Source organism: Bos javanicus, chromosome 7, assembly GCF_032452875.1.
Source record: "Bos javanicus breed banteng chromosome 7, ARS-OSU_banteng_1.0, whole genome shotgun sequence".
Lineage (NCBI taxonomy): Eukaryota > Metazoa > Chordata > Mammalia > Artiodactyla > Bovidae > Bos > Bos javanicus.
In genome coordinates, this window is record NC_083874.1 from 27,577,190 (window position 1) to 27,649,278 (window position 72,089).

The following is a 72,089-nucleotide window of genomic DNA, read 5'->3' on the forward strand; positions in this document are numbered from 1 at the left end:
GCTATGGACTCTATAATGTTCTGCTATTGTTTAAACACTCAATAATCTTTAAAAAATAAGGAAAGGAAGAAAAAGTCTTTAAAGTTTATTTATATATTTATTATTTTCTGGTGCTTTTTATTCCTTCTTGTTGAGATGATTTCTCATATGATATTATTTCCCTTCCACATGACACATTTTCATAGTATCTCTGAGTCTGTGGGTGAATTATCTTAGCTTTCTGTTATCTGAGAAAGAGGTTTTGCTTTCATTTTGTTAAAGAAGTTTTCACTGGATATTGAATTCTTGTTGACAGTTTTATTTTTCTTTCATCATTGAAAAGATGTGATTCTATTGTTCACAGGTTTCCATTGTTGCTGACAGTATCTGTTATCATTCTTACTATATCTCTGGAATATAATATATCTCTTTTCCAAGGCTTTTATGTTTTTGTTTTCCTTCAGTCTAAGCAGTTTGACTTTAAAGAGCTTAGTTATGGATTTCTTTCAGTTCAGTTCAGTTGCTCAGTCGTTTCCGACTTTTTGCGACCCCATGAATTGCAGCACGCCAGGCCTCCCTGTCCATCACCAACTCCAGGAGTTCACTCAAACTCATGTCCATCGAGTTGGTGATGCCATCCAGACATCTCATCCTCTGTTGCCCCTTCTCCTCCTGCCCCCAATCCCTCCCAGTATCAAGGTCTTTTCCAATAGTCAACTCTTTGCATGAGGTGGCCAAAGTATTGGAGTTTCAGCTTCAGCATCAGTCCTTCCAATGAACACTCAGGACTGATCTCCTTTGGGATGGACTAGTTGGATCTCTTTGCAGTCCAAGGGACTCTCAAGAGATTTATGTTTATATTTTTTGATTTTGCTGCTGCTGCTAAGTCGCTTCAGTCGTGTCCGACTCTGTGCGACCCCATAGACGACAGCCCACAAGGCTCCCCCATCCCTGGGATTCTCCAGGCAAGAACACTGGAGTGAGTTGCCATTTCCTTCTTCAATGCAGGAAAGTGAAAAGTGAAAGTGAAGTCGCTGAGTCTTGTCCGACTGTTAGTGACCCCACGGACTGCAGCCCCCCAGGCTCCTCCTTCCATGGGAGTTTTCCAGGCAAGAGTGCTGGAGTGGGGTCCGTTGCCTTCTCCTTTGATTTTGCTGAGCTCCTACCTCCAAATATGTGAACTACTGTTTTGATTATAAATGGAAAAATCATGGCCAATGTTTCTTCACATGTTTTTTTCTGTTTCGTTCTCCTTTTACTATTTCAAAGACTTTAGTTACACATACGGTAGATCACTTAATACCATCCCCAAGTCATTGGTGCCAGTTTATTTCTTTTCAACCCTTTTTTCTTCTCTCTGATTCAATTTGAATAACTTCTAGTATCCTATCTTTAGGTTCATTGATTTTTTTCCCATTTGTAGCCAATCTACTGTTAATCACATCTAACAAATTTATTTCAAAAGCTGTATTTTTCACTTCAAGGATTTCCATTTTGTTTTCTTTTCCTTACATTTTAAATAGATGTCCAAATTTTTTTTAATCTTTTTACTTATTGTATCTAAGTATTTTCAAGCTGCCTTTAGTATATGTATCATAATTTTTTAATATTCTTGACTATTAATTTCAAATTATGGTTTATCTTTAGATATTTTTGTATTAGATATTTCTTCTTTTTAGTATTGGCAAATTTTTCTTTTTCTTTCAGTTCAATTCAGTGGCTCAGTCATGTCCAACTCATTGGGACTCCATGGACTGCAGCATGCCAGGCTTCCCTGTCCATCACCAACTCCTGGAGTTTACTCAAACTCATGTCCATTGAGTTGGTGATGCCATCCAACTCAATCTCATCCTCTGTTGTCCCCTTCTCCTCCTGCCTTCAATCTTTCCTAGCATCAGGGTCTTTTCAAATGAGTCAGCTCTTCACATCAGGTGGCCAAAGTATTGGAGTTTCAGCTTCAGCATCAGTCCTTCCAATGAATATTCAAGAGTGATTTTTTTTTTAAGATGGACTGATTGGATCTCCTTGCAGTCCAAGGGACTCTCAAGAGTCTTCTCCAAGCATCAGTTCTTCAGTTCTCAGCTTTCTTTATAGTCCAACTCTCACATCCATACACGACTACTAGAAAAACCATAGCTTTGACTAGAAGGACCTTTGTTGGCAAAGTAATGTCTCTGCTTTTTAATATGCTGCCTAGGTTGGTCATAGCTTTTCTTCCAAGGAGCAAGCATCTTTTAATGTCATGGTTGCAGTCACCATCTGCAGTGATTTTGGAACCTAAGAAAATAAAGTCTGTCACTGTTTCCACTGTTTCCCCATCTATTTGCCATGAAGTGATGGGACCAGATGCCATGATCTTAGTTTTCTGAATGTTGAGTTTTAAGCCAATATTTTCACTGTCCTCTTACTTTCGTCAAGAGGTTCTTTAGTTCTTCACTTTCTGCCATAAGTGTGGTGTCATCTGCATATCTGAGGTTATATACGTATCTGAATATCTTGTTTTTTTTGCATGTAAAGTAATAGTTGATTAATAGACATTGTAGATAATGCATTGTGTAATACAGTCTGTGTAGAACTTTGCATTTTATATTGGTCTGAAGTTAAATTACTTGGAGATCATATGATCAAAGAAAGGTTTGGTTTTAGGCTTTGTCATATGCATTTATTTTAATTTTTCCCTTGGCACAAGGATATATCTCTTGGTTCTAGGGTGTGATCTTTACTCCTAAGTTGTGGTCTTAATATTATTTCTATGTATAACTCAAAGTATTTATCAAGTCTCTATCACTCTTGTTGATTGGGTTCCTAATTCTGTGTCCCAAGTGACAAGCAGCTTCTGAAATCATTAATCAGCTCCTTTAACTTTGCAGCTCTTATTTACCCTGTACCTTTTAGATTTCTCTCTATGCCTATGAATTTCAAGAGTTAGCTAAATACTTTAGCATTGAATGTAGTCATATTTTGAATTTTCTTATTTGTAGGTTCCTTCTTTATAGGATTTCCTCTTTAATTTCATACTGTTCCAGAAGCCTTCAACTCCAACCTATGACCACTCATCCCAATAAATCTACATGTTCTATGAAGCTCTGTCATCTAGCTCAGGAGATCTGGAGACTCTCCTAATGGGTAAAAGAAAAAAAAAATCATAAAACAGATAATGTGGCTCTCGTCCTCTATAGTTACTTTTTCCCAAGTGTCCTAACTCTGTTAGATACTACCTAGTCTCCAGGACTTTTGAATAGTGGTTCTATAATATTTTGTCTAGAATTTTAAAATTTTATTTGTAAGAGATTTTTCTGATATAAGCTACTCTGCCATTACCTGAAAGCAAAATAATTTTAATATTTTTGTTACAGAGTTTTGAATGGACTTTCTGCTATTATCTCAGAGTTGTGGTTTTGTCTGAGGACAGTATGTACTAAACAATCTCCATTTGTTCACTGGACCTGAGCAGAACTCCTAAATCAAGAAATGAAATTTCAAGAAACCATTCAAATATTGGAAATGACTACGAGCAGAAAAAACTGGTGAGTCATTTCTTGGTTGGATATCTTTCTAAGAGATACAATTGCTGATCTATCTCTTAGCTGTTTGTATGTAAAGGCATAGGACATGAGAAAGCAGTGACTGAATTAAAATATAGCAATTCCAAATTTGTGTTCTGCTGAGTTCAGGCTATTTAATGTATTGGGTGTATCATGTTCATTGAATCATGAGAATCCAAGGTAACACACATGAAAATAAAATGGGCAATGGTCTTAGACAGGAGTTAGCTTTGTTGAAACAGAATTTTAGAATGGGTTCCACTATCTCTTTATTCTTATTGTGAGCCTATTTATAGACAATGTCACTACCTTCCAATTTTCTCTAAAAATGATAGTTGCCTACTGAATTTAGAATGATTCTTTGTTTTCTTCTTTTTGTTCTTTCTTTCACTCATTCCTCATAGGGAGGGAGTTTTTCAATCTAATCACACACAGAAATTATGCTGAAACAAGGATCAATTTAAGCAAAATAACAGTACTTCATTCTAAGAAACATCATGAGAACATTGGAAAACCAATTTGCTTGTCTTTCATTACAAGGGCTTCACGAAATTCTCTAGCCCTCAAAACAATGATGAGTACTAGATTAAACCAAGGCCCTGGCCAGGGTAAGTTAAGAATAGGAAGACTAGAAGGTGGCCAAAATTAAAACACTTCAAGGATGCTGATCTTTGATGAACTTTATGCAAACTGAAAAGTGAATGAACAGAGCAATAAAGACATATTAAACACAATTATCTGAATTCAATTAAGTTAGTGAATAAAATAGGGGTCTCTTTAGAAATTGACTGAACATCTTTCTAGAATCTTAGGTATAAAAGCTACATGCAGAGTAACATAGTCACATTCAGGGACTTTATATCAGATAGTACTGTGTTCAAATTTGTACTGTCATGAACTAGCTATGTGAAATTAGGAATTTATCTAATTATCTTCTCATCTGTGAATGAAATTCATCACAGTAGTTGGGTCATAAAGATGTTATCAAGAGAAGTTAGATAAAACATGTAAAAATTTTAGCGCAATGTGTAATTGAGTAGCAGTGATCTTCAGTTTTCATCACTGCTATAATCCACATGACTTTCTCCCTTATTTTTTATGTCTTCATTTAAATATCTTTATTTCAAGTGAGACCTTGTTCTACTTGCCTATCTAAAACTCTAAGACTTCTTAGTTTTATTTCTCATCCTTGCTTGTTTTATTCATAATATTTAACATTGTTATACTACATTTCACTTACTTATATTCCTTAGTATTTGTCTCCTATCATAAGAATATAAGCTCCACTTAATTCAGGGATTATTTTGCCTTTTTTATACATTGCTGTGTCCCCAGAGACTATAACCTGATACAGAATAGGCACTCAGGTGCTCACTAAGTATTTATTGAATGATAACAAAATTTGGTGTGTGATGAAATGATGTAGCTCTCATTCTCTCTAATCTGAAGGCATTCTTTGTTCTCAGTGGCATCAGGGTTCTCTTCAGTTTTATTGTATTGTGACAATTGGAGAGGCCTTCAATTTCCTTTTAACAGAAAGATCCTTGCATTATTTTGAGATAATACTTCTGAAATAATGACTAGTGGCTTTTCCTTTTATATTTCCTCTAAACCTGATTTATTTCGCATTTGGTCAGGAGTCAGAACTTGCTATATATATCTCTTAGGAAAAGATTGTTACAATGAAAAACAGAGTAATGGTTTAGATTTCAAAATTATACAACCCAAGGGAACTGAAAGCTATGAAAACATGTGGCAACTCAAAGGACAGTTTCCTTTTTCTGTAACTAAGACAGATCCCCAGAACTATGACAGACTGGCAAGTTGGAGGTAGGATCAGCAATGAATGGGGGAAAGAGTTCTTGAGAAGGAAGCCCTGTGTTTAGACATCTACTCAGGCTCTGCCTTGGTATTGGAATAAAAAGAAATTCTAGACAGATCTGATTATTCAAGTGCAGAGAGTACTTTGTACTCTGGGTAGTGACTGAGGAAGCAGAAAGTCTCTAAGAGTAGAAATGGCCACATGGTTAACCTAGGAAGATAAACCTAAAACAAACTGATCCATTTTACCTGCCAATAAACCCAGTGAGGCTTTGGAGATAGGCATGGGACACAAACTTCTAGATAATTTTCTGTTGAGGATAGGTTTTAGCGGTGCATAACATGACTTTGATCTTGCAAACTTTCTCCTCCAACTCCCATACACACTTTCAGTGACTGTTTTCAAGGTGCCACTGCTCTGTCTTGGCAAGAACAAGCTTTCCTGGGCTGCTTCCGTTTTGTGGACTGTTGTACATACCGACTCATGGCTCCCTAGAAAATGGTACTTCTCTCTTTGGGAAAGGAAAATGGCCCTCATATCCTTATATGTACAAATCACAATCATTGATACCAAAACTTTTTTCTTGAAGGCTCTTCTCTTTTATGAAACGCTCTAATGTCTGTTATCTTAACCTTTTTCTCTTGTTCAGTTCTTCCTTCTTGACACGAGAAGCAGAGAACAGCATTAAAACATAGTTGGGATTTTTATCCCATCATACTCACTGCTGCTGCTGCTGCTAAGTCGCTTCAGTCATGTCCGACTCTGTGCGACCCCATAGACGGCAGCCCACCAGGCTCCCCCGTCCCTGGGATTCTCCAGGCAAGAACACTGGAGTGGGCTGCTGTTGGGGGCCAGAGTGAGGTACTCCGCCCATGGCAAAGGTCATGAGGAAGGAGGCTCAACATACGCAAAGGCAGGATCGAGCCTCAGGAGTCCCCCTGGAAATCCTCGAGCATCTACCCTCCATAACCAGAGCCTGCCTACTTTACTACTTTGTGCTCTCACCTACACCTCTGACTTTACGGGGGGCTGAACCCCACCACCTCTTTCGGAGAAGGAGTTAACTTAGAGCTCCAGTTAATAATAATTCCTGGGCGTGATAAGAGTGTTTTAACCTACAAACTCCTCTGAAGGTTCTCTAGCCTGCCTGACAGGCTTGTCTGGCCACATGTGATTGCTTACAACCTCCCAACCATGAGAGGCACGAGATGCTTTAAACCTTCTAAAAACAGGTTCCTTAGAAAAGTTAGAAAACTATTAGTATAAGTATAATGGGCTGATTAGAAATTGTATTGGTGAAGGGTTTTTCATTTGTTGAGCCAATGTTTGTTGCTAAGTCTGCATATCCCCTGCCCTTACACACATTAATGGATATATAGAAGAAATAAGTATTAACCTTTGATATTAATCACGTTAGACCTTAGGCTAAGTAAATTCTTTCCTTAACTAAAACCCACTACACCCTCACCCTATAGGAATGTAACTTTATTTGGGTAGTGTCTGTTTTAAGAATAATCACCCCTGGAGAAATAAGTGTCCTGGTTGACTGACCGCTGTCACAAGGAGAGGGTCATAAATTGTCAGCAGGCCCCCTGGCCAGAAGATGATGTAACACCCCTAAAACCTCTGTATACATTTGTATGAAGCACCTGACTTTGATAAAAGTCAGGACTGCTGACCCCACTTGACTTTTGCATAACATCTCAGTGTATAAAAGTAGACCATGGAAAATAAAGAATTGGGATCAGTTTCTCGAAATACTGGTCTCCCCATGTCGCTCTCTCTCTCACTCTGGTTGAGTCTCCATCTGGAGCGCGGAACCTGCCATGCTTACTAATTATGCCTGGGCTTCTAAGATCTGACCGGGGAGGCCTCAGTGTCTCCTCTCCTTCGGGAGAACGGAAGGACGCCTGCGGCCTACGTAAGTGGTGCAAGCTTCTTGTCTTGAAGTTTTATTGGTCTCCCGCGTAAACCAAGCTACTCAGCCTCTTTTCTCACTGAATTTTCCTACTGAGCTATCCTTATTCTATTACTCTTTATATCTTTAATTAATATCTAATTGAAGCTATTGTATCCTGACCCTCGCCCTCGCCGACCCCGCTTCGAATACCCTGGATCAGCCGGGGCTGGACCCCGGCAGGTTGCCAGTTCCTTCTCCAATGCATGAAAGTGAAAAGTGAAAGTGAAGTCGCTCAGTCGTGTCCGACTTTTAGCGACCCCATGGACTGCAGCCTACCAGGCTCCTCCGTCCATGGGATTTTCCAGGCAAGAGTATTGGAGTGGGGTGCCATTGCCTTCTCCAACCATACTCACTAGCCCTGAGTTTTTAAGCAAGTTCCCATCTTCTGACACACCATAGGTAATATGAACTGATGAGCATTCTGTATGCATTTTGCATTCTATCTTACTTCCAACCAGAATTCTTTGGAGTGAAAATCTTTTTTTTGTTTGTTTTTTGACCAGCACTGTTAAAACCTTCTCAAGAGAGAGTTTTCTAGGAGTCTATGCTCCCAGCCTATTTCCAAAGCCTCATTGGGTTTACTGGCAGGTAAAATGGGTTGCAGATCTTAGGATGTGGAAGAAGTGCCTGATTTTTCTGTCAACTGTGTCAGCGTGTCCTTTCTTCATTTTCTGGTTCATTGCTAACTCCCTGCCTTGTCGCCTTCCAACTGGGCTCAGGAGGATCAACACAACCAGTTATTTCAGTGGTTTACTATGATTGGATATGCCACATTTCTACCAGAATGCTGTATACTCTCTATTTTTCTTGCCAGTACATCCCTGGTTGGGGCTTGATTTTCACTCATTGGTCATTTGTGCTTATTGAGAAGACTCAGAATGTTTCATGTTCAAACTTCCCTGAGTGATAATGTTAAAACTTCCCAGCTGCCAAAATGGCTGCCTCCAAAGAACCAGGCTCAAAACATCTGCTTCACAATAATCTGATTCCATGGCAATAATCTAGGGAGATGTGAATTAAAGATTTCCATAAAATAATGAACTGAGTGGGGAACACATAATTAGAAATAATATTAGAAGGTAAAAGCAAAAGGATTTTATCAAAATGTTGAAATATGAGGTTGATATAAAAAATGTTTTTGAATTTACTATTTTAGCCTCAGTAATGAGGTGTAAATCAGTATTATCAAAGAAATGAAATGCAGGGATTGAATATGTATGTGTCAAGCCAAAGAAAGAGTCAATGTTTTTGTTCTTGGTCATAGTCATGTGTAGATAGTAATAATAGTCAAATTAGACTGCTTCTGTCTCTAGGTGTTATTTAAATAACTGATTAGCATTATTACTGAGATCATAAATGTTTGAAAATTGTTTTAAATGTACCTGAAAACAGATTATTTGACTCAGCAGTGGTGAGGTCAGGTATCATATATAAGCACACATGTTGTGACATTTTATTAGGCCGAGTAATTAAGATATAGTAGAGAATTGGCCTCTAAACGTCTCTAGTGCTCTCTCAGCCTTTACACTATTGATGTAATATGAATAAGATTAACAGCTTAAAAAAAAATCTCCTTGCCATGAACATATGAAATTGATAGACCAAGACAAGTAAACAGTTTCATCTTTGATTTGGGCTTTAAATTCACATTTCCTCTTTCGAAATTCTATACAGCTGCTTAACTAGATCCCTGTACAAAGAACTACAATTTTAAGCTATGTAGACATCCAAAGCATCCATCTTCCTTGGGCAAAATTCTCAGTGGCCTTTGAGATGTTAACATTTGTTTATGTGCCAGAAAGACATGGTTGTGCCTATGCCTGCTTACCTTTCTCTAAGTCTCTCTTATGGATCCTTTTACCTTTTGGCAACTACGTGTTTATCCATGTCCATTCATTATAACGTGAAGAAAGATTCAGATATTGGCAAGTCAGGCAAAGGCAATTAGAGGAGTAGTGAGCATTAACTTAAGCCTGCTGCTTTTGCACAGCTTCCATAAATACTGCAAAAGTCAGAAGCCTCCTCTAAAACTTTCCCCTCCATTCTCTACAAATATTAACAGAAAGCTCTTATCGGTTTTGTACTCCAGAATTATAAAATTCAAATAGGAAATTAGATGACGTAATGTGACTAAATCATAAATTCTGTGTCATTTAATGATAGAAATAAAAAGACAGGGCATAAGTCAGCTAGTAGAATACTTTCAGCTCAATTATTCAACAAATATTTTTAGAGCGGCTACTCTCAGTGAGCACAATTCTAATTGTTTGGGATAGATAATGAACAAAATATACAAAGATCTTTTACCTCATATAGTTTGCATTCTAGTGAAGGGCACCTGGGATAAAATATGAACATAACAGATGAATTAGAGAACAGTCTATAAGACCACTCTCACCTCTGACGCCAATTGCAATTTAAGGGGCCCAAGATACCCTTCAATTTGATAATTCATTAGAAAGACTGACAGAACTCAGTGCTGTTATACTCACAGTTGTTTCACTACAGTGAAAGGATCCAGATTAAAATCAGCAAAGAAAAGGGAATGATCTGGCAGAGTCCAGAAGTGTCCTATTAATAAATGTGGATTTTTCAATTGTCCACTCCCACTGGAGTCAGGGATATGATTAACTCCTCGTGGAAGTAACATGTCGTAATAACCACAGAGTGTTTCCAAGTGGCAAATCTCATTTGAGACAATGTTCAGAATCTTTATCCGTGTTCAGTTCAGTTCAGTTCAGTTCAGTCGCTCACACGTGTCTGACTCTTTGCGACCCCATGAATCGGGCACGCCAGGCTTCCCTGTCCATCACCAACTCCCGGAGTTCACTCAGACTCACGTCCATCGAGTCAGTGATGCCATCCAGCCACCTCATCCTCTGTCGTCCCCTTCTCCTCCTGCCCCCAATCCCTCCCAGCATCAGAGTCTTTTCCAATGAGTCAGCTCTTCACATGAGGTGGCCAAAGTACTGGAGTTTCAGCTTTAGCACCAGTCCTACCGAAGAAATCCCAGGGCTGATCTCCTTCAGAATGGACTGGTTGGATCTCCTTGCAGTCCAAGGGACTCTCAAGAGTCTTCTCTAACACCACAGTTCAAAAGCATCAATTCTTTGGCGCTCAGCCTTCTTCGTAGTCCAACTCTCACATCCATACATGATCACTGGAAAAACCATAGCCTTAACTAGATGGACCTTTGTTGGCAAAGTAATGTCTCTGCTTTTCAATATGCTATCTAGTTTGGTCATAACTTTCCTTCCAAGGAGTAAGTGTCTTTTAATTTCATGGCTGCAGTCACCATCTGCAGTGATTTTGGAGCCCCCCAAAATAAAGTCTGACACTGTTTCCACTGTTTCCCCATCTATTTCCCATGAAGTGATGGGACCGGATGCCATGATCTTCATTTTCTGAATGTTGAGCTTTAAGCCAACTTTTTCACTCTCCTCTTTCACTTTCATCAAGAGGCTTTTGAGTTCCTCTTCACTTTCTGCCATAAGGGTGGTGTCATCTGCATATCTGAGGTTATTGATATTTCTCCCAGCAATCTTGATTCCAGCTTGTGTTTCTTCCAGCCCAGCGTTTCTCATGATGTACTCTGCATATAAGTTAAATAAGCAGGTTGACAATATACAGCCTTGACGTGCTCCTTTTCCTATTTGGAACCAGTCACATAGAAATGGTCTACTGCCCACATAGTGCACCTTAATCTCCAGCTTCTGTGGTGTTGAGCTGATACTGTATGACTCGAAGTCCCCACCATAAATCACATTGTTAGACTTTTCTGCATGGCCCAGAGCCCCCAAGTAAACAAAGATACTGTCATTAGTCAAAGTATGCCAAGAGTTTAGGGTTAGGAGAATTGGGGTTGTGTGTGTGAGTAATGAGGAGAAAGGGCACTTTGCCTTATCGAATGCAGTGTTCAAGATAAGTCTCTTTAAAAGGTGGCATCTAAGAAAAGAGTTGTCTCAAATGATTTTCAAGTAATGAAACCAAGGTACAGAAAGGGAAGTGACTTGTACAAGGCCAACTGAGATCTAGTGCCTGTTACATGGAGGTGAGCAAAGACATTATCCAGCACAGTGCTATACCAGTTTCCAGTTTATGCGGTCATAGATGGATTTTTATCTGATCAAAGTGGTTTTGCAACAGTAGGGTCACAGAGGTATCAATAATGAAATTTGGCTAAGAGAGTCAGAAGCTAGTCCAAGAGAAATTGAAGTACTGAAAGCCAGAGGAAAGGAAGTCAAGAAGCAGAACAGCAGACAGGCATCAAATAGTACAGCCTGGGCTCAGTTCAGGTCAGTACAGTTGCTGTCGGGTCCGATTCTTTGCAACCCTGTGGACTGCAGCATGCCAGGTCTCCCTGTCCATCACCAACTCCTGTTTACTTAAACTCATGTCCATTGAGTTGGTGATGTTATCCAACCACCTCATCCTTTGTTATCCCCTTCTCCTCCTGCCCCCAATCCCTCCCAGCATCAGAGTCTTTTCCAATGAGTCAGCTCTTCACATGAGGTGGCCAAAGTACTGGAGTTTCAGCTTCAGCATCACTCCTTCCAATGAATATTCAGGACTGATTTCCTTTAGGATGGGCGGGTTAGATATCCTTGCAGTCCAAGGGACTCTCAAGAGTCTTCTCCAACACCACAGTTCAAAAGCATCAATTCTTCAGTGCTCAGCTTTCTTTATAGTCCAACTCTCACATCCATACATGACTAATGGAACAACCATAGCATTGACTAGAGGCATCTTTTTTGGTAAAGTAATGTCTCCACTTTTTAATATGCTGTCTAGATAGCATATTGGTGCTCTTTGGACTGCAAGGAGATCCAATCAGTCCATTCTGAAGGAGATCAGCCCTGGCATTTCTTTGGAAGGACTGCTGCTAAAGCTGAAACTCCAGTACTTTGGCCACCTCATGTGAAGAGCTGACTCATTGGAAAAGACTCTGATGCTGGGAGGGATTGGGGGCAGGAGGAGAAGCGGACGACAGAGGATGAGGTGGCTGGATGGCATCACTGACTCGATGGATGTGAGTCTGAGTGAACTCCAGGAATTGGTGATGAACAGGGAGGCCTGGCATGCTGCAATTCATGGAGTGGCAAAGAGTCGGACACGACTGAGCGACTGAACTGAACTAGGTTGGTCATAGCTTTTCTTCCAAGGAGTTAGCATCTTTTAATTTCATGGCTGAACTCACCATCTGCAGTGATTTTGGAGCCCCCCAAATTAAAGTCTCTCACTGTTTCCATTGTTTCCCCATCTATTTGCCATGAAGTGATGGGACCAGATGCCATGATCTTAGTTTTCTGAATGTTGAGTTTTAAACCAACTTTTTTACTCTCCACTTTCACTTTCATCAAAAGGCTCTTTAGTTTTTCACTTTCTGCCATAAGGGTGATGTCATCTGCATATCTGAGGTTACTGATATTTCTCCTGGCAATCTTGATTCCAGCTTGTGCTTCATGCAGCCCAGCATTTCTCATGATGAACTCTGCATATAAGTTAAATAAGCAGGGTGACAATATGCAGCCTGATGTACTCTTTTCCCGATTTAGAACTAGTCTGTTGTTCCATGTCCAGTTCTAACTGTTGCTTCTTTACCCGCTTACAGATTACTCAGGAGGCAGATCAGGTGGTCTGGTATTCCAATCTCTTTAAGAATTTCCAACAATTTGTTGTGATCGACACAGTCAAAGGCTTTGGCATAGTCAATAAAGCAGAAATAGATGTTTTTCTGGAACTTTCTTGCTTTTTTCTATGATCCAACAGATGCTGGCAATTTGATCTTTGGTTCCTCTACCATTTTTTAAAACCAGCTCAAACATCTGGAAGTTCACGGTTCATGCACTGTTGAAGCCTGTCTTAGAGAATTTTGAACATTACCTTGCCAGCATGTGAGATGAGTACAATTGTGTGGTAGTTTGAGCATTCTTTGGCATTGCCTTTCTTTGGGATTGGAATGAAAAGTGAACTTTTCCAGTCCTGTGGCCACTGCTGTGTTTTCCAGTTTTTCTGTCATATTGAGTGCAATACTTTCACAGCATCATCTTTCAGGATTTGAAATAGTTCAACTGGAATTCCATCTCCTCCTCTAGCTTTGTTTGTAGTGATGCTTCTTAAGGCCCATTTGACTTTGCATGCCAGGGTGTCTGGCTGTAGGTGAGTGATCACACCGTTGTGATTATCTGGGTCATGAAAAAATTTTTTGTATAATTCTTTGTATTCTTACCACCTCTTCTTAATATCTTCTGCTTCTGTTAGGTCCATACCATCTGTCCTTTATTGTGCCCATCTTTGCACAAAATGTTCCCTTGGTATCTCTAATTTTCTTGAAGAAATCTCTAGTCTTTCCCATTCTGTTGTTTCCTCTATTTCTTTGCATCGATTGCTGAGGAAGGCTTGTTTATGTCTCCTTGCTATTCTTTGGAACTCTGCATTCTGATGGGTGTATCTTTCCTTTTCTCCTTTGCCTTTTGCTTCTCTTCTTTTCATAGCTATTTGTAAGGCCTCCTCAGAGAACCATTTTGCCTTTTTGCATTTCTTTTTCCTAGGGATGCTCTTGATCACTGCCTCCTCTACAATGCCATGAACCTCGTCTGTAGTTTTTCATACACTCTATCAGATCTAATCCCTTGAATCTATTTGTCACTTCCACTGTATAATTGTAAGAGATTTGATTTAGGTCATACCTGACCTTGGACGTGGAGATACCCCATTCCAAGGGCAGAGAAGCCCCAGCAAGACAGCCTGGGCTAATTCAAAACATTCCAGATAATGTTTGCCATTTGTACTGGGATATGTTCACATATTCAGTTAGCCTCTATGGCTACTCATATGAGGATAACCCTAAATGTCATTAATCCTTTTCCTAGAATGTACTACTTAGCCTGTTTCTTTTGGTAAATTCGCATTTTCCCCACAAGACCCATTTCATATATCTTCTCTGATTATTCCCTCCTCCACTCTTCCTTAGCTCCTTGAACTTACTTCTGTAGCACTAAAAGCATTGAATTATGGTTTGCAGGCTATTCCAATGGTAAAACTGTAAGATTATGATTAGTAAGAATGATATTTTATTCATATATTTCTCCCTAGCACATGTTACCTGGGGAAGTGTTCAGTAAGAATGCATATGGAGTAGTATGCATTGAATCTATGAAAGACCTTAAAGTGATTGTTATTTGTTATATATGTCAGATATAATCTCAGAAAACAAAATTCAGTGATATGAACAGTGCTTTGTGTATGAGAATATGCAATCAGAATACAGATGACATAAACCTGGCAAGAATAGAATAGAGATGTATAAACCTGGCAAGCTAGGAAGCTTTGTGGTCACTATTCTGTGGTTAATTTTCATTACCAGTTCTAGAATGAATTTTGGATTGGATTCTTATTCTAAGTCCCCCTTTTCAGTCTTCTAAGATGAAAGAGTTATGTTTTGATGCAGTAATTCATCTATTCATACAGGTATTATTTTCTGCAAATCAGGCATTTTGTTCGGTGCTGGGGATACAAAAATGAACAAGATGCAATCCAAGTCATTTTGAAGAGCATAACAATTTCATCATAGATTTTAAGGGGGAAATTGACATGCAACCAGTCACAATATAGGATCATATGTACAAAATAAGGCAAGACCACAGTAGTAAATAAGTGTAATTTAACTTGCTTCTTACAATAATACCTATTGAACAGGCACATTCATTCTCATATAAAAATAGTGGCTCTGAGAGCATGGAGGAAAATCATTCTAACTTTCTAATTTGGCTCTTTCCATACAGTTAAATTCAATTAAACTGAATTTTAACTCCTTTTTACCAGTTCTCTGATTGTGGACAAATGTTCTGAGCCTTGGTTTCCAGATTTTTGAAATAAAGGTAGTAATATCTACTTCACAAGACTTCAGGAAGAGTAACTTCGAAAACATATATGTAAAGGTCCTAAAGTATATCTAACAAACTCCAAACTAGGTTATGTTTATTATATTTCATGTTATCGTTAATATCAGAATGTTAAAATTTAGAAGTTGCAGTCCACAGATGAATATGAAAAGTATATTTAACTTTTATAATGCCTAATATCAACTGTACAAGGAAAGTTGATATTCTTTAATGACTGGGAAGATTAGGGTTTTGTGTTGAGAGTAAATACAGTTCTATAATCCTGTACCTAGCAGAATCCCTTTCTATTAATGTATGCCATGGTATGGAAAATATCATTTTGGCTTTTCTATCATCAGAGTACATTGTACAGGAAGATGTTACTTACCAGTAATGTTCTGTGCATTTCAGAGGTCACATCTCTATACGGACTTGTCATATTTTACATGTTCTTTCAGTGAGGGTACACAGGCCTTGCTGTATAACTGAATTTATTTTTAAAAAATGGTCCTATTTCATTCATGAACTAAAAGAAAACAGATATGTAGTACATAATAAAAAGTCAATTTTCTAGAGGTCAGAGAGAAATAAAAATGTCACGTTAATAACAGTTCAGGGAAAATGTATTTTAAAGTTTCCATGTCATGCATTTTAGTGCTGGTATAATTTATTCAAGTAATATATCCTTAAAAAGAGCTGAATCATACATCCTATGTTAAAACATTCAACAAGGCTGGTTTTATGACGTTTCTGTCATTGGCTCTTAACTCAGTAAAATCCCAACAATATTAGTTTTTCCAAGCCTAAGTTCACAATGTTAAATAATTATTGCATACTTATCTGTATTTATATATGCTTTTTAGTGAGTAGATAATATAATTTACATTTCAAATCAAATTAAGACACTGACTTTAAAGCATTGCATTCCCTGTATAAAAGCCAAAAATAAAACATTGAATTTCAATAAAGTATTGTTTCAGGAAAAGATACAGTTTATTCGGAAACATTTCATATAAACATTATTTTAGTTAAAACATTCCAGCATACTTTCTATGAGAGCTGGACATACCTTTCTGATGCTCACTGGGCTGGCTTTGTGGCACACGCTGTGACTCATTCTGTTTTTCAATGTCTGTTGCCTTACAAACAGCTCCAGTTGATCCTTGTGTGCAATGTAGTTTGTCTCTTTTGAGCTCCCAGGCAACAATAACCTCTCATCATGATTACAGAGTCTTTTGCAGAAAGATGGGCCTAATCCTGGTGATCCATCAACTCACTAATCTATTCCAATCAGTATTTGATGGATTTGACAGGCCAAGTGAGACAGACTCAGGCAGGTCAAGCAACTTAGGTCTGCTACAAAATACTGGGGAAAATCTTTGTGCTACATCAAAAATTACATACAGTAAAATTGCTTCTGCTCTCTCCTCTTTTAACAGATAACGGATATAAAAATTTTCCAGATCCACAGTTCAAAATATCTTCATTATTTTAGTCACTGGACACATTCATTCATCATTAAAAATTACAGCTAAATAACCTGATATTATATTTAAAAAAATAACAATATTTCAAGGTTATTAAAAAGCTAATTGTTTCAATGAATGAAGTTTAATATTTTTATGTCCTACATAGACATGAGCAAACCCCTGATATCTAAAAGTCATGAAATTAATTCTCACAATTCAATTTTGAAAGGCATAAATCAGTAAACAAATATTTTTAAAGATGCAGCTAATCTAAGCTACTAAAAGTCATCTCCTTTTATAAATTAAATATAATGATAAAGAAAGGGAGTCATTTAGAAAAGAAATTATGGTATACTTCAAATCTAGCTCTTTTACTAAGTCTTCTCCAGTTCTAATGGCTGGTAAACATGGGAAGAAGCCCTTCTATGTTATATGTCACACTTGAACATTCCATTTTAACCAGGGTATATTAGTTTCTCTTACGGTTTTTTCCCCCTCCTTTTTATATTAGCACTTACAAGACAAGGATAGAATTTAGAACCTGTAATTTCTCAGTGCACATTGCTATAGCTGCTGCTGCTGATAATAATAATAACGAATTACTAATTTTCTTCTAGAAGAGACAAAATCAGAACTTAAAATCCACAGGTAATAAACAGTGTTTCATGTTTTTGCTCTAGGGACAAATTGATCCATGAATTTTAAGTGTTTCTTAAGATAAAATAGAAGTTATATATAATAGACATTGCTTTACCCTTTTTTAAGTCTTAAAAAAAAAAAAAAATAGACACCCAGACAACTTACGTTAAGTATGTTTGACTCAACTGCCATTTGAAAGACTTCTATATATTTCAAATAGTGGAATGAAAACAACTTACTACTGTATTCCACTTTTAATGTCTGATAAAAGCAGGTTTAGTTAAGTTTATAAAGGGATATCAATTTAAAATGATTACTTTTCTTGATCTACTATTTCCTGAGTTTTTCCTCCAAGAGCTCAGCTAGCTCCCGTGATTTAACAGCAAGATTTAAATAAAAAAAAGAAATCCTGGTCTTTCCATCCTTCTTTGCCTTAGGGCTAGACTGTAAACAGTAGCTGTTAATGTAAAAGTTTTATCTAAGAGTTCAAAAAGCAGCTCCATATATTGTGTAAAAACAGCATAACCTCAAAGTGCTAAAGGGATTTCAGTGGCCACAAAAATATAAATACTTGCATCTTAACACAAGTCTGTTTCTCTTCTGTACCCTGACACCAAGTGGGGGAGGGGGGAGGAGCTTGCCTTAAGTAGCTGGAGGATGATGGGAGGGAAACAAACTTTTGTACATGTACTGAAATGGATCTTCTGTTGTTATACACCTTCATAACCTTTTTATATGCTGAAGTCCTTTATTATTGGAGTTCTGCCCAGGAATCATTCTCAAACAGTGGTGGTTGGAGACTGTTCTTTGGGTTGGATCTGATTTGGCAGTTTAATCACTAGCATGAATAATCAAATTCCCTACTGCTCATAATAAAGGAAGTAACAGCTTTTAAGTAAAAGGATACTACATATGATGAAGGTTAAACTTAAGGAGGACACAGTAATAGATCTAATTTCAGTTCAGTTCAGTCGCTCAGTTGTGTCCGACTCTTTATGACCCATGAATCGAAGCACACCAGGCCTCCCTGTACATCACCAACTCCCGGAGATCACTCAGACTCACGTCCATTGAGTCAGTGATGCCATCCAGCCCTCTCATCCTCTGTCGTCCCCTTCTCCTCCTGCCCCCAATCCCTCCCAGCATCAGAGTCTTTTCCAATGAGTCAACTCTTCGCATGAGGTGGCCAAAGTACTGGAGTTTCAGCTTTAGCATCATTTCTTCCAAAGAACACCAAGGACTGATCTCCTTTAGAATGGACTGGTTGGATCTCCTTGCATAACAAGGGACTCTTAAGAGTCTTCTCTAACACCACAGTTCAAAAGCATCAATTCTTCAGTGCTCAGCTTTCTTCACAGTCCAACTCTCACATCCATACACGACCACTGGAAAAACCATAGCCTTGACTAGACGGACCTTTGTTGGCAAAGTAATGTCTCTGCTTTTCAATATGCTATCTAGGTTGATCATAACTTTCCTTCCAAGGAGTAAGTGTCTTTTAATTTCATGGCTGCAGTCACCATCTGCAGTGATTTTGGAGCCCCCAAAAATAAAGTCTGACACTGTTTCCACTGTTTCCCCATCTATTTCCCATGAAGTGATGGGGCCAGATGCCATCCATGATCTTCATTCTCTGAATGTTGAGCTTTATGCCAACTTTTTCACTCTCCTCTTTCACTTTCATCAAGAGGCTTTTGAGTTCCTCTTCACTTTCTGCCATAAGGGTGGTGTCATCTGCATATCTGAGGTTATTGATATTTCTCTCGGCAATCTTGATTCCAGCTTGTGTTTCTTCCAGCCCAGCATTTCTCATGATGTACTCTGCATAGAAGTTAAATAAACAGGGTGACAATATACAGCCTTGACGTACTCCTTTTCCTATTTGGAACCAGTCTGTTGTTCCATGTCCAGTTCTAACTGTTGCTTCCTGACCTGCATATAGGTTTCTCAAGAGGCAGGTCAGGTGGTCTTGTATTCCCATTTCTTTCAGAATTTTCCACAGTTTATTGTGATCCACATGGTCAAAGGCTTTGGCATAGTCAATAAAGCAGAAATATATGTTTTTCTGGAACTCTCTTGCTTTTTCCATGATCCAGCGGATGTTGGCAATTTGATTTCTGGTTCCTCTGCCTTTTCTAAAACCAGCTTGAACATCTGGAAGTTCACGTTCACGTATTGCTAAAGCCTGGCTTGGAAAATTTTGAGCATTACTTTACTAGTGTGTGATATGAGTGCAATTGTGCAGTAGTTTGAGCATTCTTTGGCATTGCCTTTCTTTGGGATTGGAATGAAAACTGACCTTTTCCAGTCCTGTGGCCACTGCTGAGTTTTCCAAATTTGTTGGCATATGGAGTGCAGCATTTTCACAGCATCATCTTTCAGGATTTGAAAGAGCTCAACTGGAATTCCATCACCTCCACTAGCTTTGTTCGTAGTGATGCTTTCTAAGGCCCACTTGACTTCACATTCCAGGATGTCTGGCTCTAGGTCAGTGATCATACCATCGTGATTATCTGGGTCTTGAAGATCGTTTTTGTACAGTTTTTCTGTGTATTCTTGCCACCTCTTCTTAATATCTTCTGCTTCTGTTAGGTCCATACCATTTCTGTGCTTTATCGAGCCCATCTTTGCATGAAATGTTCCCTTGGTATCTCTAATTTTCTTGAAGAGATCTCTAGTCTTTCCCATTCTATTGTTTTCCTCTCTTTCTTTGCATTGATCACTGAGGAAGGCTTTTTTATCTCTCCTTGCTATTCTTTGGAACTCTGCATTCAGATGCTTATATCTTTCCTTTTCTCTTTTGCTTTTCACTTCTCTTCTTTTCACAGCTATTTATAAGGCCTCCCCAGAGAGCCATTTTGCTTTTTTGCATTTCTTTTCCATGGGGATGGTCTTGATCCCTGTCTCCTGTACAATGTCACGAACCTCAGTCCATAGTTCATCAGGCACTCTATCTATCAGATCTAGTCCCTTAAATCTATTTCTCTCTTCCACTGTATAATCATAAGGAATTTGATTTAGGTCATACCTTAATTGTCTAGTGGTTTTCCCTACTTTCTTCAATTTAAGTCTGAATTTGGCAGTAAGGAGTTCATGATCTGAGCCACAGTCAGCTCCTGGTCTTGTTTTTGTTGACTGTATAGAGCTTCTCCATCTTTGGCTGCAAAGAATATAATCAATCTGATTTTGGTGTTGACCATCAGGTAATGTCCATGTGTAGAGTCTTCTCTTGTGTTGTTGGAAGAGGGTGTTTTTTATGACCAGTGCATTTTCTTGGCAAAACTCTATTAGCCTTTGCCCTGCTTAATTCTGTATTCCAAGACCAAGTTTGCCTGTTATTCCAGGTGTTTCTTGACTTCCTACTTTTGCATTCCAGTCCCCTATAATGACAAGGACATCTTTTTTGGGTGTTAGTTCTAAAAGGTCTTGTAGGTCTTCATAGAACCGTTCAACTTCAGCTTCTTCAGCATTACTGGTTGGGGCATAGACTTGGATTACTGTGATATTGAATGGTTTGCCTTGGAAACGAATAGAGATCATTCTGTCGTTTTTGAGATTGCATCCAAATACTGCATTTCAGACTCTTTTGTTGACCATGATGGCTACTCCATTTCTTCTAAGGGATTCCTGCCCACAGTAGTAGATATAATGGTCATGTGAGTTAAATTCACCCATTCCAGTCCATTTTAGTTCGCTGATTCCTAGAATGTCAACATTCCCTCTTGCCATCTCTTGTTTGACCACTTCCAATTTGCCTTGATTCATGGACCTGACGTTCCAGGTTCCTATACAATATTGCTCTTTACAGCACCGGACCTTTCTTCTATCACCAGTCACATCCTCAATGTTACTTTGGCTCCATCCCTTCATTCTTTCTGGAGTTATTTCTCCACTGATCTCCAGTAGCATATTGGGCACTTACCGACCTGGGTAGTTCCTCTTTCAAAATCCTATCATTTTGCCTTTTCATACTGTTCATGGGGTTCTCAAGGCAAGAATACTGAAGTGGTTTGCCATTCCCTTCTCCAGCGGACCACATTCTGTCATATCTCTCCACCATGACTCGCCCATCTTGGGTGGCCCCACAGGCATGGCTTAGTTTCATTGACTTAGACAAGGCTGTAGTCCTAGTGTGATTAGATTGACTTGTGATTAGATTGGAAAACCGTGGAGCTTCCCAACTAGGATATTGTTGGGGAATTCTTTGGCTTATCTGTAGCATTAGTATTGGGTTTCAGGGACCGTGAAGAGCCGAGGGAGAGGTGAGGTGTGTTTGAAGCCCGTGGGCTCTGTGATGAAGGAGATTTTTGGCTTCGGGAGTAAGAAGGGTGAGTCGCCCTTAGGCTCCTCCATCAGTCAGGGGAAAGACAGCGGTCATAGAATCAACTTCCAGCCTGGGTATTGCATCTGAGACAAGGACCTTGGAAAGATCCACAATGTTGCCATTGTAGGGAATGTAGCCAAAGTGCAGCAGATTCTGTTGCTGGGGAAGAATGGCCTGAATGACAAGGACAAGATGAACAGGTAAGCGGGGTAGAAGGGCCTGGCAGAGGTCCCTCCTGTGAGATTCCTCTCCAAGGCTCACGGACACCTTCCTGGGATCCAGTGCCCTGCAGACTTTATAGGCAGCAAAAAGCCTTAGCTCATTTTGGACCCACTTATAATTTCCCCTATAGAGCACTTTAGTGATAAGTTTTGAAGTCATAACAAAAATTAACACATAACGTGGGCGGCTGCGACTGGTGCACATAGCGCGGCGGAGAGGAGCTACCTCATGTCCGAGGTCAGGGGCAGAAGCTGGGAGGACCCCATGCCCGAGGGGCGGTGGCCAAGAAGAGTATCCCACATCTGAGGTCAGGGGCAGCGGCCAAGAGTGCCAGGCTGTGACGGCACAGGAAGAGCCGAGAGGAGCTACCTCACGCCCGAGGCCAGGGGCGGTGGCCGGGAGGAGCAACCCCAGGTCCAAGGAGTGGTGGCTGCGCGGGCGCAGGAGGGCCTAGAGGAGCGATTCCACGTTCAAGGTCAGGAGGGGCAGCGGTGAGGAGATACCCCTCGTCCAAGGTAAGGAGCAGCAGCTACGCTTTGCTGGAGCAGCCATGAAGAGATACCCCATGTCCAAGGTAAGAGAAACCCAAGTAAGACTGGGTGTTGCAAGAGGGCATCAGAGGGCAGACACACAAACCATAATCATAGAAAACTAGTCAATCTAATCACCCTAGGACCACAGCCTTGTCTAAGTCAATACATCTAATTTCAGTTCAGTTCAGTTCAGTTGCTCAGTCGTGTCCGACTCTTTGTGACCCCATGAATTGCAGCACGCCAGGCCTCCCTGTCCATCACCAACTCCCGGAGTTCACTCAGACTCAGTCCATTGAGTCGGTGATGCCATCCAGCCATCTCATCCTCTGTCTTCCCCTCTCCTCCTGCCCCCAACCCCTCCCAGCATCAGAGTCTTTTCCAATGAGTCAACCGCCAAATAGATTTTTGGAAAGTAGGAATATGTTATCCCAGAAAAGAAGATAAATGGCTTTAAAATAGGGTTTATTTTTGTTTGCTTTTAAACTAACTGAGAAAAAAAAAATGCAACTTCTTCCCTGGACATTTCACCCATCATTCTTGTGTTTATTAGTTTTCTCCACATTTCACAGATGCAAATTGTAAAGTGGTTATTGGAATACTTATATTGGGCTAAGGTTAGATATAGCTCCTCACTTAGCCACTTAAGGATTACTTCCACTAAAAGACTGAGAAGACACCATAGGAAGACAGTGGCAGCACAGATGCTGGCTAAATTCTCTGAGCTGTGTAATTCTGCCATTGACCACTCAGGTCATTGCGGCCCCACAGTAACCATACCTGCCAGGAATCTGCGTTAAGATGCTGCACTAGCTGCCACTGCTTTTCAAACGGCTCTGCTCTATGGGCAAGTGAAACTGAGATTAATATGCGTTGAAAAATAAAATGCCCTTACCACATTTTTGTCTGACCTTTGCACAGTTAAGTGAAAATATTTCCTCACTGGGAGTTTTTGGCTTCATGTCAGGTTTGCAGAAGGGTAAAAAAAAAAAAAAAAAGTCCTTGCAGCATAAGGAGGAAGAGATTCTGGTAAGTGAACCTTGACAGATATTAGCACAGAGGTGATTCCAGGCAGACTTCTCTCCCTTCCTCGCGTTGCACTTGGTGTTCTACCCTGGGGCAGAATAACTGATAGAAAATTGCATCTATAGAAGAGTTGAATATTGCTTTAAAATGCCAGTGGGACAAGCTTGAGAGCAGACAGCAGAAGCTTTATTTCATTTTATTTTGCTTTGGAATGCTTTATATGCCAAAGCTTGGTGGCAGAGCAGGGTGAGTGGGAGGAAACCAGACTTGTAAAAAGTTAACCTTGAACAAAGAAAACACCAAAAGCTTCATGTTTGCCATACAGAAAGCTTTTTCAGGAACAAAGCTGAATCAATTGCAATGAAGTCTGTAGATAACACAAATGTAAAAGACTTTCCTCACTTCCTCCCCTCCACAAAGGTCCTTTATAGTCTATTTCTTAATTTTTTTTTTTTTTTTTCTGGCCAAAGTGCCAGAAGAAAGCAATGCCTGCTAGTAGCATGAGACTTGCATTCCCTTTGTCCTGTGAGCACTGCACTGGCTTGAAGGGCTAGGCTGCATCTTTCTCAGTGGCCTTTTCTGTCTAATCTTTCACCCGTGGAACTTGGGGGGGACTGTATTGTTTCTTTCTTCTGAGGGTGGGTTTAGAAAAGAATAAGCAGTGAATGAAGTTCACAGTGTGTGGAAGCCTTGAGAAGAGGATAAGATATAAAAAAATTAAAAGTCCTGGAAATAAATTATGTTGATCTGAGAGAATATAGCTCTAAGAGGGCCGAATAAGATGGGTTTAGACTGAATAAAGCGATAGGGAATCCCATTGTGTGGCCGGAATAGGAGTTTGGTTTCTGACTAGCCTGCTGGCCTAACTTGGATCTGTGTAGGTCAAAATGCCTGCGCACAGCAAGCAGAACCAGGGAGGTAACCCACAGTCAATGCCGTGTAAAAACATGGGGGGAAAAAAGAGCAAGAAATCCCTCAGTGTTAGGAGCAAAAGCAATCTCCTTTTGAATAGAAAAGCTTTCGATTTGTTTTGACAGTTGCAAGAAAGCCAAATAAGGAAAATAAATTTTAGTTTGGCTTTCTCTCTGTTTTTCTTTCTTATCTTTTTTTAAGGTAATAGAACAAGGTAGAGAAGGAAGTTGAATATATTTGACCCTCAGAAATCCAGCTCTTTGTCCAGTTCTAATGGGAACTTAGTCTTTCAAAACATGAAGTTTTGTTGATCTATTTTAGTTGGTTATTTGATATGTGTGTGTGTGTCTTTATCTCCCTAATCAGAATCATCACAGGATGCTTCAGTTGAAAATTTCTTTACATTGTAAAACATCTGTGGGTCTATTTGGTGAGACCTTAGAATAAAATGTGATGTGGTGAGATAAGCACTTCCTCTTGCATTGGCTTATGTAAACAGTTGAACTCGCTATCACACCAGGAGAAAAATGGAAGCTGTAACCACAAAACATTATTCCAGCAGGAGCCTGAAGTGTCCTTTGATATATTAAGATAGTTAATAATAAGATGTCCAGCTTTCTGTCTGAGTTGTTAGGTGATGTGAGGATTATTTGATTTGATAAAACCTGTTTCCTGTGGGTAGTTGTTTATTAAATTAAAAATGGTTTGTTTTGTGAAAGTATTCCTCCTCATCATTAAAATAATTCACATTGTCAACACACCTTTAAAAGATTAAATTGAACATACTTTGAACTAATTATTAAGAAGGAATTACTTGATAGACTAGAAAGATTCTGCTGTTTTATCTTTTCAAATTTGAGTGTCTTCTGGAAAGGAACGATTCTTTCCAGCTTGGGTTGGCATGCTCTCCTTAACTTTTCCCCACGAGGAAACATTAATCAGATTCTGATTAGTTTCTTCAGCTTGTCAGGAAGTGAATGGAAATTTCAAGAAAAGTCTAAAAGAATTTGTAATCTCTAGCTCGGGAATTGAGTAAACACATTAAATGTGAACAGTTAGTCATCAGGGTTATGGGTTAGGAAGGGCATTTAACTATATTCTGCTAAAAATAACTTTTTTTTTTTTGGAGCCAAAGGAATATGGTAGTGCTTTAGCCAAACTATATTTATATTTCTGTTTTCCTCAAAATCTGGGCTTTTAGTGTATATAGAGACAATCAGCTCTATATAAAGTTCAGAGAAAGATGTTTATGTAATAAAATTAAATATTTAAAAGTAATAAAGTATTAAGGATGAAATTGTCTGCAACATTTCACAGCTATATCTATTTCTGCTCAGTGATACATACCTTGAATCAGTCTCAAATTCAGATGTTGTTTTTTTCTTAAGTTATTTCTTTTATGTTGCTGCTGCTGCTAAGTCGCTTCAGTCATGTCCGACTCTGTGCGACCCCATAGACGGCAGCCCACCAGGCTCCCCCATCCCTGGGATTCTCCAGGCAAGAACACTGGAGTGGGTTGCCATTTCCTTCTCCAATGTTAGTGAATTATAATTCATCTTTATAGGCCTTTGAGAATGTCAGCAAGTGCATCACGACTCTGTAAGGTGGTCGTGCATATTTTCAGATTAAACACTAACTTGATATGGAGAGATTTCTTTTTTTTTAATTAATTTATTTTTTTAAATTTTTTTTTTTAAACTTTACAATATTGTATTGGTTTTGCCAAATATCGAAATGAATCCGCCACAGGTATACATGTGCTCCCCATCCTGAACCCTCCTCCCTCCTCCCTCCCCATACCATCCCTCTGGGTCGTCCCAGTGCACCAGACCCAAGCATCCAGTATCGTGCATCAATCCTGGACTGGCAACTCGTTTCATACATGATATTATACGTATTTCAATGCCATTCTCCCAAATCATCCCACCCTCTCCCTCTCCCACAGAATCCAAAAGACTGTTCTATACATCAGTGTCTCTTTTGCTGTCTTGTAAACAGGGGTATTGTTACCATCTTTCTAAATTCCATATATATGCGTTAGTATACTGTAGTGGTGTTTTTCCTTCTGGCTTACTTCACTCTGTATAATAGGCTCCAGTTTCATCCACCTCATTAGAACTGATTCAAATGTATTCTTTTTAATGGCTGAGTAATACTCCATTGTGTATATGTACCACAGCTTTCTTATCCATTCATCTGTTGATGGACATCTAGGTTGCTTCCATGTCCTGGCTATTATAAACAGTGCTGCGATGAACATTGGGGTACACGTGTCTCTTTCAATTCTGGTTTCCTCAGTGTGTATGCCCAGCAGTGGGATTGCTGGATCATAAGGCAGTTCTATTTCCAGTTTTTTTAAAGAATCTATGGAGAGATTTCTTACTGAAGATACTGTTAATGTCAACACACACACCACATTAAAAATATGGAAGGTATTTAACCTTCCAAATGTTATTAATTATAGACAACTTAGAAGCATATTCCTTTATATGTTGAATATAGTTTATACATTGCTCCAAACTGTTGTTGATTTCTTTCACTAATAAGTATGCCAAGCCACTTCAATTGTGTCTGACTCTTTGCAACCCCATGGACTGTAGCCCTCCAGGCTCCTTTGTCCATGAAATTCTCCAGGCAAGAATACTGGAATGGACTGTCATGCCCTCCTCCTGGGGATCTTCCCAACCCAAGTATTGAACCTGTCTCTCCTGCAGCTCCTGCATTGTATGTGGATTCTTTACCACTGAGTCAGAGGGGAAGCCCCTACTAATAAGTATAGAAAATCACTAATGTTGGGAGTCAAACCTAGATGATTGAAGCATTTGCCTCACAGATCAATTTTCTTTAGACACCTTATTATATTACATATTAAATGAAAACTTTTGCTATTTTAGCCCTTAAATTGTAACTTGAAATTGTTTAAGGTATTGCTGTATTACTGAGCTCTATCACTTGAGCAAGCCAACTGAAATATGAAAATGGTTCTTATCAGAATGATCACCATCATGATGAAATGTTTTCATCATTTGCTACTCCTTTCACAAACTCTTGAGTGTACCATTCTGCTTGGATGTTGCATGTCTCAGGTTTGATTTACCATCTTTGTTGTTATTTGTTCGTTTGCCCAGTTCCTGAAAAGTTTACATTAAATGGCTTTGGTTTTATCATCTTCTTTATTTTATCATCTGTTCAATACTAAAGTAGTATCAGAAAGCATGTATTGTTGACTAAAACAGTAATGTAAGGATTAACGTTCTGACACAGTCCTTTATTATTCGTTGGATAACACCTGGCTTTGTTAGCACATAACTGACTTATCAGTATTGATTTCAGTGCACATTTCATAGTCTGTGTCATGATTTATAATACAGTTGTTAGCTAAACAACAACAAGAAAAAAACAACAAAAAGAAAAGTTTTCTTCTACAGTATGGGCTTTCGAAGTATCTACAAGTGTTAGTCAAGTACTACTTCTCCATATCTACCACACTTATACCAAGAGCTATTAAATAATATTAACATTATTGGTTCTATTCAAATGTAAAGTGAGATATCTAGTAGTATAATTTTCAACACTCAAAAACAGTGATATTATGTGACATTCCACAATCACATAACATAGGAGTTTTGCCAATATTCCAATCTGCTTTCTCTCAGAGAATAATATTTTTCATTTAATTAGTGTATGGCTTTGCTTTTTTATATTCCTATGAACAGCACAACTTTGGATGATGCCCCATAGTTTTGATTTTTTTTTCCTCTGCCTCTAGTGACAAAATTCATAAATTTCACATTAGGAAGCTATATTTAGGATTTGTTATGTAAAAATTGAGTTGTTTACTAGAAATTTCACTGAGTTCTGCTGGGAAAAATTGGAATAAACCCTATAGAGTTCATTCCTTTCAATGGGTCTTAAGATGCTAAGCACTAGTAGCTTATAAGATCAGTTAGTGATATAGATATGATCCTTGTTCTTGGAGAAGATACATATAATACTGTATTTTTAATAATGAACTCATTTGCTAAAAATTAAAATAACCTGGAGGTGCAGGCCTTACCATTGCCTTTTGCAGCTACCCCCACACTGCAGTTTTCTTAGGTTCTTCTGAGTAGGACTCTACAGTAACATGACCTAGTTTTTCCCAGAATGGTTGAGGGGAGTTCCCAAGTCTCTGTGTTTTAATTAAAATGAAACAGCAGTATTTCTCTTCTAACTTGACCCTGAAAGAATTCAGAGCATGCCACACCACAATATGCCATTGTGACATATTGACTATATTGAGTTAAAGGCACTTGAAAAACAGCAAATGAAAGAAAAATGCTATTTTTCTTTTCTTAAAAGCATGAGATGAAATTCCTTGTATGAAAGATGTCCTCTTTATACCAGAATGCATGTCACAGTCTTATCAAGGATAAGAAGATGAGATGACTGAATTCTATGCAGATTTTATTAAAATAATTCTTATCTTTATTTAGCTTTTCCACATAGTTTTGTCACTTTTTCCAAATTGTCTTTCTTTGTTTAGCCTAATATAAAAGCAAGCATCTTTTGTCATTTATTTGGGTTTTCATTCCTTATGAAGACTATTATGTCAAGTAAAACTTGTATTAAATAGATTTGCATACTTTTCTTCTTTCAATATGTCTTAGGTCAATTTACTTTTCAGAGCCAGACAGAAAGAACCCTAAGAGATTAAAGGTATAAGTTTCAGTTCAGTTCAGTTGCTCAGTCATATCCGACTCTTTAAGACCCCATGGACTGCAGCATGCCAGGCCTCCCTGTCCATCGCCAACTCCCAGAGTTTACTCAAACTCATGTCCATTGAGTCGGTGATGCCACCCAACCATCACATCCTCTGTCATCGCCTTCTCCTCCTGCCTGCAATCTTTCCCAGCATCTGCAACTTTACTGTGGGAAGATTGAGTACAAAACTGTCATAAGCCTGGGCTGAGTACCTGAGTTAGTTCAAAACCTACTTTGATGACTTCCTAACTGTGAAGTTTGTCTTTAGGTTTCCTACTATCATACTTACCTCAGAGGGTAGTTATAAGCATCAATTACTCAAAAGTATACATTTCAGTCTGTTTCACATACTCCCAAGAGGCTTGATTTGCTGAAAAGAGCTAAACTGATATGGAATTGTAATTCATTCTGAGATTATATTTATCTGTCTTATAGAATTCCATGAGAAAACTGCAAAAATAAATATCACATGATATTTAATTTAGGTTTATGGCACTAATGTTACCAATGAAAAGATGTAATTGTTTTAATAAATAGAAGTTAGAGTAAAAGCAAAGCTGTCAGCTGACAGGAGTGTTGATTTAAGAAGGTGACATGTTTTTATCTGTATAGGACATTTACAAAAAATTTAGCTAACTTATTTTACAAATAAGGACACTGAGTCCAGAGATGTTTATTGACTGGAAGCCTCTCTTTGGGACCAGTTTAACTCTGTTCTCCAGTCATAGTTATTAGGGAAGGCCTGTCTAGGGAAGAAGTTAAAGAAATGTAATTAGTACTCTACTGGAAATATTAGAGAGATGAAAATTGCCAAGTGGACTTTGAAAAGTACTTCTGAATTTAGTAAAGTTTATTTATTTAGTTTTCATTTAGTTTTCACTTTTTGTGGGAGAGACATGTAATCCTTGTCTCATATCCAGATTCTCCCCTACACTTTCCAGCCCTCTTGCAGATGGGGAAAGACCAAGTGATTCATTTGGCCAATGAATTAAGAGTAGAAGGGACATGTATCACCTCTAGGCTGAGGCAATAAAAGACATAGACAGCCCTTCAGCTTACATCCTTTAGATGGAGATCTAGAAGGCACGTGCAAGTTCATGATGTAAACACATTCTCATTACTGCTTGGCATGTGCATTCCTGAAGAGCTACCTGCAGACGTGAGAAGCAAGCCATTGAGATTTCAGGGTTTGAATATTACTGCTACAGTCCCTAGCCTAACCTGACTTATGTTATTTTATATTTTTCTTATGAAAATTATGTTAATCCACTGAAGGAAAATTCAGGAATAAGCAAAATAACTATCTATAATCCCACCACTCAGAAACCATCACTTGAAAAATTTTGATGAATGTTTGGTTAGAAACATATATTTATTGTAATATATATAATATAAAATATGACATGAAATATACATATTATATAATAAGAATTATGATAATAATTAACATTTGTTGAATAATTTATTAATGTATTGTGCTAAAAGTCTTACATGAATTATCTCATTGAAATCTTACAAAAGCCTTGAAAATATAGAGGTTTCTTAAGCCCATTTTATAAATGAGTGAACTGAGTTTCAGAAAGGTTAAGGTAATATTCTAAAGGTTACACAATTAGTAAATGGTATAGCCCAAACTGGAGTTCATTTATCTGACTCTAAACTGGGGTTTTAGTTACAAAAGTATATTGCCTCCAAACCGGATCATATTATACGTACAATTTCAATCTACTTCTTTATTAACTATGTTATGTACCATAAATATTCCCAATAGCATTATTTATTCTCCTACAACATATTTTAATGCCTGTGATGCTACAGTATTAAATAACTAATAAATTGACCAGTCTTCTTTTATTGAATTTTTGGGTTGTTAAAATCCAAGGACATATTTGAAACTAAATCTTTGCATATAAACATGTTTTCTTAGGATAAATTCTGAAACATTGGATTTTTGAATCAAAAGGAATACATGTGTATTATTTTCTTTATTGTCAAATTGTCCTGTACAAAGCTTTTTATTAATTTGAAATTCCATCAGTCCTATATAGGACTGCATGTTTTTCTAAAACGTTATTAACACATTGCCTCTTTTATTTAAATTTTCATTTATTTTTTTATTATGTGAAGTTAAACATTTTTCTACTGTTAATGAGTTGTTTGTATTCCTTTTTTTATTAAATTACTTATATATATTCTTTATCCACTTTTTAATATAGATATTAAGATATATTTTGAAAATAATTATTTGGATATGCTGCTCTGGCAAGCTCTTCTAGGAAAAAGGAGATATGAAGCTATAGTGGTATCAAGTTTTTTATGGTTATATAAACTATTTAGTTTTTGAATTTGTAGAATTATGATCTTTTAATTTCTATTTGTGAAAATGGAAAAATATTAAGTTGTTTTGTAAGATTTATGCTGTGGAACACTCTCTAGCCATATAACTTTGATAAAAAAAATTCAACATTTTCTCCAAGTATAAAACACAGATGATATATTTGTGAAGTACTATGAAGGGCTGTTTAGAGCTACACTGGGGATAATATTTCTAAAAGCAGTTTTAAATTACTGTAACTTTTAAAATATTATAAATTTTAACCTATGATTCCCATGCAGTATATTTCTCTTAGTTATGAAAAGTCTAAATGGTTTAGTGAAATTGGGCAATTTTGGTGGATGAAGGATAAAAACAAACATCAAACTTTGGGGAGAATATTGGGTAGACAGGTAACAAATATTCATGCATTATTTACCTTTCTATCAATTGTATATTCATTTTTATTGCAGTCCTCCATGTTTTGCATTTATCTATATATTTCCACACATGTACACACACATGAACACCTCTAATTAATGTAATAGTATCAAGAATGACCTCTTATTATTTGGCAAAGTGAAAGACTTTTTTTTTTTTTTTGCTATGCTTGTACAAAAGGACTAGAACTTTAAAGTCAAATATGCCATTTAAAAGTCATCTAAATATGTAAAGAATGTACACAGCTAGACATAATTTTCAAAATGTTGACAATTTGCGCTGATTAACTATAAAGCCCAGGTATTGACATGGCCTCACATAAAGAACAAAATGTGTACTTGGCTTTTAGAATATATTTATTTGAACAAAATGCATATTATTTTAGTATCTCAAGGGAAAATTTCATTATTCTCTTTTAACAGTTTTTTTTGGGATATAATTGATGCGTAACATTGTGTAAGTTCAAGGTGTGCAATGTGATTATTTGATACACTTATATGTTGTGAAATGATTACTATGCTAAGGTTAGTTAACTCCTCCATGACCTCATGTGATTACCATTTGTTATTTGAAGTGTGAAGATATACTCTCAGCAGCTTTCAAGTGTTTAATGTGGTATAGTTAGCTGTAGTCACTATGTTCTGATAAGTTCAATCCTTAGAACTTATTAATCTTATAACTGGAAGTATGTATTCTTTGACCAGCACCTCTCCATTTCCTTCCTATTCTGTTTCTATGGTGCTGGTTTAGTCACTCAGTCATGTCCAACTCTTGTGATCCCATGGACTGCAGCCCACCAGGTAGCTCTGTCAATGGCATTCTCCAGGTAAGAATACTGGAATGGGTTTCCATTTCCTTCTCCAGGGGGTCTTCCTGATGGAGGGATGCACTTCTTCTGCACAGCAGACAGATTCCACACCAGCTGAGGTTCAGTTCAGTTCAGTTGCTCAGTTGTGTCTGACTCTTTTCAATCCCATGGACTGCAGTATGCCAGCCCTCCTTGTCCTTCACCAGCTCCCACAACTTGCTCAAACTCATATCCATCAAGTTGGTGATGCCATCCAACCATCTCATCCTCTGTCGTCCCCTTCTCCTCCTGCCTTCAATCTTTCCCAGCGTCAGGGTCTTTTCCAGTGAGTCAGTTCTTTGCATCAGGTAGCCAAACTATTGGAGTTTCAACTTCAGCATCCATCCTTCCCATGAATATTCATGACTGATTCCCTTTAGAACGGACTGGTTGGATCTCCTTGCTGTCCAAGGGACTCTCAAGAGTCTTCTCCAACATACAGTTCAAAAGCATCAATTCTTCGGTGCTCAGCTTTCTTTATGGTCCAACTCTCACATCCATACATGACTACTGGAAAAGCCATAGCTTTGACAAGATGGACCTTTGTTGGCAAAGGAATGTCTTTGCTTTTTAATATTCTGTCTAGATTTGTCATCGCTTTTCTTCCAAGGAGCAAGCGTCTTTTAATTTCATGGCTGCAGTCACCATCTGCAGTGATTTTGGAGCCCAAGAAAATAAAGTCTGTCACTGTTTCCACTGTTTTCCCATCTATTGGCTATGAAGTGATGGTACCGGATGCCGTGATCTTAGTTTTTTGAATGTTGAGTGTTAAACTAGCTTTTTCACTCTATGAATTGAGCTTTTTTAGATTCCACAAAAGTGACATTAATAGACTGTTTTCCTTTCTAAGACTGACTTCTTTCATTTAGTGTAATACCTTTGAGGTCCATCCATGTTGTTGCAAATGACATGATTTTATTCTTTCTAGTGACTGAATACATACCCACTGTGGGTATGTATGTGTGTATGTGTGTATAGGTGCAGATCTGTGTACCATTCTTCTTTGTCCGTTTGTCTGTAGATAGACACTAAGGCTGTGTCAATATCATGGCTATACTGAATAATGCTTCAGTCAACATGGTAGTGAAGATATCTCTTTGAGATTCTGATTTCATTTCCTTTGGGTATATGCCAAGAAATGGACTTCTGGATCATGTGCAGGTCTATTTTTAATTTTTTTGAAGACCCACCATTGTGTTTTCAATGGTGGCTTTGAAAACCACTAACAGTGGCTCCCTTTTTTCTACATCCTCACCAGCACTTATTATTTCCTGTCTTTTTCATCATAGCTTTTCCAGCAGAGGTGAGGTGAAATCTCACTGTAGTTTTTTGATTTGCATTTCTCTAATGATTAGTGATACTAAACATCACTTTTTGAATCTGTCAGCCATTTCTATGTCTTCTTGGAGAAAAATCTTATTCAGTTTCTCTGCCCGTTTTTCAGTTGAATTATTTGGTTTATTTGCTGTCTTACTGTTGTTGTCCAGTCACTAAGTGGTGTCTGACTCTTTGTGATCTCATGGACAGCAGCATGCCAGACACCTGGCTTTCACTCTGTCCTGGAGTTTGCTCTGTGCATTTGTGTGAATTCTCATATATACCTTTCAAATATAAACCTCTTATTAGGTATGTAATATATAAAATTTTCTCCCATTTTGCAGGTTGCCTTTTCATTGTATTGATGTTTCTTTTGCTGTTTATAAGCTTTTTCATTTAATGTAAGCCCACTTAGTTATTTTTGCTTTTATTGTTGTGCTTTTGGTGTCATATATTAAAAAAAAAATTGCCAAGATCAATGTCCAGGAGATTTATTCTACATTTTCATCTAGGAAAGTGTATGGTTTCAGGTCTTATGTTTAAGTTTTTAATCCATTTCAAGTAAATTTTTGTGAATGGTGTAAGACAAGTATTCCATTTCATTCTTTGGCATGTAATTATTCAGTTTTCCCAGTATTATCCACGAAAGACTATCCTTTCCCCACAGTGTATTCTAGACTCCCTTATCAAATATTTGTTGACTACACACATGATAGTTTATTTCTGGGGCTCTGGATTTTGTTATTAATATCTATATATCTATTTTTATGCCAGGACTATTCTGTATTTGTTAATACTGGCATAAAAATAGATATATAGATAGGGATTTCCAAGGTGGTGTATTGGTAAAGAATGTACCTGCCAATGCAGGAGATGCAAGAGACACAGATTAGATCTCTGGATCTGGAAGGTTCCCTGGGGAAGGAAATGACAGCCCACTCCAATATTCTTGCCTGGAGAATCCCATGGACTATGGAGCCTGGTAGGCTATAGTTCTCTTGGGGTTGTAAAAAGCTGGACACAATTGAGCATATACACACAAACACACACAGGAGCTGGTGGACTGTGGTCCATAGGGTCACAAAGAGTCAGACACGACTGAAGTGACTTAGCACACACACATATATGTAGGAAGATCCCCTAGAGAAGGAAATGGTAACACACTCCAGTATCCTTGCTGGAAAATTCCATGGACTGAGGAGCCTCACAGGCTACAGTCAATGGGTTCAGAAAGAGTCAAACATGACTGAGTGACTTAACTGTTTTTCTTTCTATGTATATATACACATACACACACCTTCGTAGTATGTTTTGAAATAAGGAAATGTGATACCTCTGGCTTTGTTCTCCTTTCTCAGAATTGCTTTGACTGGGCTCTTTTGTGGTTCCATATAAATTTTAAGATAGTATTTTCTATTTCTGTGAAAAACGACATTGGAATTTTGATAGGGATTACACAGATTCTGTAGATGGCTTTGAACAGTATGGGCATTTTAACAATATTAATTCTTCCCGTCCATGAACACAGAATATTTCTCCTTTTATTTGTGTCTTCTTCCATTTATTTTGTCCGAGTCTGTAGTCTTCAGCGTACACATCTGTTGTGTGTTTCTTAGTTGCTCGGTTATGTCCAATTCTTTGTGACCCCACAGACTGTAGCCCCCCAGGTTCCTCTGTCTATGGGATTTTCCTGACAGGGTTACCATTTCCTCCTTCAGGGGATCTTCCTGACCCAGGGATCAAAACTTCATTTCCTGCCTCTCCTGCATTGGCAGGCAGATTCTTTACCACGGAGCCATCTGGGAAGTCCATATGGTCCACCTCTTGGTTAAACTTATTCATAAGTAGTAGCAGTCACCTCCACCAGTATGTACTAGTTGACTTTGGGAGAAGCTGCATTTCATGAGTCCTGCTAGGCATACTGAATCTTTCTCAGATCTTTTATGTAGGTTGCACACTTCCTACTCCCTTTTGTGGTAGAATTCGTAAGATTGTATGCCTTCTCTCAGCTCTGCAACACACCAGGCTGGGTGCTGAGAGCCTCCTTTTTGCTTTCCCAACGGTGGCACTAAAGCTCAAATTTGTGTTCTCTCTAGCTCACAAATTTGGTCTGGCTTTCTGCATGTGTCCCATATCCATCTACCTGCTAAAGATTGCTTTTGCTACCATCAGGAGTGCACACAGTGAGCCAGTCACAGCGTCGTGGTATTTATGACTGAGGCACACAGAATGCTTGGATGCTGTGGGCCAACTTAGGGGATCTGCACACACCGGGTCCCCAGTGACTTGTTGGTTGCCTCTTGAAGGAGTCCTCAATACAGTTAGTAGGATCTGCATTCCTTCAATGTGCTTCAGGAGTCTTAGCTGTAGCTTTCCCAGGGTTTTTCCTGCTCCCCAGTCATGCAGCTCATGACTCAGTACTCTGGATGGGTGAGAGAGAAATAGGTCTCTTTGGCAATGTCCTGCATAGCTAGAGAAGCTAGGCACTCACTCATGCGTTTGCACTTTATCCTGTGGGAGAAATTGCAGGCTGGGAAAATCTCTTTTGGAATTGAACCATGCTGTCTTGAAGGGGGATGACCTCTCCAGTACATCCAAACACATTCTTTTCCTCCAATTTTGTGCTGAAACTTCTACATTAGAACTTGGACTTCCCTAAAGCCTCTCTTATCTTTGGTTTATTGTCTAACACAGTGTTCTCTAGGAGCTCCCAGATCATTGCCAAAAGGGGCTGGAGCTGCTTCATAGGCCACTGCAGTGTCTGTCACCGGGACCAAGGTCTGAATGCCTATTATCTTACATACGAGTTAGCAAGATATGTCCCGGTCCTTTAGCTTATGGTTCAGTGTATGGTAGTTCTCACAAATGCAATTTTATGTGTGGATGGATGCCAAAATATTATTGTTGAGGGGTGAATGCAAATGAGAGATTTGTTTTTCAGCCATGTTGCTGAGGTCACTTTGGAAAGTTGTTCTTGATTACAATCTCAGTTTAATCTCAGTGGTACTGAATTCAATATTATAAGGAGTGTCAGTTTAGCTTAAAATTCAGTTTGTCCAAACACTGTTATGTTTGCAACAATATTTGGAAATTCTTCTGGTACATTTTAAACCTGATCAACTTATAGACCCTCTAATTAATTTTGCTTCCAAGGGGAAACATTTTTCAAGATAAATTATAATCAAAACTTTGAAACTGTATTAGCCATCTAGTATATGACATTTGTAAATACTATTTATTATCATTGCCCTAAAGCAATGCTCTTTTTATAAACAAAAACACAAAATATAGTTTCTATACACAGGATAATGCTTGTATAATACTGCATTCTATGAAATGTCTATATGATTTGTAACTGTTAATTCCATATTATGTGGTATATTTTCATTTAGAATTAACCTTGTTTGTGAGTATGAGGAGTATTTTTAAAATAGTTCTGGCCAGCAACAAAAAATCTTCTTCTAAATATCAATAATTACCATAGATTTAGATATAGCCTCTCAAAGGGAAAGAAACATATGAATCTTAGGTCTTCGTTACAGCTCATGCTTTAAGAGAAATCAATGCTATACTTTCCTGACAATATATCAATTCAGTATAACATCTTATAGGGCATTTAATTTAGTAACTTCTTGAGAGAGATGTAATGGGCTGCATTTGAGATAAATACAATCTCCAAGACAACCAGGTTGTGCTACTGATATACTGATGTTTTGAATAGCTAAGAGCCTGTAATTAGTAACCCTAGGATTCAGTAAAGAATGCCAAAATCAGAACTCACAGAAAGGAGAGGTAGAAGTTTCCATAATGCATATACTTAGGTAAATTACCTATTGGAAAAGTATGAAAAACAAGGATAGGAAACAAAATAGAAAAATTAAAAACAGAGAACACTCCTGTATACACATCTCAACAAAATGATTTAATGAAGCTACTGAGAGGGAATGAGAGTAGAGATCAAGGATCATTGTTAATTGTTTTGTTGTTCACAGTCACTCAGTTGTGTCTGATTCTTTGTGACCCAATGGGCTGCAGCATACCAGACTTCTCTGTCCTTCACCACCTCCCAGAGCTTGATCAAACTCATGTCCATTGAGTCTGTGATGCCATCCAACCATCTCATCCTCTGTCATCCCCTTTTCCTCCTACTTTCAATCTCTCCCAGCATCTGGGTCTTTTCCAATGACTCAGTTCTTTGCATCAGGTGGCCAAAATATCAGAGCTTCAGCTTCAGCATCAATCCTTCCAATGAATATTCAGGATTGATTTCCTTTAGAATTGACAGGTTTGATCTCCTTGCAGTCCAGGGGACTCTCAAGAGTCTTCTCCACACCACAGTTCAAAACCATAGATTTTTTGGTGCTCTGCCTTCTTTATGCGAATTGTCTAGAAAACCATTTTAAAGACTTTATTCAGAGTGCTGAATATGCATCAGGTGAGGGTTCCTGTGTAGCAAACAAAGTGCATCTCATATTTTCTTAAAGAATTTCATAATCCAGTGAATGAGGTACAAATAAATAAAATTTGGAGCAATAGGAGTTATGGCAGAAAGTTTATCCTGAAGGTAGTAGATGGACCTAGAATGATTGAAGATAATAATGTGATCTGACTTATGATTTAGAAAAATCACTTTTGTGGCTGTGTAGAAGTATACTGGGGAGAGAAGAAAGGAAGGAGAAAAGAAGGAAAGTAAAGATGAGGGTTTAATGTAGGGTAAAGGCAGGAGTCACAGAGAAAGAAAATGCATTGTTAAGTATATGAAAGGTAGAATTGACAAAATGTTGAGGTGGAGTGAATGCAGGGGAAAGTGAAAAATCTAAATGACCTTGCAACCTGTTGGGAAACTGGCAATATGGCAGTGTAAGTCTCCAAGATGGAGAATTAAGATTTGTGAGTTACAGGGGAGGGCCATATAATTTCATTCTGGCCTAGTTATGTTGGAAATGTTGTCCAAGTAGTCTTTTTAGGAAATGATTATATTTGCTGACAGCTTAAATAAAATGCTGAGCTGGAGATGTAGAGGATTATCATGAGTGTGTCAGACAAATCAGTGTGCTTTCATTGAATGAAAGAGAACTGAAGGTGGAATAATTACTATGCAGAAACAGGTAGAAACAGCTGGCTTAAAACTCAGCATTCAAGAAGCGAGGATCATGGCATCCAGTCTCATCACTTCATGGCAAATTGATGGGGAAACAATGGAAACAGTGACAGACTTTATTTCCTTGGGCTCCAAAATCACTGCAGATGGTGACTGCAGCCATGAAATTAAAAGCTGCTTGCTCCTTGGAAGAAAAGTGATGACCAACTTACACAGCATATTATAAAGCAGAGACATTACTTTGTTGACAAAGGGCCATCTTGTCAAAGCTATGGCTTTTCCAGTAGTCAATGTATGGATATGAGAGTTGGACCATAAAGAAAGCTGAGCTCTGAAGAATTGATGCTTTTGAACTGTGGTGTTGGAGAAGACTCTTGAGAGTTTCATGGATTGCAAGGGGATCAAACCAGTCAATCCTAAAGGCAATCAGTCCTGAATATTCATTGCAGAGACTGATGCTGAAGCTGAAGCTCCAGTATTTTGGGCACCTGATGAGAAAAACTGACTCATTGGAAAAAACCCTGATTATTGGAAAGACTGAAGGAGGAGGAGAAGGGGTTAACCAAGGATGAGATGGTTGAATGGCATCACCAACTTGATGGATATGAGTTTGAGCAACCTCCGGGAGTTGGTGATGAACAGGAAAGCCTGGCATGTTGCAGTCCATGGGATCACAAAGATTAGGACATGACTGAGTGACTGAACTGAACTGAGAAACACATAGATGAAAAGGATCTCACGAATTTCAATAAGTAGAGGTACAAGGAAGACAAGTGGTGAAGCTGTTGGACACTCGCAGAGGAGAATTCCACGAGGAAATGATTAACATTTCAAATGCTACAAATGAATCTGGAAAGTGTTTATTGGTCTTTACAAGTGACAGATCATTGCTGAGTGGGAAAGGACAATTTTGATAGAGAGGTGGGGTCTGTAATGATTTTTAGTTAGTAAAAAAATAAAAGTGAGAAAACAGAAACAGCAGGGTGATTATATTCAAGACTCTTGGAGATGAATGAGGAGACAAGAGGAAGCCTTGGAATTAAAGGAGAATTTTTATTTTCTAAAGATAACAGACACAGAAACATGTGTATAGATTGATGGAGATAAAAGGCAATCTAGAGAAAGAAAAAATGAAGGGGAAAAGATAAAGGAAGGCATGTGATAACTATAAAGGGGATAAAATGGGATTCATTGGAGAGTCTGTGAAAGTAACTATGGACCAGCAAGAGGGTGAGACCTCTGAGGTGGGCAAGAATGAATTTGAATGCACACATATTAACATAATATTCCCATGTATGGTGCTATAATAGAAGGCTGAAGTAGATCTCTATTCAGGTGATGGATAAAATACAGTTTCAAGTTGTGGTTGAAGAGAAGCACTGCCAAGGGCAGAAAAAGTCACTATTTCTGAATGAAAAGATGAAAAAGAGAGGAACTTAACCTATTTCTTAGAAATAGAGAGAACTAATGAGAATAGTTTTTCCCAAGATTGGAGTCTAGAGGCTGGCCTGAAAATTCAAAATAGAAATAACCAGGAAAATAAATTTAATAGATGCCATTATGAAGCACTTCTATGTGTCAGTCACACTATTAAATAATTTAAAAATAAATGGTTTCTGTTTCAATCCTCTAAATGACGCTAGTAATTTGGTATTATTGTCTATGTTTTCCTGATGATAAAATTAAGGATGTATTAGTTAAATGACTTGTCCAAATTCACACATGTCTGAAGTGTTACAGTCAACCTTCTGAATAGCATCTGTCATCTGTCTCCAAAGACTACCCTTCTGAATGGAATTTTATTTTACAGACAAAGGACTGCTAAGGACTTTAAACTTCGTCTGAGCTGATTGGATAACAAGATAGGATCTATTTTAACTTAAAACTCATATAATTCTAATTTTTATGAATCTTTTTATCTTCAGTAATCTTTAACTCAGATAGTCATACTGAAATCAGATCGATTATATTCTTTGCAGCCAAAGATGTAGAAGCTCTATATAGTCAGCAAAAACAAGACTGGGAACAAGACTGTGGCTCAGATCGTGAATTCCTTATTGCCAAATTCAGACTTAAATTGAAGAAAGTAGAGAAAACCACTAGACCATTCAGGTATGACCTATATCAAATCCCTTATGAATATACAGGGGAAGAGACAAATAGATCTCATAGACAGAGTGCCTGAATAACTATGGACAGAGGCTCATGACATTGTACAGGAGGCAGGGATCAAGACCATCCCCAAGAAAAAGAAATACAAAAAGGCAAAATGGTTATCTGAGGAGGCCTTACAAATAGCTGAGAAAAGAAGGTAAAGGCAAGGGAGAAAAGGAAAGATATACCCATCTGAATGCAGACTTCCAAAGAATAGCAAAGAGAGATAAGAAAGACTTCCTCAGTGATCAATGCAAAGAAATAGAGGAAAACAATGGAATGGAAAAGACTAGAGATCTCTTCAAGAAGATTAGAAATACCAAGGAAACATTTCATGTAAAGGTGGGCACAATAAGCGACAGGAATGTTATGGCTTAACAGAAGCAGAAGATATTAAGAAGAGGTAGCAAGAATACACAGTTCAGTTCAGTCACTCAGTCGTGTCCGACTCTTTGTGACCCCATGAATCGCAGCACGCCAGGACTCCCTGTACATCACCAACTCCCAGAGTTCACTCAAACTCATGTCCATCGAGTTGGTGATGCCATCCAGTCATCTCATCCTCTGTCATCCCCTTTTCCTCCTGCCCCCAATCCCTCCCAGCATCAGAGTCTTTTCCAATGAGTCAACTCTTCGCATGAGGTGGCCAAAGTACTGGAGTTTCAGCTTTAGCATCATTCCTTCCAAAGAACATCCATGGCTGATCTCCTTTAGAATGGATCTCCTTGCAGTCCAAGGGACTCTCAGGAGTCTTCTCCAACACCACAGTTCTAAAGCATCAATTCTTCGGCACTCAGCCTTCTTCACAGTCCAACTCTCACATCCACAGAACCATACAAAAAAGATCTTCATGATGCATATAACCATGATGGTGTGATCACCCACCAAGAGCCAGACATCCTGGATTGCGAAGTCAAGTGGGCATTAGGAAGCATCACTACAAAGATAATGGAAGTGATGAAATTCCAGTTGAGCTCTCTCAAATCCTAAAAGATGATGCTATGAAAGTGCTGCACTCAATATGCCAACAAATTTGGAAAACTCAGCAGTGGCCACAGGACTGGAAATGGTCAGTTTTCATTCCAATCCCAAAGAAAGGCAATGCCAAATAAAGCTCAAACTACCACAGAATTGCACTCATCTCACACTCTAGGAAAGTAATGCTCAAAATTCTCCAAGACAGACTTCAACAGTATGTGAACCAAGAACTTCCAGATATTCAAGCTGGATTTAGAAAAGGCATAGGAACCAGAGATCAAATTGTCAACATCCACTGGATCATAGAAAAAGCAAGAGAGTTCCAGAGAAACATCTACTTTTGCTTTATTGACTACTCCAAAGCCTTTGACTATGTGGATCACAACAAAATGTGGAAAATTCTTAAAGAGATGGGAATATTAGACCATCTGACCTGCCCCCTAAGAAATCTGTATGCAGGTCAAAAAACAACAGTTAGACTGGACATGGAACAATGGACTGGTTCCAAATCCGGAAAGGAGTATGTCAAGGCTGCTTATTTAACTTATATGCAGAGTATATCATGCGAAATGCCAGGCTGGATGAAGCACAAGCTGGAATCAAGTTTGCCAGGAGAAATATCAATAACCTCAGATATGCAGATGACACCACTTTTATGGCAGAAAGTGAAGAACTAAAGAGCCTCTTGATGAAAGTGAAAGAGGAGGATGAAAAAGTTGGCTTAAAACTCAACATTCAGAAATCTAAGATCATGGCATCCGGTCCCATCACTTCATGGCATATAGATGGGGAAACAGTGGAAACAGTGACAGACTTTATTTTAGGGGGCTCCAAAATCCCTGCAGATGTTGACTGCAGCCATGATATTAAAAAATGCTTGCTCCTTGGAAGACAATCTATGACCAATCTAGACAGCATATTAAAAAGCAGAGACATTACTTTGTTCACAAAGATCCGTCTAGTCAAAGCTATGGTTTTCTAGTAGTCATGTATGGATGTGAGAATTGGACTATAAAGAAAGCTGAGCTCTGAAGAATTGATGTTTTGAACTGTGATGTTGGAGAAGTTTCTTGAGAGTCCCTTGGACTGCAAGGAGATCCAACCAGTCCACTCTAAAGGAGATCAGTCCTGGGTGTTCATTGGTAGGACTAATGTTGAAGCTGAAACTCCAATACTTTGGCCACCTGATGCCAGGAACTGACTCATTTGAAAAGACCCAGATGCTGGGAAAGAGTAAAGGTGGGAGGAGAAGGGGACTTCAGAGGATGAGATGGTTTTGGGTGGCATCACTGACCTGATGGTCATGAGTTTGAATAAGCTCCGGGATTTGGTGATGGACAGGGAAGCCTGTTGTGCTGCAATCCACAGGGTCACAAAGAGTCAGACATGATGGAGCGACTGAACTGAACTGAATCTTTATCTCTGACCTTGAGTATGATAAACTGATTGAAGGAAGAAGATTCAGTGGAGGAAAAAATAATGTGAGAGAAAGTCACAAATCCAATAATCCACAGTTTATAGAGAAATCTCTCTTTTTTTTAAAAACTGAGGAAAGGTAGTGGAATAAATGCTGAGCCCAGATGGTTTTCTATGCGACTGTTGCCCTTACAGTTATCTCTAGTTTCTTGGGTCTGTTTACTTGGAAATATCACAATTCTGAGGTTTTTTTTTTTTTTTCCAGCAACATTCTCCTTATAATCCTTAAATTCCTTCATTCAATTCAACATGCTATAATTTTTCCATTCTTTGCAAATTTTAAACTTTTGAACAAAATGGCTGTCTGATAATAATTCTCCTTAAGAAATTTAGCTTCAAGAATAAAACTGAACCACAAATTATTTTTCAAGGTAAAGCACATTAGGTGGTTGAATCAATATCAGAACCTACAGAGCCTGTTATTTTTCTCCCTTTTAATAACACAACAGTTAGTAAGGTCATGTCCCGGTACCTTAACTTCCAATTCAGAAGCTTCATAGACAAGACAGTTATTCTAATCATGATTTTAAGAATCACAATCAAAATGACAAATCCTCACATTATTTGACCATGTTTGCAATTGATTCGGATGTTCCTTGTTCACACTGGGAGGCCAGCATGTGTTCTGGGCACTGTTTGTGAATCTGTCCACCTGATTAGTTTGTGTTCTCTCTAATAACCCTGATAGCACTGAACATATGTTGTGGGCAAAAGCTGTCAAGCAAAAAAATGGAGTTAATCCCATCTATCTCTGTCATTCTTAATATGCATTCTTATTCAACGGCTGAACAGGGTGGTGAAAGATTTGGGTTATTATACTTTTAGTATTTTCACATGTGATAAAAATAGTCTGATGAATCTGAAATGACTAGAAGGAAATCATAAAAAATGACCACTCATTTTCCTCAATTTAAATTCATAGCCTCGAACACTAGGGCTAATAATTAGCTGTAGCTAATGAAACAAGGCACATGTAATTGACAAGGGCGTACCAAAGAGGCACAGTTTATCATTTTCAGATACAGTACACTGTGTATGCCAGGATTTTATAAAAACAAGAAAGCTTAAACAAAGCAGGACCTACCAAAGGAGAAGGAAAAGATTCATTTTAGAAACACACAGTAGCTTTATAAATTCTTTATATAAGTTTTTAATGCGCCTGACATTTTTACTAATGTGTTTAAATGAATGTTTACCTAAGCAACATCATTCTCCAGTCCTTTTTGCTAAACGTTCCCCATTAACCACGTGTTTCATCTTTGGATTTAACAATCTGGCAGTAAACAATTCCAGAATAGTGTGTTTTGCACACAGATTTACTCAAGCACAACTGTCAGAATCACCTGGGGCTGCTGAGTTCTCAGTACAGCTGGTTTGTTGTAAATCAATTATAGTCGTTTCCTAAGGATTGTGAATCACACTTGAAGAATGTGTTTTTATGTGTCTTAATTTGACTTCAGTAAACCTCTGCAGGATTATAGAGACAATGTAGGGTTTTATGATGAGTCTGAGATAACCTTATTAAAGAGCTAGGATATTTGTTATTCATGTCACGTCCACACTTCATGAGAAGCTGTATTATGAATAACTTATTCACAATCAACACTAATTTCACAACAGTTGAAACCAGCATCAGAACCAAGAACAATATGGGAGAACTAAATTTGTTTAATCGTCACCTATAGAAACAAAACTATATGAAAGGTAGCTCAATGGTTTAAAAAATGAACTGGGATAATAATGCTACAACACTTCCCCTCCCCGAACATACCACCATGTTAATCATGTTGATTTCCTTAAAAGCATATTTTAAAATGCCAAAGGTGTCTTGGATGTAGTACATTAAGAAAATATTAATATTAGGATGATGACAACCTATGGCTTTTACTATTTTGGAAAGTATGAAAATGATAGCACAGATATTTTCCCCCAGCCTATAATGTAGGATTTTAAGGAAAGAGGGAAAATGATAAACTAGAGTGAATAGATCTCAAAGTCATACTGGCACAGCATTCAGTGTGTACAGAAGAGCATAGAAACTTATGTTCAGAGCAAGCCTGGAGAATCTTTTAATTTTACCACCTGACAAGGCTATAAGAGGCAGAGTGTTGAACGAGACAATTACAGAGTACTCAGGGTGAGTAGTCATCTACTTCACAGAGTTAAGCACCAATATTTACAAAGAATCTTTGTTCCCCTTCTTTTCTTTCATCCATTGTCTTTTTGTAGCAAGGAATGTCTGAAAAGGAAGCTGGCAAAAGCAAATGGAATGTTCTTCTAGCTAGTGTTCTTGACCTGACTTTCTTATCAAGTCATCTTTATAAAGATGTTATTACTGTTTAGTGGTAATTTTAATTGCATATTTTATTCCAGTGAAAGATACAGGAAACATAATTCTTTTAGGCTTTATCAGGATGCCTTTTAAAAAATAACTGCAAAAATGGATTATTTACTATAGACTTAATGTTTACAGTTAACAAACAGGACTACATGCCAAGGGAATTGCATAGGTTCTCTATGAAAGTAAGGAGTCATTCTGGCATTATTAAATTTATAAACATAAATGTAAATGTTTTTTGATTAGATTTTTATTCTAAGTATGAAAAATAATGTATTTAAATCTAGTGTTGCATTTTAAATAACTTTGAAGCATTTTTAATTTTATGAACTCAGATACATTATATTCTCTATTATCTGAGGTAAACTCTGTTCATATTCTGAATATATTTTAAACCTATCAATGTACAAGTAATAATGACCTCAAGAGTCTGTTCACTTTCTTTTGACCCAAGGATTAAGGGCTTGAGAAATTTGAATTCATGATTTTTCATGATCCATGGGAAGCGAAGAATAGTAGTTGAGAAATTTCACCATCTTTAAAGGGAAAATATATCTATGGAAGCTGTTCTTCAAGAGTAATTTAGGAACTTTTGTTAGGTCCATTTATTCTTTTAGTTTATTAAGAAATCAATTGGCAAGTAGCCACTGTAGTATAATAAAATTTTCTTTTATAGCATTTTGTTAAATGTCAACATTTATATTAGTGTTCATCATTATGATCTTTCTGTTTCAGTATAAAACTGTCAGAATTAATTATTATAGAGCTCAATTTTACTCTTGAACCATAAATTCAAGAAAACAGTGACACAGTAACAACAGGAATATTTAAAAATAGGATATTTTCTAGGTGTTTCAGTAATACTGTTTAAATCTTGCCCTCAAATCTTTAGTGTCCTATAGTCTTATATATTAAAGACTGTAATAATTTATACTAAATATCAAGGGAATATTATAAAATTTTCTTTTCACAATAAAGATTACATTTGCATATATGGAATTAAAGCTATTAATGTATGTAGATTTGATAAACAATGTTGAATTTTTGTTTACTGTTCCCTATAATTCTTCAACTAATAGTAATGCCCTGGACTTAGCATCAGGACAAAAATCTTTCCATAACTCTTGATTCCTCATCCCCATATCCACAGTTCTTTTCCCCTTCATAAGAGCATTAACTTCTATTTCTTGGTTTTAGTCTTCAATTAATTATATTTCAATATTTATTGCTGATTTTTTTCTTTTATGATAGACTCTGTTGACCTTATAAATCATGTGCATTATTTTTAGCTCATTATTTCATCACTCTCTATCAGAACTTGTCTTCAGTTTTATGTCTAGTTTGGCCTACTCTTGGTTTTACTTTTGTCATCCGTGAAGATAACACCATCTAAATCCAATAAAGTCTTTTGTTTGCTTGTTGTTCTTTGAGTTTGTTTTGTTCTGCTTCTTGTTCTTTGTAAGTCTGGGTGCTTTTCTTTGTCATTTTTTTCTTCAAGTATTGCACTTGGGGGTGGGGCTTCTGAGGCTTCACTTCTGTTTTGTGTTTCAGTTTGCTTGTAGAGCCAAATGCATAAAAGAATCAAGAATAAACCTTAGTAGCATGCAGAAAAGGAAAGCTATATGAGCTGCAAAGGCCCGCTTCAAACAAATTGCATGGTTTAAAATGCATCAATGTGAGGATATTTAACATTAAATATTTTTAATCATGTCCCTGTAAATTACCATATAGATTAAAAAAATAAGTTGAAATATAATGAACACAGGAAAAATTTAGAGTCATTTTCATAATATATTTCAGGTTCAGAATCAGTGTTTCTAAGGAATGAACTTTGGGCATACTGAAAACATTGACTACCTAGCAATATTTTCCATACACATATATTTACTGTACTGCCTATTTATGGCAAAATAAATGGTGATATCATGAGTCTGTCCCATTATGGTTCAGGTAAAGCAGAGCTGGAGTTTTTCCTTATCCAAATTATGTACTTCATTAATTGGTTTTAATTCCATAAAATGATGTACATAATAAAAAATTGTTTTTTAAGAAAGCAAAATGCGAAGTAGAAATCACCTTTATGACTAATCTCTATTCCCTTTAGGTAAACAGCACAACAGCTTCTCTTTTTGGTTCTCTGCCTACCATTATTTGCTTTATACAATGTATTTATATTTTTTAAATTTATGCATATTATATATGGTTACATATGATTTATATGTTTACTCAATTTGCTCCCTTTATATTATTCATATATTTACTCTATTTCTAAATTATCTGTTTTGGAAAATAAATATTGCTTCTTTTTTGGAAAGCACAAGGAATTTAACTCATATAACTTACTATATTTCTTCATTCTCTAATGTTTGACTTATTTATTTAACTTTACTTTTCTCTAGTGATTTATATTTTATTCAGTTATATTCTAATGCTTGACTTATCAAAAGTATTTATGGACTTCTCTGCTGTGAAAAATGAGAGAATTAGAATATTTATCTATTTTTAAACCTCTTCTCTGTCTTTCTATATTCACTTTTTGAAAATTTTATTGCTATTTTAAAAATCATCAAGCCTTATAACATTAAGTTCTGTTTTGAAATAATACCACATTTTCAACTTTATTTTTAAAAGATGAAAACCAATGGAGTAAATTTATAATATTATATGTAAGTTTTAATAACTGTGCTTTAAGCCATGTAGAAGGTAAAATTGTGTGTGTGTTAGTTGCTCCGTTGTGTCCAACTCTTTATGATCCCATGGACTGTAGCCCACCAGGCTCCTCTGTCTATGGAATTCTCCAGGCAAGAATACTGGAGTGAGTAGTGTCAACTAAAAAATATAGTCAGAATCTGAAAGCAGAGAGTTATTTTATTGGGTGGGAATATTTAGGACTCTTAGCCTGGGAGACAGCATCTCAGTAGCTCTGAGAAAAGTGCTCCAAGGAGGCAGGAGCAGAAGTCAGGCTATATTTATTGTTATCTTTCAGTCACCCAGTTGTGTCTGACTCTTCGCCACCTCATGGACTGTAGCAAGGAAGGCCTCCCAGGCTACTTACAAGTTTGCAATAAAGGGAGCAGGCAGTCTGAACATCAAAGATCAGCATTCTATGTATGGAAAGATAGGAATAAAGCATTCTATGGATGGAAAGTTAAGGAGTATAGCATTCTATATACGGCAAAATACAAGCCTCTAGGCTCACTGAATTCATTCCTTTCATATGCACCTCAGCTATCTGGGGCCAATCTTGTTTCCTCGTTCACCTTGCTTCTTGCATTGCCCCAGATCCTCAGCAATCACCGTGGGGGTTGGCAGCATCCGATGGATTAAAAGTTTCAGGAGCCTTCATTCACATTTGGAGGCCATAAATTGCTGATGGCTGTGACATTTCTTAGGTATTGATAGGGCAAGGGATACTTTTCTTTTTACAGTAGCCATTCCCTTCTCCAGGGGATCTTCCTGACCCAGGGATCGAACCCAGGTTTCCTGCATTGAGAATGGATTCTTTAACATCTGAGCCACCAGGGAGGTCCTAGAAGGTAAAATAATTCTATGCTATTTAAATTTTGCCAAAGATGTTCTACCAATCATTCAATCCATATTTCTTTGGTTAATTCTAGCTTTCTTCATTCACATTTTCTTAATCTTTCAGTTGCAGTCACAATTTGTATTCCACCTTCTTTCTTATATTAATTCTTTTGTTGTGTGCATGTGGGCTTAAGCAACAGACATGTATTTTCTCAAACTTGTGGAAGCTGGAAGTCCAAGATCAGGGGCTAGCACTGTCAAATTCTTGATAAGAGCTCTTTTCTTGACTTGGAGATGGATGCCTTCTTGTTGTACCTCACATGGTGGGAAGAGAGAGATCTCTGGTCTTTTCTTCTTCTTATAAATACACACTAATCCCATCTTGGGGCCACACCCTCATAATCACATCTCAATCTAATAACTTCTCAGTCTCACCTCCAAATGCCATCACCATGGAGGTTAGGGCTTCAAGAATGAATTTGGGGAGAATACAAATGGTGGGTTCATAACAGAGGGGAAAAAAAGGCCTGGCTATGTTAATCCCACTTGGGACAATCCTGAAGGTCCATTCTAGTTTCAGAGCTGACTGCATGGCAGACTGAGGCTGTCCTGGGTCTCAGATCAGATCAGATCAGTCGCTCAGTCGTGTCCGGCTCTTTGTGACCCCATGAATCACAGCACGCCAGGCCTCCCTGTCCATCACCAACTCCCAGAGTTCACTCAGACTCACGTCCATTGAGTCAGTGGTGCCATCCAGCCATCTCATCCTCTGTTGTCCCCTTCTCCTCCTGCCCCCAATCCCTCCCAGCATCAGAGTCTTTTCTGATGAGTCAACTCTTCACATGAGGTAGCCAAAGTACTGGAGTTTCAACTTCAGTATCATTCCTTCCAAAGAAATCCCAGATAATCACAATGGTGTAATCACTGACCTAGAGCCAGACATCCTGGAATGTGAAGTCAAGTGGGCCTTAGAAAGCATCACTACGAACAAAGCTAGTGGAGGAGATGGAATTCCAGTTGAGCTATTTCCACCCTGTTTATTTAACTTATATGCAGGGTACATCATGAGAAACGCTGGACTGGAGGAAGCACAAGCTGGAATCAAGATTACCGGGAAAAATATCAATAACCTCAGATATGCAGATGACACTACCCTTATGGCAGAAAGTGAAGAGGAACTCAAAAGCCTCTTGATGAAAGTGAAAGTGGAGAGTGAAAAAGTTGGCTTAAAGCTCAACATTCAGAAAACGAAGATCATGGCATCCAGTCCCATCACTTCATGGGAAATAGATGGGGAAACAGTGGAAACAGTGTCAGACTTTATTTTTCTGGGCTCCAAAATCACTGCAGATGGTGACTGCAGCCATGAAATTACAAGATGCTTACTCCTTGGAAGGAAAGTTATGACCAACCTAGATAGCATATTCCAAAGCAGAGACATTACTTTGCCAACAAAGGTTCATCTAGTCAAGGCTATGGTTTTTCCAGTGGTCATGTATGGATGTGAGAGTTGGACTGTGAGGATGGCTGAGTGCCGAAGAATTGATGCTTTTGAACTGTGGTGTTGGAGAAGACTCTTGAGAGTCCCTTGGACTGCAAGGAGATCCAACCAGTCCATTCTGAAGGAGATCAGCCCTGGGATTTCTTTGGAAGGAATGATGCTGAATCTGAAGCCGCTTCAGCTGTGTCCGACTCTGTGACACTGTGGACTGTAGCCCACTAGGCTCCTCTGTCCATGGGATTCTCCAGACAAGAATACTGGAGTGGGTTGGGATTTCCTCTCCAGAGGAACTTCCCAACCCAGGGATTGAACCCAGGTCTCCTGCATCGCAGGCCGATTCTTTACCATCTGAGCCACGAGGGATCAAGCCCCATCTTGAATCTGCATCCATTCACAATTAAGCTTCTTTCTTCCTCTTCTACAGATGCTAATCTTAAGGGGTCTTGAATAAACATTCTGGTGACTTAACTCCTAAAGGGTTGGGAGAACCTCCCCTGGAAGACTAACAGACCTTCTTTGCAATTTATAGGTAATATTGCCCTTATGTCCTCATCTCCTTCTTTAATCCCTATGAACAGCACTGTAAAGTCTCACTTTTTTTTTTTTTTATGCCTTAAGGATAAAGACATTGAAGGTCAGAGAGGGTATTTGCCCAGAGCCTTATGGCTTGTTAGAAACTAGGCTAGAATTTAATTGTGACTCTGACCTTTAGGTGGGGCGAGTAGCTCTGAAAAAAAAGACCCAAAAGAAACAAACAACAGACCAAGCCTATACTACAGGCTGGGTCAGAGAATTTGGTACCCACAGCCAGACACTCAAGAAACTTATGAATTTTTCCTTTCTGTGTATTTAAATTATATTCATTAATTTTCACTTCTTTTTAAATGTAGTTAATTTACAACATTATATTTGTTTCAGGTGTAGAGCATAGTGATTCAGTATTTTTAAAGATTGTGCTTCATTAAAAGGTAACAGCAATAATTCCTTGTGCTATACAATATATCCTTATTGCTTGTCTATTTCATATATAGTAGCTTATATTTCTTAATCCCGTAACCCTAATGTGCCACTCTCCCCACTTCCCTTTCTCCACTGGTAATCATTAATTTGTTTTCTTTATCTGTGAGACTGTTTCTTTTTCGCTATATATATTTGTTTGTCTTATACTTTAATTCCTTATGGAAATGATATTATATAGTATTTTCCTTTTGCTGTATGAATTATTAATATTTCACAAAGCATTATATATTCTAGGTCTATCTACATTGCTGCAAATTGTAGAGTTTCATTCTTTTTTATGTCTGAGTAATATTCTATTGTTTATGTGTATATACACACACACACGCACGATGGGATATTATTTGGGTTGATTTCATGTCTTGACTCATTTGAAAAGACCCTGATGTTGGGAAAGATTGAAGGCAGGAGGAGAAGGGGATGATAGAGGATGAGATGGTTAGATGGCATCACCAACTCAGTGGACATGAGTTTGGGTAAACTCCGGGAGTTGGTGATGGACAGGAAGGCCTGGCATGCTGCGGTTTATGGGGTCGCAACAAGTCAGACACGACTGAGCAACTGAACTGAACTGTAAATAAGGTTGCTATGAACACTGGGGTGCAAATGTATATTCAAATTAGTGTTTTCATTCTCTTTGGATATATACCCAGGAGGGGAATTGCTAGATCATAGGGTAGTTTTATTTTTAGAGTTTTCAAGAAACTCTATATTGTTTTCCATAGGGCAGCACCAGCTTATATCCCCACTAATGGTGGGGCAGTGCTGAAGCAAGGGGTCCCTGTGGGCTCTCAGTTGCAGATAGAGGTCAAAGCTGTCTCTTGTGGGCTGATGTGCAGTGCCTGCACTTGATTTCATCACTCTGCTTAGATTCAGCCTCAGGTGCAAGTCCCTTTTGTTCCTCACAGCTGATCACTGACCCAGCATCAGTCTCCCACTGTACACTATTGTTGAGCCACACCTCAGGGTTGTGGAGCCTCTGTGGACTCTTGGCATGAACCGACTTTTGTCAAAGATCTAGGCTGCTTCTGAGGCATTCCCTGAGCTGTTGTTTAGTTGCTAAGTTATGTCTGACTCCTATGCAACCTCATGGACTGTAGCCGACCAGGCTCCTTGGTGCATAGAATTTCTCAAGTAAGAATAGTGGAGTGGGTTGCCATTTGCTTCTCTGGGGGATCTTCCTGATCCAGGGATCAAACACACATCTCCTGCATGACAAGTGGATTCTTTACCACTAGGGACTCCGGAAGACCCATCCCCTGATTAAGAAACGACAACGGACACCACCAGCCCCACCAGGCTCTGCCCAGGGACTGGGTCATCTCTGTGTTCCGTGGTTGAGTCTTTTCCCTTATTGGCAGCTTCAGATCCAGTGTCATGTTGTGATATGAATGAGCAATACTGGATCATTTGCTCAACTTGGACTGGGGCATGCAGTGAGGCAGTTGTGAGAAATCTGTGCCGTCTATAGCAGGCCTCTCTCTGTTTTGCAAACAAGTACTTGTGCATACATGCTCCTCAGGAGAGCAGAGTCCAGGCTTCCCACTGTCTTTCTCTTTGTCTAAGCAGTTCTCTAATCAGCCAAGGGGCCTCTCTCCCTCATGAAGGACCCTAGGACTGGGGTATCCAATCTGTGGTTTGACCCTAGGTCTGCTGTCTCTTTATCTCTTTACCACATTATCTCTCATTTCCTCTGAATCTCTTTTCTGAGGGCATAGGTCCCAACTTCATTGTTTTCTTCCCTTCCTACCTGATTAAATTTGTATCTTTCTTACCATCCCTTGGATGTACAGTTCTTTTTGCCAGTTTCTAGTTTGTTTTCAGCGAGAATTGTTCCACATGTAGATATATTTTTGGTCTATTCATGGGGGAAGGTGAACTCCACATTGTCTTACCTCACTGGCCAAAAATGCCTCACATGGTGAATTCTACCTACAAGGGAAGCAAGAAAATCATGTTTTTACAGCTGTTGGTAAAAGTAGAAGGGGCTTCCCAGGTGGCACAGTGGTGAAGAATCTCCCTGCCAATGTAGGAGACATAAAAGTGTGCAATTTGATGGCATTAATTACCTTTACAATGTTGTACAACTAACACTACTAGCTTTTTTTTAGCTTATTATTTTTTTTTTATTGAAGGATAATTGCTTTACAGAATTTTGTTGTTTTCTGTCAAACCTCAACATGAATCAGCCATAGGGGATACATATCCCCTCCCTCTTGAAACTCCCTCCCATCTCCTGCCCCATCCCACTGCTCTAGATTGATACAGAGCCCCTGTTTGAGTTTCCTGAGCCATACAACAAATTCCTGTTGGCTATCTATTTTACAGATGGTAGTGTAAGTTTCCATGTTACTCTTTCCATGCATCTCCCCCTCTCCTCCCCTCTCCCCATGTCCATAAATCTATTCTCTAGTCTGTTTCTCCGTTGCTGCCCTGAAAATAAATTCTTCAGTACCATTTTTTCTAGATTCCATATATATGGGTTAGATATGATATTTATCTTTCTCTTCCTGACTTACTTCACTCTGTATAAGAGGTTCTAGGTTCATCCCCTTCATCAGAACTGACTCCAATGCATTCCTTTTTACAGCTGACTAATATTCCATTGTGTATATGTACCACATTTCTTTATCCATTCATCTGTTGATCGGCATCTATGTTGCTTCCACATTCTAGCTATTGTAAATATTGCTGCAGTGAACACTAGGGTACATGAGGCTTTTTCAATTTTGGTTTCTTTGGGTATATACCTAGGAGTGGGATTGCTGGGTCATATGGTGGTTTTATTCCTAGTTTTTTTTTTTTTTTTAAACTTTACAATATTGTATTGGTTTTGCCAAATATCGAAATGAATCCACCACAGGTATACATGTGTTCCCCATCCTGAACCCTCCTCCCTCCTCCCTCCCCATACCATCCCTCTGGGTCGTCCCAGTGCACCAGCCCCAAGCATCCAGTATCGTGCATCAAACCTGGACTGGCGACTCGTTTCATATATGATATTATACGTATTTCAATGCCATTCTCCCAAATCATCCCACCCTCTCCCTCTCCCACAGAGTCCAAAAGACTGTTCTATACATCAGTGTCTCTTTTGCTGTCTCGTATACAGGGTTATTCCTAGTTTTTTAAGGAATCACCATACCATCTTCCATAGTGGCTATATCAATTTATATTCTTACCAACAGTGCAAGAGCATTCCCTTTCCTCCACACCCTCTCCAACTTTTATTGTTAGTAGACATTTTGATGATGACCGTTCTGACTGGTGTGAGGTGATATCTCACTGTAGTTTTGAATTTCCCTGATAATGAGCGATGTTGAGCAACTTTTCCTGTGTTTGTTAGCCATCTGTATGTCTTCTTTGGAGAAATATCTGTTTAAGTATTTTTCCCACTTTTTGATTGGGTTGTTTGTTTTTCTGGCATTGAGTTGTATGAGCTGCTTGTGTATTTTTCAAATTAATCCTTTGTCAGTTGTTTCATTTGCTATTATTTTCTCCCATTCTGAGGGTTGTTTTTTCACCTTGCTTATAGTTTGCTCTGCTGTGCCAAAGCTTTTAAGTTTAATCAGGTCCCACTTGTTTACTTTTATTTCCATTATTCTAGGAGATGGGTCATGAAGGATCTTGCTTTGACTTATGGCCTTTAATATTCTGCCTGTATTTTCCTCTAATAGTTTTATAGTTTCTGGTCTTACATTTAGGTCTTTAATCCACTTTGAGTTTATCTTTGTGTATGGTGTTAGGAAGTGTTCTAATTTCATTCTTTACATGTAGCTGTCCAGTTTTCCCAGCACCATTTATTGAAGAGGCTCTTTATCCCATTGCATATTTTTGCCTCCTTTGTCAACAATAAGGTACCCATAGGTGCATGAGTTTATTTCTGGGCTTTCTATCTTGTTCCATTGATCTATATTTCTGTCTTTGTTCTAGTACCATACTGTCTTGATGACCATAGCTTTGTAGTATAATCTGAAGTCAGGAAGGTTGATTCCTCCAGCTCCATTCTTCTTTCTCAAGACTGCTTTGGCTATTCAGGGTCTTTTGTGTTTCCAAATGAATTGTGAAATTTTTTGTTCTACTTCTGTGAAAAATGCCATTGGTAATTTGATAGGGGTCACATTGAATTTGTAGATTGCATTTGATAGTATAGTCATTTTCATAGTATTGAGTCTTCTTACTCAGTAACATGGAATATCTCTTCATGTATTTATGTCATCTTTTATTTCTTTCATTAGTGTCTTATAATTTTCTGTGTACAGTTCATCTCCTTAGATAAGTTTATTTCTAGATATTTAATTCTTTTTGTTGCAATGGTGAATAGGATTGATTCCTTAATTTCTCTTTCTGATTTTTCATTATTAGTATATAGAAATGCAAGTGATTTCTGTGTATTGATTTTGTATCCTACAACTTTGCTAAATTCACTGATTAGTAATTTTCTGATACTATCTAGGGCTTTCTATGTCATCCGCAAACAGTGAGACCTTTACTTCTTTTCTGATCTGGATTCCTTTTATTTCTTTTTCTTCTCTGATTGCTGTAGCTAGGACTTCCAGACTATGTTGAATAATAGTGGTGAAAGTGGACACCCTTGTCTTGTTCCTGGTCTTAGGGGGAATGCTTTCAGTTTTCACCATTGAGAATAATGTTTGTTGTAGGCTTATCATATATGGCCTTTACTATGTTGAGGTAGGTTCCCTCTATGCCCATTTCTTGAAGTTTTAATCATAAATGGGTGCTGAATTTTGTCAAAGGCTTTTTCTGCCTCTATTGAGATTATAATATGGCTTTTGTCTTTCAATTTGTTAACATAGTATATCACATTGATTGATTTGCATATTATGAAGAATCCTTGCATCCCTGGAATAAACCCAACTTAATCATGGTGTGCAACCTTTCTGATGTGTTGCTAAATTCTGTTTGCTAAAATTTTGTTGAGGAATTTCGCATCTGTGTTCACCAGTAATAATGGCTTGTAGTTTTCTTTTTTTGTGTTGTCTTTGTCTGGTTTTGGTATCAGGATAGTGGTGGCCTTGTAGAATGAGTTTGGAAGTGTTCCTTCCTCTTCAATTTTTTGGAAGAGTTTTAGAAGGCTAGGCATTAGCTCTTCTCTAAATGTTTGATAGAATTCTCCTGTTAAGCCATCTGGTCCTGGGCTTTTGTTTTTGGGAGATTTTTGATCACAGCTTCAATTTCTGTGCTTGTAATTGGGTTGTTCATAATTTCTATTTCTTCCTGCTTCAGTCTTGGAAGACCGAACTTTTCTAAGAATCTGTCCATTTCTTCCAGGTTATCCATTTTATTGCCATATAGTTGTTCATAATAGTCTCTTGTAATCCTTTGTGTTTCTGCATTGTCTGTTGTAACCTCTCCTTTTTCATTTCTAATTTTGTTGATTTGATTCTTCTTTCTTTTATCTTGATGAGTATGGCTAAATGCTTGTCAAATTTGTTTATCTTCTCAATGAACCAGCTTTTAGTTTTATTAATCTTTTCTATTGTTTCTTTCATTTCTTTTTCATTTATTTCTGCTCAGATCTTTGTGATTTCTTTCCTTTTACTAATTTTGTTTTTTTTTCTTGTTGTTTGTTTGTTTTGTTTTTCTTTTTTTTGTTTTGTCTTTTTATTTATTTTTTTAAATTTTATTTTATTTAACTTTACAATATTGTATTGGTTTTGCCATATATCAAAATGAATATGCCACAGGTATACATTCTTTTTCCAGTTGTTTTAGGTGTAAAGTTAGGTTGTCTACTTGATGTTTTTCTTGTTTCTTGTAGGTAGGTAGGATTGTATTGCTATAAACGTCCCTCTTAGAACTGCTGTTGCTGAATCCCATAGGTTTTGAGTTGTTGTGTTTTCATTGTCATTTGTTTCTAGAAATTTTTTGATTTCCCTTTTGATTTCTTCAGTAACCTGTTGGTTATTTGGAAAGGTGTTGTTTAATCTCCATGTGTTTGTGTTTCTTACTGTGCTTTTCTTGCAGTTGATATCTAGTCTCATAGTGTTGTGGTCAGAGAATATGCTTGATATGATTTCAATTTTCTTAAATTTACTGAGGTTTGATTTGTGACCCAAGTTGTGGTCTATCCTGGAGAATGTTCCATGTGCACTTGAGAAGAAGATGTATTCTGCATTTGGATGGAATGTCCTGAAGATATCAATGAGATCCATTTCATCTAATGTATCATTTAAGACTTCCATTTCCTTTTTAATTTTCTGTTTTGATGATCTATCCATTAATGTGAGTGGGGTGTTGAAGTCTCCTACTTTTATTGTGTTACTGTCAATTTCTCCTTTTATGTCTGTTAGTGTTTGATTTATGTATTGAGGTGCTCTTATGTTGGGTGCATAGATATTTACAATTGTTAAGTCTGCCTTTTGGATCGATCCCTTGATCATTATGTAGTATCCTTCCTTATTTCTTATAATCTTCTTTATTTTAAGGTCTATTTTGTCTGATATGAGGATTGCTAGTTCAGATTTCTTTTGCTTCCCATTTGCATGGAATATATTTTTCCATCCTCTCACTCTCAGTCTATATCTGTCTTTAGGTCTGAAGTTGGTCTCTTCTAGACAGCATATATATGGGTCTTATTTTTGTATCCATCCAGCCAGTCTGTGTCTTTTGGTTGGCACATTTAATCCATTTACATTTGAAGTAATTATTGATATATATGTTCCTATTGCCATTTTCTTAATTGTTTGGGGTTGATCTTGTAGATCTTTTTTCTTTTCTTTTCTCTTTTCTTTTCTTAAAGGGACTATATAAGTCCCTTTAATATTTGTTGTAAAACTGGTTTGGTGGTACTGAATTCTCTTAACTTTTGCTTGTCTGAAAAGCTTTTTATTTTTCCATCAATTTTGAATGAGATCCTTGCCTGGTACTGTCATCTTGGTTGTAGATTTTTCCCTTTCAATACTTTAAATATATCCTGCCATTCCTATCTGGCCTGCAGAGTTTCTGCTGAAAGATCAGCTGTTAAGTGTATGGGGTTTCCCTTGTATGTTACTTGTTGCTTCTCTCTTGCTGCTTTTAATATTCTTTCTTTGTGTTTAGTCTTTGTTTGATTAGTATGTGTCTTGGTGTGTTTCTCCTTGGGTTTATCTTGTATGGGACTCTTTGTGCCTCTTGGACTTGATTGACTATTTCCTTTTCCATATTGGGAAAATTTTCAACTAAAATCTCTTCAAAAATTTTCTCATACCCTTTTCTTTTCTCTCCTTCTTCTGGGACCCCTATAATTTGAATGTTGGTGTGTTTGATATTGTCCCAGAGGTCTTTGAGACTATCTTTAGTTCTTTTCATTCTTTTTACTTTATTCTGCTCTTCAGAAGTTATTTCCACCATTTTATCTTACAGCTCACTGATTCATTCTTTTGCTTCAGATATTCTGCTATTGATTACTTGTAGAGTATTTTTAATTTCAGTAATTGTGCTGTTTGTCTCTGTATGTTTATTCTTTAATTCTCTAAGTCTTTGTTAATTGATCCTTGCATTTTCTCCATTTTGTTTTCAAGGTTTTTGATCATCTTTAAAATCATTATTCTGAATTCATTTTCAGGTAGTTTGCCTGTTTCCTCTTCATTTATTTGGACTTCTGTGTTTCTAGTTTGTTCCTTCATCTATGTAGTATTTCTCTGCCTTTTCTTTTTTTTTTTTTTAACTTGTTGTGTTTGAGGTCTCCTTTTCCCAAGTTTCAAAGTTGAATTCTTTCTTTGTTTTGGTTTCTGCCCTCCTTAAGGTTGGTCCAGTGGTTTGTGTAAGCTTCATACAGGGTGAGATTTGTGCTGAGGTTTTGTTTGTTTGTTTGTTTTTCCTCTGATAGGCATGGCTGAGTGAGGTGGTAATTCTATCTGCTGATGACTTAGTTTGTATTTTTGTTTTGTTTGTTTGTTTAGATGAGGCATCCTGCACAGGATGCTACTGGTGGTTGGGTGATGCCGGGTCTTGTATTCAAGTGGTTTCCTTTATGTTAGTTCTCATTATTTGATACTCCCCAGGGTTAGTTTTCTGGTAGTCTAGGGTCTTGAAGTCAGTGCTCCCACTACCAGCCTAGGTCCAATCTACCAAGAGGAATTTCACCTGAAATGAAAGGGCCTTTACTGGAGCTCCAAAAGCCAGTGCACAAGAACACAATGGAGATCTCTGACTCAACAGAAACTCAGGCTCAGTGCCAGCAGCCTAACCCCAGCCCCATTCTATCAGTACTGTCTTGTTAAAGAACTTTTTCTTTATCATCGCAAATGAGAACCCCATACACATTAAACAATAACTCCCTATTTCCTTCTCCCTCCACTAACCACAAGTCCGCTTTCTATCTCTATGGTTTGTCAATCTGGATAATTTATATTATTGGAATAATATAGTATGAAGCATTTGTGTCTAATTTCTTTCTCATAGAATAGTTTGCAAGGTTCAGCCATGTTGTAGCATGCATCATTGCTTCATTCCTTTATGAGTGAATAATATTCCATTGTATGGTGTTATATAAATAATCCAAACATATCCTCTAAGAAATGGACTCTAGATTGCTTATTTCTTTATTGTAAGCTGAGATCTGATAGCTCAGAAGCCTACCAGAACCAAACTCAAAATTTTGCACATCTAATCATTTGAAAAATAGCCCAAAGAAGCAGGTTTTCACCCATGTAGAGCCTGCTTGTTTTGCATACTATGTAAGACCTCAATGAAAACAGTTACTGACTGCTAAGATAGCATGTTATAGTTGTAAGGCCCCAAGCTGCTGCCCACTTCATAGTTCCTTGACCTAGACACTTCTTAATGTGCTTCTGAGTGACATCACCTACTTATGGAGGTCATCTCTGTACTCCCTCTCTCCTTTGGCGTTCCTGTGCTTTCATCCTCTTACCAATAGCTATCCTTATACTATAGCCTCTTGGCAAACTTCTGCTGTGAGGTACTTCCCCCACATGCAAACCTGTCAAAGTATCACCCAATAAAGCTTATATGTGCTACTGCCAATTTGTGGTCAGGTCTTTTTCCTTTATCAGTCCGTATATTCAACCCTTATGCCTAGATATTACCACACTTTGTTTATCAGTTCATTCATTATACACATTTGGTTTGTTTCTACTTCAGGCTATTGTGACTAGTGCTGCTGTGAACATTTATGTAAAAGATTTTGTTTAATCATCTGTTTTCAGTCTTTTGGTACATATATAGCAGTGGGGATTACTGAGTCATGAAGTAATTGAATATTTAATTTTTTGAGGGCACATCAAAATGTTTTCCACAGTGGCTTTATCATTTTACATTCTTGTCAGTAGCATATGAGGTTTCTGGTCTCCACATTCTAAACAATACATGTTAGTTTATAAAAATTATTTTGGCCATTTTGGTATGTGTAAAGTGATATCTCATTTTAGTTTTGATTTTCCTGTGCCTGTTGGCCATTTGTTTATCTTCTTTGTAGAAAGGTCTATCTGTCCAAACCCTTTGAACATTTGTGGTGGTTTGTTTGGTTTGGTTTTGTTTGTTGGGTTTTTGCTGTTGTTTTCTTGAGTAATCTGTAGCTTTAACTCTTACTTTTAGGTTTGTGAGCCACACTGAATTAATTTTTATATGTTGCATGAGGAGTAGGTATTCATTCGTTTGCATGTGGGTATTTAGTCTTACTTAAAAGATTATTCTTTCTGCCTTTGAATTGTTTTGGCATCCTACTTGAAAATCAATGATCATACATATTAAAGTTTATTTCTGCAATTTAATTGTTTTCAATTGATTTATGATCTATATGTCTGTTTATATGCCACTACCACACTGTCTTGATTACTGTAGTTTTGCAGTTACATTTTGAAATCAGGAAGTGTGAACTTACAAATTTTCTTTTTCAAAATTATTCTGAGTCCCCTGTATTTCCAAATGAATTTTAAGATCAGTTTGTCAATTTATTTGTTTAATCATGAACTTCTTTACTATTTTATTTTATTATTTCTTTCACTTTAATTTATCTCCTTTTCTAGAATCTCTATTAAGTAGATTCTGAATTCACAACTTATTAGGGTTAGATGGGTGTACTCTCCAAATCTATTGACATTTCCCCCCTCTTAACTGTTTATTCCTTTGCCTTTTCTCTGTGTTCTGAGGTATTCTATTCCTCTTGGTAGTAATTCCAGGTATATTTTTCCCCCTCAGCTATTTTTAGTATACTATTAATTATTTTTTTAAAATATTGCCATTAAAATTTTAATATTCCAAATTTATGATGGGCCTTCTTGAATCTCACAGCTTCCCTAGTGGCTCAGATGGTAAAGAATCTGTCTACAATGCAGTGGACCTAGATTCAATCCCTGGGTCAGGAAGATCCCCTGGAGAAGGGAATGGCAACCCTTCTCCAGTATTCCTGCCTGGAGAATTCCATGGACAGAGGAGCCTGGTAGGCTACAGTCCATGGGGTTGCAAAGAGTTGGACACAACTGAGTGACTAACACTTTCACTTTCTTGAATTTCATATATAGATTTCATATCCTCTCTTGTGTCTTCACCTGGGAATTCCTTCCTTAGTTAGGGCCTTCATTTCATGTGTTTTAAAAAATATTTTCTCTAAAATTTTGATGATTCTTTTTTGGGGATCATGTGGGAAAGTTTGTGTGTTTGAGTCCTAAAGTTTGTGTCCTATTCTTTTGAGGACAGGATCTACCCTCTGTGACTTTTGGTGGAAAAGTATATTGGAAAAGTATATATGTGACATTGTTTTCTTCTTGGTTTTACTCTTCTTGTATATTCTATATCAATAACTCCTTGGTGAAACGCTCAACCTTTCAAGGTTTCCTGACTCATAGTTAGCCTTTTGGTAATTAATGTTGTACTTCACACCACAGCTCAAGTAGGACAGGTTAAGGGAGAAAATCCAGTGATTGTTCTGGCTATGAGTTCTCTATCAGCTGTTTATTCTTTTCCTCAGTAACCATTTCTGGTAACCACTTTTATTTTATTTATTTATTTTTTAAATTTTATTTTATTTTTAAACTTTACATAATTGTATTAGTTTTGCCAAATATCAGAATGAATCTGCCACAGGTATACATGTGTTCCCCATCCTGACCCCTCCTCCCTCCTCCCTCCCCTTACCATCCCTCTGGGTCGTCCCAGTGCACTAGCCCCAAGCATCCAGTATCGTGCATCAAACCTGGACTGGCATCTCGTTTCATACATGATATTTTACATGTTTCAATGCCATTCTCCCAAATCTTCCCACCCTCTACCTCTCCCATAGAGTCCATAAGACTGTTCTATGCATCAGTGTCTCTTTTGCTGTCTCGTACACAGGGTTATTGTTACCATCTTTCTAAATTCCATATATATGCGTTAGTATACTGTATTGGTTTTTTTCCTTTTGGCTTACTTCACTCTGTATAATAGGCTCCAGTTTCATCCACCTCATTAGAACTGAGTCAAATGTTTTCTTTTTAATGGCTGAGTAATACTCCATTGTGTATATGTACCACAGCTTTCTTATCCATTCATCTGCTGATGGACATCTAGGTTGCTTCCATGTCCTGGCTATTATAAACAGTGCTGCGATGAACATTGGGGTACACGTGTCTCTTTCCCTTCTGGTTTCCTCAGTGTGTATGCCCAGCAGTGGGATTGCTGGATCATAAGGCAGTTCTATTTCCAGTTTTTTAAGGAATCTCCACATGTTCTCCATAGTGGCTGTACTAGTTTGAATTCCCACCAACAGTGTAAGAGGGTTCCCTTTTCTCCACACCCTCTCCAGCATTTATTATTTGTAGACTTTTGGATTGCCGCCATTCTGACTGGTGTGAAATGGTACCTCATAGTGGTTTTGATTTGCATTTCTCTGATAATGAGTGATGTTGAGCATCTTTTCATTTGTTTGTTAGCCAACTGTATGTCTTCTTTGGAGAAATGTCTATTTAGTTCTTTGGCCCATTTTTTGATTGGGTCATTTATTTTTCTGGAGTTGAGCTGTAGGAGTTGCTTGTATATTTTTGAGATTAGTTGTTTGTCAGTTGCTTCGTTTGCTATTATTTTCTCCCATTCTGAAGGCTGTCTTTTCACCTTGCTAATAGTTTCCTTTGTTGTGCAGAAGCTTTTAAGTTTAATTAGGTCCCATTTGTTTATTTTTGCTTTTATTTCCAATATTCTGGGAGGTGGGTCATAGAGAATCCTGCTGTGATGTATGTCAGAGAGTGTTTTGCCTATGTTCTCCTCTAGGAGTTTTATAGTTTCTGGTCTTACATTGAGATCTTTAATCCATTTTGAGTTTATTTTTGTGTATGGTGTTAGAAAGTGTTCTAGTTTCATTCTTTTACAAGTGGTTGACCAGATTTCCTAGCACCACTTGTTAAAGAGATTGTCTTTTCTTCATTGTATATTCTTGCCTCCTTTGTCAATGATAAGGTGTCCATATGTGCGTGGATTTATCTCTGGGCTTTCTGTTTTGTTCCATTGATCAATATTTCTGTCTTTGTGGCAGTACCATACTGTCTTGATAACTGTGGCTTTGTAGTAGAGCCTGAAGTCAGGTAGGTTGATTCCTCCAGTTCCATTCTTCTTTCTCAAGATAGCTTTGGCTATTCGAGGTTTTTTGTATTTCCATACTAAAAAAAAAAAAAACGTGTCCTCCACCATCCCCTTTGTGTCAGGGTGGTAACCACTTTTAAACACATTAGAACTTAATAGTTTTCTAATAGAATCTATTATGTATATATATGGTCTTATATGAAGATAGTATTTTCTGTGTCTATAAAGCCCTTTATTCTACTATGGGAATGTAGTGTATGTGTGCCTAAATGTGTATTTATGCCTGTGTGTGTGTGAGACAGGGAAAGAGAGTTCATTATATACCTTTATTGATATGATTAAGCTATCATCCATGAATGTAACTATTTATTTAGGATATTTATGTTTTAACATCTTAATTCAAAGTAATTATATTACATTATATTTAAGCTCTTGAAAATAAGAAAGAGAACAAGATTAAAGGAAAACTAAGAGCAAAAAGAAATTCCCAAGATACATATACTTTTTATAATAGAAGAAGAGAGATAAAAGTACTGAAAGAATTATAGAAGTTCCTCTTTCTGGCTTCCATCCTTTTCAAACACTATTCAGATTAAAAATGAATGTCTGGGTATGACAGTGTTTTAATATTTTTCATGTGTGTAAATGATTCCACCTTGCTATCTCTATATGACTATAAATTTGAATTTTCTGTTATGTTTTCAGTAAAAATTATAAATTTTAAAAACCTGCACTCTATTTCTCAGAATTATCATCTTCAATTGTCTAGAACTCTTTTCATGGAAAAATAACCTTGTCTAATAAAGTTGTTTTATTCTCGTATGAAAAATAGGATATGATTATATTTCAAAGCTAATACTGAGGTTTGTTTAAAATAACTTTAAAATACGAAAGGAGAAGTAATTTTTTGAGACTTGTGTTATAGAAGATAAAGTTACAAATAAAAACTGCTATAAGGCTCATCCCAGTTAGGTTATTCCTATGTAAATAATATAGTGTTTGAAGAGGAAAATATAAGGTGGAGTGAAATGATATTAAGTACAGTTGCCACAAGAATCATTTTTTATTGGATAGATATTATTGTTAGACTTGATAAAAACTTTATTGATCACCCTCTGGCATATTTTCTCCTTTATTTCCCATGAAAGGAAGAGCAAATGAGAAAAACTAAAGAGCATTGCAGAAGTAAGTCACACAAGTCTTAGAACTCCACATATCGAGAAAGTCAGTTTACTCCCCGGAGACAAATGGTTAGAAGGTTCAGCAACAACTGTGAGCTACATCAATAGAGTTCTCCCAAGAACAGCCCCTATTTTATAAATATAAGACTAAAAATAAACATTTTGGTTCTACTCTACAGGCTCTCAGAAGCCAGAATATACCATTGATCTATGGTTTAAGAAGTAGAAACAGAGATGGACTCTGAAGCTTAGAACACAGAAATCTAAAGAGTTCATACCATAGCAAAATATAAATGAACCGTAATGAGTAAAGCTTAATGTAGACTTATTAATATAATTATATATATTTACATTTATTTTGCTCTTGCCATATATTTTAGTGTATATATTATATGAGTTGATTTGGATTAATTGAAATTTATACCATTCATATGTAGTAACTGTTACTATTTATCACTAAGCAGATATTATAATAAATGTAGAGAACAGATATTGTTACTGCATTTACGGAATTAACAGTCAATAGGGACTAGTTAAAAATAGACTAATAAATATGACAATAAGGAAGCACAGGGTACTATAGGAATAAATAGCAGGGGTACCTCCTTGAGTCTGGAAGTGGAGTGTAAGGTTTAGGAAAATTTTCTTAGAGGAAATGAAGTGAAGTGAAAGTCATTCATTGGTGTCTGACTCTTTGTGACCCTATGGACTATACAGTCCATGGAATTCTCCAGGCCAGAATACTGGAGTGGGTTTTTCCTTTCTCCAGGGATCTTCCCAACTCAGGGATCAAACCCAGGTCTCCTGCATTGCAGGTGCATTCTTTACCAGCTGAGTCACACGGGAAGCCCAAGAATACTGGAGTGGGTAGCCTATCTCTTCTCCAGCAGATCTTCCTGACCCAGGAATCAAACTGGGGTCTCCTGCATTTCGGGCGGATTCTTTACCAACTGAGCTATAAGGGAAGTCCCTTAGAGGGAATGGTTAGTGGATAAGTGAATGAAGAAAAATAGCTAGGTAGAAAAATCAAGAGAGGTAGAAAGAGAGGAGACAGTATTTCAAATAAACAAAATGGCATGTGCAGAGTCTGTAAGAGAAAGTATTACATGTTCAAATGGTGAAAGGAGTTAACTATGGCTGGATAAATGGTGTGAGGCAGGGAAGAGTGGGAGCAAAAGCCTAAGCTCTTCATGGTCACATAATGAAGGGATTCATGGCTGTCCTAAAGTATTTAGGACAATATAAGGAAAATATAAAATCACTGAACAGTTTTAATTAGAAAATTGTCTTTACTAGGGTTGCATTTCAGAAAGATAACTCAAATGTGCTTTGGAGAAGTAAGCTTCAGGAAATGAGAGCAGTTATAGCAAGTTTTTGCTGTAATCCATGTAAGATATGATGATATGATGGTGTCTAAGACCAGCATCGGAGAAGGCAATGGCACCCCACTCCAGTACTCTTGCCTGGAAAATCCCATGGATGGAGGAGCCTGGTAGACTGCAGTCCATGGGGTCGCTAGGAGTCGGACATGACTGTGTAACTTTCAAGTACACAACCTGAGTGACTTCACTTTCACTTTTCACTTTCATGCACTGGAGAAGGACATGGCAACCTACTCCAGTGTTCTTGCCTGGAGAATCCCAGGGATGGGGGAGCGTGGTGCGCTGCCATCTCTGGGGTCACACAAAGTCTGACACGACTGAAGCGACTTAGCAGCAGCAAGACCGGCATAGTAGGAATATGGATGGAACTATTTGGACAGACTGGGAGACAGAATGTAAAACTTAAGAGGATTTGATAATTACTTATATATGGAAGGGAGAGCCAAACAAAGAAAAATCAGTCAATCTTGGCAACTAGATTCTTGACTAGGACAGCTAGGGAAATGATGGAACATTTCACTAAGTTTGGACCAATTGAGTACCATCAGGTTAAAACTCAGTGTTACCATAGACTGGTTTATTGACTTTATTTCAGAAAGAAGGACATTGAGCACTAGAGAACTTGGATGACTCACGTAACATCCTCAATTACTAACTGTCATGTTAAATCTCACTCAGTTTAAAGTTTGGGTGTTAGTAGTTTTGATTTTTTTTTACTTTCCACTATTTGGATCTCAAGTCATCCTAATCATTTAAGTCATTTATTCAATTATCAATATTTATTCATTGTATTTATAATGGACAAGCATTGAGAATTAATGTTAAGTTGTAGTGCCTGCCCTTAAGGAGCTTGCAGTTTACATTCCTGCTACATTCACAGTAAGTCATGACTAGGAAAAAATACATTAGTTGAGACTTGCCTTACAACTATGTTCATATGAATACATTCACACGGCAAACTTTATGTTCCAATGCATGGTCTGAGAAGCAGTGTTAAATTTCACAGTCTTGACATGTTTTTCCTTCTGCATTTTATTGGGAATTTTTTTCTAAGAAGAAGAAAAGTTGATATTATGGTAGAATGAGTTTGTTGCCTTTCAATATCCATCCTCCCCCACCAGAATCCCAATGTTTAGTTAGGTAAACAGACACACCATTTTAAAAGTACATTTCCTAGCCCAAGTTGCACTTAGATATGATCATGTGATAACTCTATACAATGAGAAACAATGAGAGATATCTGTGGGACTGCTAAGATGTTTCCTTAAAGAGAAGATGTACATATTTCTCCTGTCCTGCTGCCTGAAGTGTAGATGGAGCAGCTGGAGCTCAGGCAGCCATTTTGGATTATATAGATAAGGGTGACATGCCATTAGGGGCACCGCAGTAAACGGAAAGGCCTCTTGATGCATGATGATGTCACAGAGCACTCATGGAAGTCTGAAACCCGAAACATCAGACTTCTTTGTGTGAAAAAGAAATATATTTGGTTTAATCACATTTAATTTTTTGTAAGTGGCCAAAGCTATTTGAAATTTATATTTCCTCAGACAACAAACTAGAGCCTGCAACTGTTTGTTTGGAAACTCTTTTTGCTCAATTAAACCTCATCTAAGGAATCAGTTCAGTTCAGTTCAGTCGCTGAGTCGTGTCCGACTCTTTGCGACTCCATGAATCGCAGCACACCAGGCCTCCCTGTACATCACCAACTCCCGGAGTTCACTCAGACTCACGTCCATCGAGTCAGTGATGCCATCCAGCCATCTCATCCTCTGTCGTCCCCTTCTCCTCTTGCCCCCAATCCCTCCCAGCATCAGAGTCTTTTCCAATGAGTCAAGTCTTCGCATAAGGTGGCCAAAGTACTGGAGTTTCAGCTTTAGCATCATTCCTTCCAAAGAACACCCAGGGCTGATCTCCTTTAGAATGGACTCGTTGGATCTCCTTGCAGTCCAAGGGGCTCTCAAGAATCTTCTCCAACACCACAGTTCAAAAGCATCAATTCTTCGGCATTCAGCTTTCTTCATAGTCCAACTCTCACATCCATACATGACCACTGGAAAAACCACAGCCTTGACTAGACGGACCTTTGTTGGCAAAGTAATATCTCTACTTTTCAATATGCTATCTAGGTTGGTCATAACTTTCCTTCCAAGGAGTAAGCGTCTTTTAATTTCATGGCTGCAATCACCATCTGCAGTGATTTTGGAGCCCCCCCACAAATAAAGTCTGACACTGTTTCTACTGTTTCCCCATCTATTTCCCATGAAGTGATGGGACCAGATGCCATGATCTTTGTTTTCTGAATGCTGAGCTTTAAGCCAACCTTTTCACTCTCCTCTTTCACTTTCATCAAGAGGCTTTTTAGCTCCTCTTCATTTTCTGAGATAAGGGTGGTATCATCTGCATATGTGAGGTTATTGATATTTCTCCCAGCAATCTTGATTCCAGCTTGTGATTCCTCCAGCCCAGTGTTTCTCATGATGTACTCTGCATATAACTTAAATAAGCAGGGTGACAATATACAGCCTTGACGTACTCCTTTTCCTATTTGGAACCAGTCTGTTGTTCCATGTCCAGTTCCAACTGTTGCTTCCTGACCTGCATATAGGTTTCTCAGGAGGCAGGTCAGGTGGTCTAGTATTCCCATCTCTTTCAGAATTTTCCACAGTTTATTGTGATCCACACAGTCAAAGGCTTTGGCATAGTCAATAAAGCAGAAATAGATGTTTTTCTGGAACTCTCTTGCTTTTTTGATGATCCAGCAGATGTTGGCAATTTGATCTCTGGTTCCTTTGCCTTTTCTTTTTTTTTTATATTTTATTTATTTATTTATTTTATTATTATTATTATTATTTTACTTTACAATATTGTATTGGTTTTGCCATGCATCAACATGCATCCATCACGGGTGTACACGTGTTCCCCATCCTGAACTCCCCTCCCACCTCTCTCCCCATACCATCCCTCTGGGTCATCCCAGTGCCTTAGCCCCAAGCTTCCTGTATCCTGCATTGAACCTGGATGGCGATTCGTTTCTTATATGATGTTATACATGTTTTAATGCCATTCTCCCAAATCATTCCCACCGCCCCTCTCCCACAGAGTCCAAAAGACTGTTCTATACATCTGTGTCTCTTTTGCGGTCTCGCATACAGGGTAGTTGTTACCATCTTTCTAAATTCCATGTATATGTGTTAGTATACTGTATTGGTGTTTGTCTTTCTGGCTTACTTCACTCTGTATAATAGGCTCCAGTTTCATCCACCTCATTAGAACTGATTCAAATGTATTCTTTTTAATGGCTGAGAAATATTCCAGTGTTATATGTACCACAGCTTTCTTATCCATTCATCTGCTGATGGACATCTAGGTTGCTTCCATGTCCTGGCTATTATAAACAGTGCTGCGATGAACATTGGGGTACACATGTTTCTTTCAATTCTGGTTTCCTCTGTGTGTATGCCCAGCAGTGGGATTGCTGGATCATAAGGCAGTTCTATTTCCAGTTTTTTAAGGAATCTCCACACTGTTCTCCATAGTGGCTGTACTAGTTTGCATTCCCACCAACAGTGTAAGAGGGTTCCCTTTTCTCCACACCCTCTCCAGCATTTATTATTTGTAGACTTTTGGATCACAGCCATTCTGACTGGTGTGAAGTGGTACCTCATAGTGGTTTTGATTTGCATTTCTCTGATAATGAGTGATGTTGAGCATCTTTTCATGTGTTTGTTAGCCATCTGTATGTCTTCTTTGGAGAAATGTCTATTTAGTTACTTGGCCCATTTTTTGATTGAGTCGTTTATTTTTCTAGAATTGAGTTGCAGGAGTTGCTTGTATATTTTTGAGATTAGTTGTTTGTCAGTTGCTTCATTTGCTATTATTTTCTCCCATTCTGAAGGCTGTCTTTTCACCTTGCTTATAGTTTCTTTTTTTGTGCAGAAACTTTTAATTTTAATTAGATCCCACTTGTTTATTTTTGCTTTTATTTCCAATATTCTGGGAGGTGAGTCATAGAGGATCCTGCTGTGATGTATGTCAGAGAGTGTTTTGCCTATGTTCTCCTCTAAGAGTTTTATAGTTTATGGTCTTATGTTTAGGTCTTTAATCAATTTTGAGTTTATTTTTGTGTATGGTGTTAGAAAGTATTCTAATTTCATTCTTTTACAAGTGGTTGACCAGTTTTCCCAGCACCATTTGTTAAAGAGATTGTCTTTTCTCCATTGTATATTCTTGCCTCCTTTGTCAAAGATAAGGTGTCCATAGGTACGTAGGTTTATCTCTGAGCTTTCTATTTTGTTCCATTGATCTATATTTCTGTCTTTGTGGCAGTACCATACTGTCTTGATGACTGTGGCTTTGTAGTAGAGCCTGAAGTCAAGCAGGTTGATTCCTCCAGTTCCATTCTTCTTTCTCAAGATTGCGTTGGCTATTCAAGGTTTTTTGTATTTCCATACAAATTGTGAAATTATTTGTTCTAGCTCTGTGAAAAATACCGTTGATAGCTTGATAGGGATTGCATTGAATCTCTAGATAGCTTTGGGTGGTGTACTCATTTTCACTATATTGATTCTTCCAATCCATGAACATGGTATATTTTTCCATCTATTATTATCTTTTTGATTTCTTTCATCAGTGTTTTATAGTTTTCTATATATAGGTCTTTAGTTTCTTTAGGTAGATATATTCCTAAGTATTTTATTCTTTTCGTTGCAATGGTGAATGGAATTGTTTCCTTAATTTCTCTTTCTATTTTCTCATTATTAGTGTATAGGAATGCAAGGGATTTCTGTGTGTTGATTTTATATCCTGCAACTTTACTCTATTCATTGATTAGCTCTAGTAATTTTCTGGTGGAGTCTTTAGGGTTTTCTATGTAGAGGATCATGTCATCTGCAAATAGTGAGAGTTTTACTTCTTCTTTTCCAATTTGGATTCCTTTTATTTCTT